At 44.8% G+C, this 66,290-nt stretch overlaps 6 protein-coding genes across 9 annotated transcripts; 4 read left to right on the top strand and 2 right to left on the bottom strand.

The window, feature by feature from the left end:
- Positions 1-9,397: 9,397 nt before the first annotated feature.
- LOC122149463 (ubiquitin domain-containing protein TINCR-like) lies at positions 9,398-12,380 on the bottom strand. Its single transcript, XM_042780042.1, has one exon. It carries the CDS (start codon positions 10,216-10,218, stop codon positions 9,736-9,738), a length of 483 nt encoding a protein of 160 aa, XP_042635976.1. The 5' UTR covers positions 10,219-12,380; the 3' UTR covers positions 9,398-9,735.
- An 8,286-nt stretch (positions 12,381-20,666) lies between these two features.
- TPM4 (tropomyosin 4) lies at positions 20,667-29,074 on the top strand. 3 transcript variants are annotated; one of them, XM_033082299.1, is made up of 9 exons: positions 20,667-20,795; positions 22,768-22,893; positions 25,680-25,813; positions 26,070-26,187; positions 26,601-26,671; positions 26,894-26,969; positions 27,263-27,325; positions 27,405-27,474; positions 28,701-29,074. In XM_033082299.1, the coding sequence occupies exons 1-9, from the start codon at positions 20,682-20,684 to the stop codon at positions 28,781-28,783; spliced, it is 855 nt and encodes a 284-aa protein (XP_032938190.1). In that variant the 5' UTR covers positions 20,667-20,681; the 3' UTR covers positions 28,784-29,074. The 3 variants fall into 3 exon arrangements, with proteins under 3 accessions (XP_032938190.1, XP_032938189.1, XP_032938188.1); XM_033082298.2 differs by lacking the exons at positions 20,667-20,795; positions 22,768-22,893 and adding an exon at positions 23,527-23,722; XM_033082297.1 differs by lacking the exons at positions 20,667-20,795; positions 22,768-22,893; positions 28,701-29,074 and adding exons at positions 23,528-23,722; positions 27,990-28,226.
- Positions 29,075-29,315: 241 nt separating this feature from the next.
- Positions 29,316-34,136, top strand: RAB8A (RAB8A, member RAS oncogene family). The gene is made up of 8 exons (XM_033082056.2): positions 29,316-29,456; positions 29,767-29,827; positions 30,060-30,120; positions 30,454-30,531; positions 30,849-30,938; positions 31,573-31,638; positions 31,971-32,021; positions 32,387-34,136. Exons 1-8 carry the CDS (start codon positions 29,333-29,335, stop codon positions 32,477-32,479), a joined length of 624 nt encoding a protein of 207 aa, XP_032937947.1. The 5' UTR covers positions 29,316-29,332; the 3' UTR covers positions 32,480-34,136.
- Positions 34,137-36,143: 2,007 nt separating this feature from the next.
- Positions 36,144-42,048, bottom strand: CIB3 (calcium and integrin binding family member 3). 2 transcript variants are annotated; one of them, XM_033082057.2, is made up of 6 exons: positions 40,068-42,048; positions 39,716-39,750; positions 38,775-38,886; positions 38,271-38,418; positions 37,395-37,590; positions 36,144-36,897 (listed from the first exon to the last, which is right to left on the bottom strand). In XM_033082057.2, the coding sequence occupies exons 1-6, from the start codon at positions 40,116-40,118 to the stop codon at positions 36,876-36,878; spliced, it is 564 nt and encodes a 187-aa protein (XP_032937948.1). In that variant the 5' UTR covers positions 40,119-42,048; the 3' UTR covers positions 36,144-36,875. The 2 variants fall into 2 exon arrangements, with proteins under 2 accessions (XP_032937948.1, XP_032937949.1); XM_033082058.2 differs by lacking the exon at positions 36,144-36,897 and adding an exon at positions 36,914-37,282.
- Positions 42,049-42,168: 120 nt separating this feature from the next.
- FAM32A (family with sequence similarity 32 member A) lies at positions 42,169-43,553 on the top strand. Its single transcript, XM_033082059.1, has 4 exons — positions 42,169-42,279; positions 42,399-42,537; positions 42,631-42,684; positions 42,842-43,553. The coding sequence occupies exons 1-4, from the start codon at positions 42,203-42,205 to the stop codon at positions 42,908-42,910; spliced, it is 339 nt and encodes a 112-aa protein (XP_032937950.1). The 5' UTR covers positions 42,169-42,202; the 3' UTR covers positions 42,911-43,553.
- A 560-nt stretch (positions 43,554-44,113) lies between these two features.
- Positions 44,114-52,666, top strand: AP1M1 (adaptor related protein complex 1 subunit mu 1). Its single transcript, XM_033082336.1, has 12 exons — positions 44,114-44,189; positions 44,701-44,857; positions 45,207-45,274; positions 45,815-45,945; positions 46,093-46,240; positions 46,616-46,742; positions 47,466-47,608; positions 48,317-48,388; positions 48,673-48,831; positions 49,489-49,614; positions 49,815-49,890; positions 50,591-52,666. The coding sequence occupies exons 1-12, from the start codon at positions 44,148-44,150 to the stop codon at positions 50,611-50,613; spliced, it is 1,272 nt and encodes a 423-aa protein (XP_032938227.1). The 5' UTR covers positions 44,114-44,147; the 3' UTR covers positions 50,614-52,666.
- Positions 52,667-66,290: the final 13,624 nt, after the last annotated feature.

The raw sequence follows: 66,290 nt of genomic DNA, 5'->3' as shown, positions 1-66,290 counted from the left end.
CTCCAAAGAGCCTGGCTGGTTTTGAAGGACCTAGAAAAGCAAGGAGAGATAGGAACATCTCTAATAAAATACTTATTTTTCCCCTAGGTGTGTCCAGAAGAGGATTCAAAGCATCCCTCTGCCCATTTGGTGATCCGACCTTCTTGGCCAGACTGAGGTAAATCCCCAGTGTCCAAATTACACCATAAAAAGTGGCTTCCACCTGTTCTGACAGCAGCTGAGTGGGGTGATCCCACCACTCAGCAAGCATTAAGGATACCTGCAACTAGGAGTAAGAGGCAGCATGGGGAGGACAAGTAGGAGAGGCAGTGTAGAACAACTGAGTAAAAGAGCTGATCCCTCTGTCTTCCCAGCCCTGGGACTGGAAATGTTCGGGAACAGCTGGAGCTGTGTCAGGGGGTTAGATTGGATGTTGGGAAAGTTCTTCCCCCAGAGGTGCTGGGCATGCCCAGGCTCCCCAGGGAATGATTCCAGCCCCGAGGCTCCCAGAGCTCCAGGAGCTGCCAGGGGTGCTCAGGGTGGGATTTTGGGGTGCAGGGACTGCACTGGACTGGAGGATCCTTGTGGGTCCCTTCCAGCTCAGGGTATTCCCTGAGTGTCTCATCACTGAAGAGCTGCACAGTTCTATTAGCAAAGCATTAAACAATTCTCTTGCAGGAAACAACACAATAAACAGGCAAACAAAGAAAAAAGCCCAGCCAGTTCTTTTTCCTCAGAGCACAGCCCCTCTTCTCAAGTGTCTTGCTTTGGATTGTGAATAAACAAAAAAAGCAGAAATACCTCAAATAGATAGAGTTATTTTTACCTCTTTTTATGCTGGTCCTGTGGCTCTTTCTAGATGGTTTGTGGGGTTTTTCCTACTTTTTCCCATGTGATAAGATGCATCATTTGAAGGACAGCAACCAAACCAGTTCTTCCTACTCTGAAGAAAGGCAGCAACTGCGCTTAGAATAAAAGATTGTTAGGCAGATTTGAAGTGTCAATCAAAGCCTATCTCTGAAAAAAACATTAGTCCAGGCAGCTCCCCACACCACCCCAGTTAATTCAGTCTTTCCAGATATCCCCCGAGCTGCAAAAAGCCGACCAGAGCTGACCAGAGCTGCCAGCTACAGGCAGGAGGTGTTAGAGTAGATACTGGACCTAATTCAGCTCAGGTCAGTTTGCCTTTTGCAGAGCAACAAGACTGTGATTATCAAGTCCAGAGAAGCAAATCCTGTCTCCCAGGCTTTGTGAAGCAAAGCTGTACCTTTTACAGAGCGAGGGGCAGAGATGTAGGACTCTGTTGCTCAGTGTGTCCCATCTCCAGTGGCACACATCCACTTCACTTATATTTTAATTTTAATTATTATTTATGACTACACCCAGAGCAGTGTGAGGTACTTTTCAAGCACTCAGGAAAGTACTGGCTCTCCTCCAAGAAATTTATTTCAGGACAGACAGACACACACAAGGCGCCGCATGGTCAAGTGGCAGAAGTGCTGACCCAACAGCACCAGCTCTCCACAAGTGCCTGCCTTGTTGGTTGACCTTGAAAAACTCACATTCCTTCTCCCCATGCTCAGTCCCATCCCACTCTTTGCCCATCCCAGTTGCTCGGACTGAAAGATGTTCAGCTCTGACTGTGTTCATGTTTTTGTCTTAGAATCTCTTTGTGAGCAAAGTCTAAGTATGTTCTTGCAGGGAATAGGTTTGTTCTTTGGCAAAATGAAAATGAAAAAATCTATTTTTCATAGCATTTTGTCAAATGTTTGTGTTGGGAACAAAAGAATCCAATGTTTTCTCATGGCCAAAAAAACCAGAAAATGAAGATTTGGGGCATTTGGTAACAGTCGCCAGTCACTGGAATTTTCGGGGAAGGTACTGTAGAGATTAGTGAAACATCCATTCTTTTTCCTGAAAATAAGTTTGAACCTAAAAATCAAGTTGTTCTGTGAGTAAGGAACTGGTGAAACCTGTTCTTCCTCTGATTTGTATTACAACTGCTTTTTATTTCTTCCTTTCTTGGTGCTCCCAACTTACTGCAATATCCTCAGGGCACCCGATGCCCTCCAAACCTTCCCAGCAAAATCCTTGGCTGTTCCAGCAGCTTCTTGCTTTGCAGGGAAGGGGTAGGAAGTGCAGGGGCTGGTTTGAAGCTGGGCAGACACTGACTGACCATTCATATCTAAAAGCCAGCTGGTCACCTGGCCGCTGCATCCCAAAATAGGCAGGGAGCAAGAGGTGTAATTACCTTCCCTTCAACAGAATATTAACTTAAATGTCTCTCTTCTATCCAGCTGCTGTTTGTTCATGAAAATTGCAGGACTCTTGGGTCTGTGAGACCTCTCTCTTTCCATCAAATCGGGTTGAATCAGGTCAGCTGGTTCAGAAGTTATTGGAGCGGGGCAGAGCGGGGGCCAGCCGCAGAGAGAACAACACAAGGAGGCTCATTGCCATACAAAGCCTGGCTCCAAAATGAGGCAGTTTTGGTGAAACTGTGGGTCCCTGAGGTCAGGTGAGGTGGTTGCTGTAACAGAGACCAACCAGCTCCTGTCCTTTGGACATACAGGGGCTTGCCAAGCTCCAGGACTGTCTCCAGTGCACTTATCACTTACCTGCTGTACAGAGCCTGTAACCTGGAAATGGGACTCCACTGTGTAAAAAGTGTTCTGAAGCCCAGGCAGTCCATAACCTGAGTCATTTACAGCTGGATGGACAGGGTGAAAGGGAAAAATAATTATCTCACACTTACATGTAGGAAAAGAAAAGCCAAGATCAGCAACTTACTGCAGAATGCTGAGAACGAGCCAGAAGGAGGCTCAGATGTCCCATGTCCCCATCTAGGGCCCTAAGCAAAGTCCACCTCAGCTCCTCCTCGCTCCCTTGCCCAGGCAGAACGCCCCTTTCCTGGGCGTTTCACTGATCCATTTCTCTCAGGGCTGAGTCTGTCCTGCTCCACTGGCAGCTGGGACCATGGCGTGCTGATGAGGAAACACTATTTGTTGTTTGGTTCGGGTCAATTATTCATGGGCACCGTGCTGGAAACACTTGGAGCTGCTTTCTGAACAGTCCTTGAGCTGGCATGCAGGGAGGGACTTACCAACACTGGTGGCCAGGCTGCCTTCCCATGGGCAAGCTCTCTTCCATCTGCTTCCCTTCAGCCCTTGTCACACTCCCCATCTCTCATGGCTCTGGCTGTGCTCTTTGGCATTATCTGAATAAGAAAGAGGCAAATACGTGGAGCACTATAGAGATGCAATCAAAAATGGCATTTGATCAAGCAAGCACTGACTCTGACATGTGGAGAATGTGAACCTCATCCTCTGACTGGCTTTTTCTTCTGTCACACTCAGAATAAGCCACTTGCAGGGTTTCAAACCTGTTTATCCTTCCACAGAAGATGCCTTCACCCTCCTTCCAATAATCCACAACAGTCTGGGAGCCTTTTTGTCACAAGTAAGGCACTTCCTCGTTAGTGCCTGCTCCTGGAAATCCATTTTTCATCTTAGAACAAGGGTGGTCTGTAGCTTTAGGAGTACTTTGAGAATGTTTGCAGTAAGACAGAGTTTGAATTACTCTCAACCCATTCATCCTTAGGCATTAACACTAAATGGAGGCTTTCTGGGCTTGTGGGTCCATCCACATTTTCTGACAGGGGTCCAGACCCTCCATAGAAGGCCTAAACTTAGCAAAAGTAGAATTATTTTCTAAGTTACTCTTCTGAAAACCCTTAGAAATCACCCAGTGCTATCCCCTGGGGTCTCCAGAACAGAGCCTAAAGCTCTTCCAAGTTTGTAGAGGTACCTCTTCAGGGCTGGGATCTGCTTGGAGAGCTCATTATCCCACCTTGGACTGCAACTAAGGTTCTCATGGCCCACAGCAACTCTACCAGGTGAGGCAGTGGCAAATATTTCATCAGGTCTTAGAGAATTTCAAAGTCTATGGGGTGGGAGTTGTTGCTGTGTTCTAGCAAAGGATCAATCTAGTGAGGCTGGTATCAGTCACTGGTTGGGTTTTCTGTAAAACTGTTGGGTTTTCTGTAAAACCCAGAACCCAATTCAGATTTCAGTGCTTTCTTCTTCACTTGAAATTTCAGGGGATTTTGATAGCCAAGGGTTTTCTGTAAGCCCCCCATAGCGTATCTGTCCTATAAAACACCATAACACAGGAGGGGGGATTTATCCCAACTGGGCAAAATCTTCACCTGATATAAATCAGCACAACTACAGAGAAGTCCAGGAAGCTGGGCCATATCACACCAGAAAGAAACCTACTTTGGAATGTACCTCCCATTCATTAATTCCTTGCCTAGAGCCGAGACAGACCCCTGGGGATGTATTAGCTCAGTTTCATCTACTGCAATCCCGTGCAACTGCACAGGGAGGAATTCAAATCCTGTGGACCACATTCTCTATCGATGCAACCCTGTGTTTTTGTTAAATGAGCTTCTTGGGCTGAACAATAAGTAAATGAGATAAATACAGGTGTGACTGTCTGACCTGTGTGCTTTGAGGTGTCAGCAGAGGTAACTGCACCAGTGCTTTCAGAACTTAAAAATCACTTAACTGAGTACCCCAGCAGAGAGCTTGGCCCATGAGTAAGTAATCCACATAAACACTACCTTCAGCCACTGAGATGCAGTCAGCCCCCCCACCTGGCTGTTGCCTCAGTAACACATCTCTAGGAGGATATTTTTAAGCCAGTATTATTTATCTGGTAGGTGGAAGCAGACCTGTTAAGGCCATACCAGGTCAGCATATGTCTAAGCATGTACTGAAGAACTTAATTAGTTCTCCCTGAGAAGAGAGACTCCCAGTGCTATTTAAAGGATCGTTATCCTACTGCGAGATGCCCAGAGCCTGCTGCCAGGCCTCAGCTTAGCAGGGCAAGGCTGTAAAAGTTGGATGGGGGTGAAAAGTCTCCCCCTCCATGCTGAGGAGTAATTGCTGAGCAACCACAGGAGCAGAATGGGTCAGTGCAAAGGGCAGGCAGCACAAAACCACACCGAAACTCAGAGTGAAGAACTTACTTCAGGTCTGAGCTTTCAGGGTCTGACTGTGTAGGTCCTACTACTTTTTTTTGTTTGTTTCTAGAGGTCCAACCTCACCTGCTGTGCTTGGTGACTGCATCCCAGGCAATTCCAGTGACAGTGAGCAGGGGTGACAGGATGGTGATGTAAGTGTGGAGTGAGCCACTGCTGAGTGCCTGTCAGCGGTCCTCATGTCATCACAGAATCAAACACAGGCAGGAGTTTAGCATCAGCTAAACTGGACCTTGTGCAAGTGGCTCAGCCATCGTTTTCATTTACAGTTCCAAAAATTCAGACATTGTAAACTGAATGTCAAGAAGGGAATGCAATGGGCTCCCTGAGGATAGATGGGTTTATTATTCTGGCAGGAGGTAAAATATCCACCCTTGAGTGGATGGACCTTTGGAAAACTAGACTGAGCAGCCTCTGAAGAATAAAACAGGTTCCCAAGCATGTCAAAGCTTCTATAAGGACTGGCACTCACTCACAAGGGACACTGAGGCTGGATTGCAGGAGAGGGAGGAACCTGGACATTCTTATTCTGACCTAAGAGTGCCTACAACACACAACGTGGGACCTTGGTTTGCTCTTGGAGCTGTCAGGAGTTGTTCCTAGATGAGTTGTTATGGTAACTGAGCTAATGCCTGAGATGGATGCTTTCAGGTGGCTCCAGGCCAGAAAATCAACACCAATAGATTCCAGATAATAGACTTCTGCTGAGCTCAGTGCTGGTGTCTGCTTTATTTAACCTATTCACCAATGACTTCCTGAACTCCATTCTCCAGGAAAGCCATGTGTGATGAGAGAAGCTGCCTGGCCTCAATGAACCACAGCTTCCAAAAGGCTGAGGGGGCCCATGTTCTGTGGCTGAGTCTGTGCCAGTAAATCAAACGTGCCTGGGACATCCTCCTGCATTTAGAGGACAGCTGGCACAGAATGGCCAAGGTTTTCCTATTAAATTCTTACTCTCCAAACCTGCATGGGCAGATCCAGGCATCCCATAAGGAGCAGCCCCTGGCCCATGCTGGCTCCTGAAATGCACCTGGACTGAGCCAAAAATTGCAGTGTAATACTCCATCAATGTAACAGAGAGAAGTCAAGGCACTGCTTAATTTGTCAGCACAGATCTTGCCTCGGTGACTGCTAGAGGAGACTGTGCAGGAGAGGAGCCTGGAACCAGAGCAAAGGCTCTGTCAATGTGCTTATACCACACACAGATCCAGCTGGAACTGCCCATCCCTGGCACACTGGGCATGTTTGGGGATCACTCTGGATCAGCCACTGACATCCTCCAGCTGAAACAGCTCACAGGCTAAGTCATGGGTTCACCAGTTCAAGGCAATATTCCTCCATCTCCCACTGAACATCCAAACACAGTCCACAGATGATCAGCAAGGAGCAGCCGACTCCACATGCCCAGCACTGCTGCTCGCTGCCCCGTGGGTGGCCTCGGGGGTCGGTGCTCCCCAGCATGCAGCCAGCAAAGAGCTTCCAGCAGACAAAATTCGGGAAGAGACGTGCCAGTTTCAGAACTCCCACGTCACCACCAGACCAGCTGAGCAGCTCCGTGCTCTGGGGCCGCCTCCGGAGCCAGACAAACGGGTTCTGTCGTGGTGTGGTCCACAGTGCCAGGACTGGTCCTGCCCTGGGCGTTTGGGACAGCTTATTGCATGCCCATGGATGCCTCTGCACCCATGCTGGGCGGCTGTTCTCATGCCAACACTCACTGCTGGTCTCCTGTTAGGCACTGATGGCTCGAACACCACATGCTGGCCCATGGCCACTGAGCTGGGGCATTTCTCTGCTTGTTCATTCCCATTTCAACTCTTGCTTTGCTTGTTTTACCCACTGACAAACCATGTTACTGTAATGTGTCACTCTCTAGGGCAGAAACTGTTTTTCAGCGAGTTCTTTGCTCAGCCTCTACTGCAACAGAATTGCAATTTCAGTCAGCACAGCAGTACTGTGATTAACAGGCTCTGCACGAAGGGGAATTGCATCCTAGGTGGATGTGGAATTTGCAGTTCTGGCCAGCCCATGTGTTTTCCCAGGGTGAGAGGTCATGTTGACTGATCTCCAAAATGGCTTGCTCGAACTTTTAAACATTAAGGTCTAAATAAATTTTCAGCATTAGCTGGTATGCTGATCCCTTTCCTGCCAAGCTGCCGCCTTAAGTGAATTTTTATGACTAAGTTACAAACCCCAGAAAATACGAGCAAGAAGTGGAAATGCTGACTTGGCCTTTGCTAAATGCCAATTATCTACGAAGGCATTAAGAGGGGAGGGGTAGATGAAAAATAGGGTCATTTTCATGTTTTCTCTGGTTCAAAGCAAACTGTCCCGTGAGCCCATTGTAGGAACACACAGCATGCAGAGTGACCATTAATATTTATAGGCACAACACTGAGCTGCAGACCTTGGCAATCCCAGCAACTTCACTCTTGGAATTAATAGCGCTCTGTTTGGCTGGTACCACAGCACAAAAGAGTGAGAAGGAGACATTCAGACTGTTAGGGAGAACTGAAGAAGTAGATGCTTGCCTCTGATGTGGAGGGTCCATTCTTCTCTGAGTTGGTGAAACTCTTAAATCCTCAGGACTGCAGGCCAAATGCAGCACTGTACTTTCTCTATCCTCTCTGCTCCTGTGGCTCCTAGACAGTCCCAACAGTGCATAGGCTACTCTTGTCATAATCCCCACGGTTATTCACTGTTGCCCAGCTGATACAGAGCAGTGTATTTCCAAAGACACTATTGGATTTATAATGCCTGGATGTATAATACCTAAAGATCTGCCTGAGTAATCTCAAGACTCAAATTGGTACTGTAATCTCAGTTACAATGCAGCCTTCTCCAACTCTGTATTTCCTAAGCCCCAGTGGCAGCGAGAGAAAGGCATCTGAAATCCTGTAAAACCTTTCTGTGCTGCAGACCTGGCCAGGTGCTGAGTCACAGCCTGCCCTCAGCCCAGGACTGTCCCATGCAGGGCGGTGACTGCCTAGCCACACATGAGCACATCTCAGAAATATCTAAGGGAGAAATATCCTACCATAGCTCACACCCCAGGAACCTTTAGAGAAATGTGTCCTCGGTATCTGGGCATTTACTTGCCACAGAAAACCCTTTGGGAGTGGGTGAAGGAGACATGACTTCAGGTGGAGACTGGACACACTCCACATTACACCCAGCCCTGGAAAAAGCAATAGGAGACGGGCCAAAGGTGTTTTGTTCAGAAACCAGGAAGGTTTGCAGGAAATCCAAGGAAAAAATATTAGAAATCTCACTCCCTTTTTAATGTACTCACAAAAATTGAGCTGAGACTTTGATCAACAGGCTCTAGATTTTAAAAAATGTCCAGTGACTTCATCTGGGCCCTCTGAACTCAGCACACCAGTGCAGGAACTCCTGGTGAGTTTTTACTCACCCCACTTCTGCACAGCAGAAGGGAAGGTGCACAGCACACTATGGAAACCAGGCATCTGCCAAACAAGCATCAGTATGTGCACTCAATCAACTCAGACCCTCCAAATCCTTTTTTACTCTCAAAAAATTCAGATTGTAAAAATTAGGAAAATAAATAATGGAAACAACAAAAAATAGAAGTGCTTCTGCCATTAAAAACCAGGTGAAAAGGAGGAGCTGAGCCAAGTTAATCAGAGAACTGAAATGAGATGTTGGAGAAAGAGGCCGTGGGTGACTTGGGGTTTGCAGTTAGCTGAGTGATGTGAAATCTCTTGTGTCTGGCAGAGCTCTGAAAGGAAACGCTTTATTAAATCTTCTTTGTGTGAGATTTCAAGCTGCCTCTGGACTGGAAAATAGGACCATTCCAGTATGTGGGATATAATCAGGAACTGAAGTCTTTAGTGCAGCTTTTTCTGCAGAGGAAACTCTGATCAGCATAGACACATAACTCAGAGGGCTCAGGATTGAGAAAGATGAATTAGACACTACATACCCACAACATACCTCTTCTACCCAGTATCCCCAAAATGCTTCACTGAATTAATCATGCTGGCAGCAACAACCAGGCATTAGGAAAGACAGTGCAGGTGGGCATAAATTCACCACACTGAATCAAAACTGTCCTGTGGGCCAGTGAGCCCGAGGTCCATTATCTCAGCTTTCATCCCCACCAGAACACAGTGCTTGCCGTGATTGATCTCGCAGGCACTGGCTCTCCTGGGAGTCTAGTCTCACACTCTGCTCTCACCGTACTTTCTGCTGTGATTCAGACACATTTTGGGAGCTGCAGCCTCTTGCCATCCCTGTCCAGCACTGCTCGTGCTTTGCTGGCAGCTCCCAGCTCTTCTCCTGTCACAGCAGGACTGTGCCATCCCCAAATACCTGCAGAAAGTATTTACTACAAAGAAGTGGGGAGACACAGGCACGACAGAGAAAGAAAAGTGAGAGGTTCCCAGGACACTCTCCCAGGTCACACAATCTCCCCTGCCCTTTTTCCTGTAATGTCTCTCCCTCTGTGCTTGGCCACATACCCAGGAAAATGAGACCTGACCAGAGACAGGACACAAAGCAGCAAGCAGAATTTCCTCCTCTGATCTGCCTATTTCACAGCACAGCATGTCTGGATATGAAGAGCCTGGAGTCCCAGTCCTGCTGGAAATTGGCAGGATTTGAGTTCCTGGTCTGCATTCTGCAAACCCCGACAAGAAAGTGTCCCAAGGGGCTGAGACACAGCGAGCACTGTCCCCCCGGGCAGACAAGCTCCTTGCCTACCTTTTATTGCTGACAAGGAGGAGGACAGAACCATTCTGGATATTGGCTTCTTTGAGAGTCTCGTGCTCCTCGAGCTGCCTGGAGTTGTAATAAAACGTCTTCTTCCAGGACGTGATGCCCTCCCGTACCAGGAGAGCCCGCAGGTCCATCACCGTGTCCCTGGGCCTGACCGTCAGGGGCATCATCAGGTCCTCATCAGCCAGGTGCACCTTGATGTGGTACCTCTTCCACCGGGAGAGGCTCCTGCGCAGCGTGTCCATCCTCTCCGGCTCAGCAGGGCCGCTGTGGCAGAGCACAGCATCCAGCTGCCAGATCGGCCGAGCAGGGATGTGGCTCTGAAGAGGCTGTCTGCTGCAAACAGCTTCGAACGTCCTGCCAAACCTGTTTCTCCCAGTTGCCACGCTGCATGCTTCACATTCCAGGGAAGAGCTCACCGGGCTCCATGAGCCTGCTGGCTGGGAAACAGCTCCATGAATCATTTCCACACACCCCTAAATCCCATAATAATTACAGTGTCTTCACCAAGTACTCTTCATTCCAGTGGCTTGAAGAGGACTTTTAAAGCTGGATCTCCACAGGCATTAGAAATGTGGGTGCATGTGAGAAATGAATGGGCTTAGCAACCTCCTGTCTCCTGCTCTAAAAAGCTGCCAGCTGGGGAGAAGATCAGTTAGCTAAGCAGGCATCTAACAACCTCACAGCTATTTAACATGGCCGATTTAATGAAGAAAAGTACAGCTGCACAGTGACAAATTCCTCTCAGAGGAGAGCCACAGCACCCTGATGAGCCAGAGCCTGGCTGTGTGAACACCTCTGATCATCGCAGTGCAGATTCCCTCAGGAGATCCACACAGCTCACAAACAATCTGGGATCCTCCGGAAGGGGTAGGACTCATTCACTCCTCATCGTACCCTCAGATATCTGATACTGACTCACGAGAGCTCCTCGATGGCTCATCCACCCAAATTCCTCTCCCTCTGCTTCGCTGTCTAATTGCAGGGCTGATTGCATCCTGTGCAACTCGTGAGTGGGATCAGCAGCGCAGGGCTGCAGGCACAGCAGGCAAACAGGTGGCACAGAGAGGAACCAGCCGTACTTTGGGAAATACAATGCCACCTCTGAAAGGAGGGAGTTGATGTCAGCCACAGGCTGTAATTGACTGATCCTGCAAGGCAGACTCAGGCAGTCACAAGATGATACTTCAGAGCAAACACCATGAAGATAAGGAAGCCTTTTTTTCTCTTTTTCTCAAAAAGATCAAGTCACCCTCTTATCTTGTAGGTAACTTTTCTGCAGCCCACATTACAGGCATTAATTCCCTTGTCCATTCTCCCCAACATAGACCAGTATTTTCAGACCAAAGCACTGCAAGACAGTTGAGTTCAGGGTCTGCTCTTCAATAAAAAGGAGCTGTTCTTGCCTAGCAGATAACAAAACAGTCTGATTTTCAGATAAGGCAGCAGTCAGCTCCCATTGAGAATAAGAGAAGTGTCCACTCTCCCATAGGGGAACAAGGAGGTTTCCACCTTTCTTCCACACCTGCCTTTTCCCTCCCCAGCACATTATGTCTGCCAAGAACAGCAGCAAATATCTTCATTTACACCACAGGCAGTGGGCAGTTGAGAACTAAAGCTTCCACTTGCAACATTTTCTTTTCAACTTGGGTGACTCCAATGATATGATTGTTTTGGTGGGGTTTGGGATTCTTGGGTCCTGGTTCTGCCACTGAGTTGCTGCAAAGGCTTGAGATGAGTCATCTCATGCCTTCATGTTTTTGTTAACTCACCCCATGACTGCAGGATGGTGCAACACGTGTTCATTAAGCACCTTGTGGGAAACAGGAACTTCGTTTAGCACAGTCATGATCTGGGAGCATTTAAGGATGCCTGGATCTACAAAAATGCCAATAACCTTGAAGACAGAACAACACTACCCCTATTAGAGATGGAGAAGCTGAGAGATAAAGCTGTTATAACCAAGAAAAGGCAAAAGTCAGGCTCTGGTCCCCATATTCAGGTACCTCAGCAAGGGTTCTCATTTTCAGAGATCTGCAAAAACACTCAAGCCCAGGGCCTGGTGATTCCTTCTGTATTGGGGTGACATTCTCGTAGGGAGCCAAACTTCATCCCTGGTGTAAAGCCAGAGTCTCAGGGGTACAGAAAGGGTCTGATCCAATTCCCAGAGCCATCCAAGGGCAGACTCTCATTGACGGCAGCCAGAGCTGGAACGGGCCCCAGACACACCGTGGTCTGAGAGCTCTGGCCAACAGGATTTGCCCAGTGAGTGCCAAGGAGAGCATAAGGCATTCTCATTTCAGCAGAGGCTGTCTGGTGTCAGCAAGTCCATCAGCTCCATCCTTCTAGCATACGTGACAGCCTGACAGTTGCCAAATACCTCCCCCAGACACCTTTCAGACAGATCCTGTTTATTTTTAGGACAGCTCTTTCCCATCAAGGCTCAGATGCAAATCATTATAGAGAAAGCGGGGATGGTGGCAGGAAGAAAGCAGCTATTATTTTTATTTCTTTGCCTATGATGCGGTTGCGAACTTTCCTCATGTACCCCCATCTGCCCACATTGGGACCTTCATTTTATGAAAAGGGATGATATCCCAGCCTATGAAAGCAGGATAAGGAGAAGCATAGCAGTGAAGTCGCTTATGAAATATTGAAGCAATGAAATCCTCACTGGAAGACGTGAATGTCTAATGCCAGTTTCAATTAATTCTGGATTTTTCATTAAACTACTATTAAAAGCAAGAGGGCAGGAGAAATAAGGGGAATTGACTTGAGCTGTATATTAAATACCTTAGTTTTGCTTGAGGATGTTTTATTATCTGTCCAAACCAATTATTTCACCAGCTCCTGATGGTTTGTGGGCTAAACAGAGGTATAGGGTAAAGTTCTAGATGGTCTTTCCTCAAAGTTATTTTAATTTCTGTCCCCTACCCTGCACCTGTCTCTGGTGATGTCTCTGGTATGTCATACCTGGAGGATAAGACATGGTGTCAGCGTTCTGGGAATCCGTAATAAAGTGTTACTATGGCATTATTTACAAATCAAATAAAAATTTGTTGACTTTAGCTTTTCCCCATATCGAGGGCAAACAAAAGACATGCAAACATTCAGAGACATTCATTAGGAAAGCCTGAAAAGCAATTTAAAACCCAAGTGGGCTGATTTTTTTACAGACTGAAGAAATAAAGCAACAGCATTTATAAAATGTCTCCTGTTCTCAGAGCTTCCTTACTTCATTGACTAGAGCAAAAGAGAGACACCTGCCTAAATTAAATTCTTTGTTAAGATGTCTTTGTTAAGACGTCTCAAGATGGTTGAGATGATCTTGGGTCTTATAATTTCTTCTCATAATGACAGAATAGAGATATTCATCTCATATCATCTGGGTGGGTTTTTGGTGGGGTTGTTTGTTTGATGCTGTTCTGCTGCTTGCTGTGCTGCTCTCCTCAAAAAGGGCAACAGAGAAGTGGGATGCTGCTCAATAAGAAAATAAAGGTTTCTATAAGGAAATAAAGGATTCAATATGGAAATAAAGGTTTCTTGCTACCAGGAAATAAAGAAACCTCTATTTCCTGGTAGCAATCATAGGGAAACTGAAACATCTGGGAGAAATCTGATCATGATTCCACTTGCAGAATCTGTAAGTCTTTGAGGAAATCACTCAGCAGTGCTGTTCTGCCAAGGCAGACCCTTTGCTGATCCCTGAAGCCCTCTGATCCCAGGACTTGTGGTCAGTAGTGCTGAACACTAAGGATTTTCCTCTGATGCTCTTTGGGGTGATTTTGCATTTGGAAGCAGAGAGAGAACAAGGCATGAAGTATGAGAGGTGACCACCCTGGTCAGGTTGACCAGACTTTACACCTGCAGTTCTACGACACTGGATACCAAAGAGGGGCTTTTTGTCAGACTCCCAAAAAGATTTAGTTCAGCTGGTGGGCACATTCTCAACCCAAACACTGCTCTCCTTCTCCATTAACCAAAGGTGCAGAGAGAAGATCGCAGCATTGTGAACTCTGACACCCACACTAGGTGCTGGGGAGCAGGAGGCTGGGAAAGGTTCATTCACAGAGTGAATGACTGTGCAGGCTTAACAGTGATACAACAACGTTATATATCCTCAGTCCAGTATGCAGCTGTCACCTAATTCATCAGTGCCTCAGACACCTCAGGTGATGGGGCAGCTTAAGGCACTGGTATTTATATTTCTGAAGTACCAGAGGCCCCAGCTGGAGCTGTACCACCACGTGCCAAGATGAGTAAGGCCTTTCCTATCACTCAGTGCTTTACTCCTCCTGAGATGTGCTTGGTTATGAAATGACTGGGCTCACTTTATATGTCAAGTTACATCTATAGCAAATGAACAAAGAGCTAATAAATGATTAATAAATGCTTTGAGAAATGAGTAATTAAATGCAACAGCTTTTTAGAGTCCAATGGATAAGCACAAAATACGTAAGCCCAAGTGATAACACTTTCTCCTGATATAACTTATCTGCAGCACACTGCTCACATCTGCAAGAGGGCTTAGGAACACTATTAACTTCTTGTGCACCAAGAAAAAAGAGCCTTTCTGTGATAGAGGAGCACTTCTCCTGGGGATTAAGACAAAATCCTCTTTGTTTAGACATTTTAAGTCCAGAAAAGCTGGAAGGTGCTTACTTTAATGTGTATGGGATGTACGAGCATCAAGCGGAGCCCCAACCTCCCATTCTTGCCTGGCATGGGGGGAAGTGCCAACATCTTCCTGCCCTGTTCTAAGCCACAGTCAGGAGCTCTTCATCTGCTCCACCAGTATCATAGAGTTTTTAAAAAGATGGTACTGTCATTCTTTCTGCTACAAATGAAGATTTCCGCCACTAACACAGCTGAAGTCACCAAGTAAAGGAGATCCTGCTGCAAGTATCCAAATCAGATTCCAAAAGGCCCTACAACTACTCTGGCCAGCTGCCCAGGAAAAATATTGCACTGCTGGGAGTTGGTGGACTGTTTGGCATGGAATTGAACTTCAAACAGGCTCCAGGAAAAAAAAAAAAGTATTTATATTTCATTTTGAAGGAGCAAACCTGCCTGGGTTTGGAACACAAATGAATCTGCAAGTTTTCTGAGCAAAAGTTGGATGTGAGTTGGTGACATTTTCTGGTGGAAAAGGCAATGTGAAGGGAAAAAAAAACCTGGTTATACACATGTTAAATGAACCAGTCAAGTGCAGACAATGGAAAACCTGAAAAAATTGATATGGAGGAAAGCATTTTGTGGTGGTAGCTATTTCTCACTGCAGTTCTTTATAACTTCCCAGATGGGAGATTCATGACCCTCAGAAGTCTGTATCCTTGGGGTTTGGCCTGAGGCAGCCCATGACTCACTCACCTGAGAGGGTTGGCTATAAGCTGAGAAATAAGCAAGACAACAAAATGGTGGTGGAAACAGCAAAACAAAAGACAAATGAGTCAACTGATGGAAGAGCAAAAAACCCCAAACCTCTGCACACAAAGGAGGGCCTGGATGGAGAGAGCCAATGCTTGTGCCACTGAGGACTCAGAGGGGCTGCCATCCCAGGCAGTCAGCTCCATTTCTTTCAGGCAAAACAAATTCAGGTGCCTCACTCTTCAAAAGTGAGATGGCCACAAATAGAAGATTTAGGCTCTATGAGCTATTCCAGCTGCAGCACCATCATTTTCCAGAGGCTCAAGGAAGAGAGAATCTGTGGATCTGCATTGCCATCTAATGGCAAGGGAGAGCTTGAAACACTGGCTGTGGCCCAGCAATGGGCTGGAACAGTGAAAAACAAGGAGGAGATGGCCCGCAGGGATAGTCCTTGGCTCTAAATGCAAATCCTGCCTCTGCAGATGAAAGGTCTCACCGATGAAGACCAGTACAGAGAAAAGAAGGGCAGCCAAAATCTTCTGGTAGAGGTTGCTGATTCCTTCTTTTCTAGGATCCTCTCCATTCTGTATTAGCCAGAAATATCAGCATGCACTCAGGGTGGCATTTACTTTCTTCTGCTGCACCCGATTCTGGCAGTGAGACAAGCTTCCCAAGTAGGTGTATACTTCAGGTATTGAGTGAACTCTGCCATCCTATTCAAAACAGTGTAAAACTCATTATCTCAGGTGTTCAAAGACCTGCTGGGAAATGCAGGTAACTGGGATCATTGAAGAAAAGAGGTAGATATCCCTTGGATCTAGGCACAGGAAAAGCAGATCAACTATTTTCATCACACTCAGCCCAGTACCTTGTGTTTGTATGTGGTCAGTAATAGATCTTTAATGAGAACATGTTTCAGGTTGGTACTGGCACACACACTGGGAAGGGTAGAAGGAGAGCACCCTGCAGGGAGAGCCCACAGAGCAAAAATTCACTGAGATGTGAGGGTTTACAGATCTTGTCATTTAAAAGGAAATGTCAGGAAGAGACAAGTTTGATGTTCAGTCTAGTGACACCTTTTTACTTATACATAATATTATATAGTTTCTACAACAGAAAGTTTACAAGCGAGGAGATTGTTAGGAGATAATTAAGGAATTTGGTAAAGGATTGTAAACAGCTTCTTTCTTCTGCTCTGAATTACGTACTTCTAGCCTTGATACATGCAGCTTTGTGTACGAGGAGTTGAAGCTCAATCAGTGTGAAAGAGGGGAAGATCTTTTACAAAGTTTGGAGCAGAGAAGGAGCTGCAGGAGAAACTGGGGGACATAAAGTATCTGTTTTCCCAGGTATGTTGTGGGTCTCAGCTAACTTCTGGGCCACAAAAAAGGAGTAGGGATTGATAGCAGAGAAAATGTTGAGACCTGCCAACTTCAGGCCACAGGTCTGGCCACCCCCAGCCTGTTCAGATGTCTGCTGTGACAAGCTTCCCATGCAGCCTGCCGCCAAAGGAATGAGCACACTCTCCAACAATCCAACTTCATTTCCTTCTGGTATCCTCTCATATTTATACACCAACCTTGACAAGCTTTGCTCACCCCAAATAATCCCTCAGAAAGAAAAGGAAAAACAAAGGAACTCTTACAGGCCCTAAAGCACCTTCCTGCCCACCTGAAACAAACAAAAACAAAAAAAAGAAATGGTTTAGGGTGTTCTTCTTTCTCTCTTGGTTGCTCACTGTTTCCCAAGCTAATGAAAAACAGAGGCTGTGGGACTGACGGGATTATCGTCACTGAATTCTTCAGGTGTTTCTCTCCAGTTCGTGAAGCAGGGAAGGGAAGAAGGGCATGTACCCAGCTGAAGGGCTACAGAGGGTGACATGTTTCTTGATGTTCCTTTCTAAATGTGGCTCTGAGTCATGCAACAGAGTTGATTAGAAAAATTATGTTCCTACAGTTGAAATAGAAAGGAAAAAGAATCCTGTTTGGTGTTTGCTTCCCCAGCCCTGACTCTAAGCTTGCCCAAGCCAGTGGCAGGAAGGGGCCTGGTGAGCTGACTGGAAAACCACACTTGTGCTTCTCTCAATCATAGAAATTATGAAGAGGCTGTGAGAGCAACCACAAGAACAGCTCAAAATGCACACATAATGGTACAAGCAGCTGTTGTCCCAAGGAGCAGCACACACAGCCTTGTATCAGCGTCCATTCTACCACAAGTTCCTACATGTGCTGGGTCAAACAGGGCTAACACAGTCCTTCCCACTCTATTCCCTCCCCTTGTGTCTTCAAACTACACCCCAAAACTTGCTCCTCTGAGTCAGAGAGCCCGTGGCACATCTACCCTGGTGGCATGCAGGTGAAACAGGTCTGAAGGCAGGATGGCAGCAGCAGCATGGCTGAGGGAAGGACGCCCTAAAGGAGCCATAAAACACAGACAGCTGGTTTGAACGGACAGGAGCAGTGTGAGCTGGACCACTGGGTTGCAGCCAGTTATCAAAGGTGTTATCTTGTCCCAAAGATATCTGGAGGGAAAGTTATCAAAGGTGTTATCTTGTCCCAAAGACATCCGGAGGGGATCACCAGGGCTGTGCTGGAAAGGCGGCTGCAGCACGGCGGTGGCTGCCGTGACCCTGTGTCCTGTGGTCACCCTGTGGTCACCCTGTGGTCACTGGCACTGACCGTCACTCTGCTCCTTTGGTTTTCACCCCCAAAACCCTGCAGGGCCCACTGCCCTCAACCAGCAAACTCCCAGGGAAGGACAGTGACGACAAGTGCAAATGATTGTGATTAACATGGTTTATTGGGCTGTAATGACATTTCTCAAGGTTTGGAAACACTGATAACACAATGCTTCACCCCTATGTTTAAACCTGCTCCAGGCTGAGGCCCTATTGTGATTTTATCTTCCACTGTTCAAATCACAGAGTAGCTTAAAAGTCATTGCAATCAGATTTTTAAAAATGCCTGGGGACCACCTTGCTGCAGAGCTACCCCGAAAAAGCACCTTTAATTATGTGAGTTGTTCAGAAGGATACAGGTGCACGCCACACCAGCACTAGTTTACAAGCAAAGACTGTACCTAGAGCTGTTAAAAATTCCTTTTTTTTTTTTTTTATTCAAACAAAACCAAGAAAAGAATGGGGGAAAACGGGTAAAACACACACAGAAAAGAAGCAGAACCCAGCGGCCCCTCCCGCCGGGATCCGCTGCCGTTCGCCGGGCGGGCCGGACCGGGCCCGGCTCCACAGCCCACAGCGGGCCCCACCCCGCCCGCCGCCATCTTGGCACCGCCTCAGCACCGCCCCTGGCGGCTCGCGGCAGCCATCTTGGGGCGGGGAGGCTGCGCGGCGGCGGTGCCGGCCGGCCTGGGCTTTCCTAAAGTTTAATTTCGATTTAAACAACAGCAGCAAATCGTTGTCGTGTTTTAACCCCAGTTGGCTGCCAAGCACCACGTAGCCACTCGCTGGCCCACAAGCCGGATCAGAGAGAATCAGAAGGGTGAAAGCTGGAGAACTCGTGGGTTGAAAGAAAGTTTTATAGGGAAAACAAAAGCTGTGCGCACAAGCAAAGGAAAATAGGGAATTAATTCACTGCTTCCTGTGGGCAGGAGTTGCGCACCTCAGGAGAAAAGGGCCCCATCCCATGGAATTGTGACATGTGAAGACAAATGCCATCATTTCAAAAGTTCCCCGTTTGCTCCTCCTTCTCCCCATTTTTATCTGAAGTGTGATGTCAGATGGTTGGAATATTTTGGCTGTGTCCCCTCCCAGTCTCTCAGGCACCCCCATCCCCTTCCTCAGCATTGTCCTGTAAGTCACAGGAAAGGCCTTGGCTTTGTGCAAGCAAAAACATCTCTATATTCTCAACTCTATGTTCAGAACAAATTCAGAACACAGCCCTGTGTCAGCCACTTATCCCAGCCACAGGCATTGTGCTGCTGTTGGCTTCATGTCCACTCTGCCATCATGTTCATCTCAATAAAGAGCAGATTTTTCCTTAAAAGTCTCTCCCAAAGGCCTTTCAGTGTCGTGTCAGCTCAGCCCCAGAGGCTGGGCAAGCTGTGGGTGCCGTGCCGAGTGTCGTGGTGCCCTCGTGGCTGGGGATGCTGTACGCGCTTGGGGCGGAGGGGCCGTGCAGGGAGTTCAGCTCTGGGGGATGTGGGAGGGAGCTCAGGGCTGCGGAGAGCAGAGCACGGCACAACTGAGCAGGGCACGGGCATCGTGTGGTCAGACGTGGCCTGGACTGGGCAAAGAAATGGGGCAAGCGAAGGCTGGATATCAGGAAAAGTTTCTTCCCCCAGAAGGTGACTGGGCACTGGACATATTCCCCAGGGAACAGTCACGGCCTCATGACTCTCAGGCACAGGATGGGATTGGTGGGGTATCTGCACAGAGCCAGCAGCTGGACTGGATGATCGCTGTGGGACCCATCTCAGTGTGGCTTATGCAGGTGTCCAGGGTGTCAAAGTCCAAAAATGCTGCCAGATTGCCCTGGAAAATGCTGTACATCAGTACATGAGAACATCAGAGCAGTCAGGATAAGGCTGTGTCAGGCTGTGAGGCTCAGCAAGAGCATGTGAAAGGATGGAATGGTTTTGGGGATGTGTTTAATAGAGCTGCTAAAGGAAGCAGAGCTCATTTTGGGGCTGTTGGATGCTCTGCTTGGTGTCTTCTGTCAGTGGAGCTACTCCTGTGCTCCCCAGAGCCTGCTCTTCCCTGACAGAGTGAAGGTGACTCCTTCCATACAGCAGAAGGAATAATTTACGGTGCTCATCAGACTGCAACTTCAGGTGTTGTTCATTTCCCCAAGTATTTAGTGAGGGAAATTTCAAGGACAGGCACTCAGACTCACTGAGTTTGCCTTGAGCCTGAACTTGACATCTATATTTGAGCTCTGTTATGCGTTATACCATCACACATTATAGCTAATTCCTTAACACCAGTGCTTATTTTTACAGCAAAAACCTCTGCTGTCTCATATCCTGTACCTTTTTACAACTTAAATTTAGCTACCTCTTAAGCATAGATTTATTTATTTATTTATTTTATGTATGTATTTATTTTGGAGTAACCTAAAGAGATCCTTCCCTTCATTAGCCTCATGCCGTTGTTCCAGGAAGGCAGGCCATCCCCAAGATCTGCTGGGTTGGCTAATTGCTCTGCACACACAAAGAGAAGCTAATCAGCTTTTCTTCAAGCATGTGTTCATATGTCAACACTTTTGCTGCTGTCAGAAGCTTAAAAATGGAAACAGTTTTCTCTTTAAGAAAACAGGACCCAAATAAGGAGATGGAGTGGTGAAGATTCCTCTAGTGAGTCTGTTCCAGTTCATTCCTTAGAAAGGCTGTGGATGGAACACCAGAGAAGAGGCCAATAGATCTGGGTTTTGTCCAGGGGGCTCTGGGTTTAAAGCTCTCTAAAACCACTTGTAGCTCATTTTCCCTGTGACTTGCCTGGGTACAACTTCATTCTCTGTCCTGCAGAGACAAGCTGTTAAAAATCTAAAATTTTACACATCAGATTCTTTTAGCTGTGACAGATCCAGCCTGTCCTTGAGCAAAAATGGAAGCTATCAAGAAAAAGATGCAGATGTTGAAGTTAGACAAGGAGAATGCCATTGACAGAGCAGAGCAGGCTGAGACAGATAAAAAAGCAGCTGAGGACAAATGCAAGCAGGTAAGTGGGAATAAAATCACTGTCTGTGTGTGTGCTGTGGAAATAAGTGTAACAAAATACTGTGTGGAATGTTCTGATTCAGAAAGCAAAATAATTTGAAGTCAGTTTTCTGTTAATATTCTTTTGAAGTTATTTTTCCTTTTTCTTATGCTTGTACAGCCAGGACTAGGCTGTAACTTCCCAGCAATCTCAGTCTTTCCAAAATGAACATCATCCACAGATTATTAACAGTACTTTGTCCAAGTTTTCTTGAATCTTACATAATAGTCCTAAATTTCTCATGCTTTGATTCCGTGCAAAAGGCTTTTACATATTTAAAATCAAAGCTGTAAACCCTGACACCTGTAGGACTAGTGCTAATAGAGTTGGCTGTGTCTAAACATTAATTAAGCCTCTCCTTGAAGTGAATTAATAAAGTTCACTTCAACTTCTTGGTGCAGAGAGTGCCCCTTAGAGGTGCCAGCTGAAACTCAACAGGAGATATGTTCTATTTTTTTTTTTTTTTTTTGGTCAAGAATAATGGGAAATATCTTAATCTTTTAACTGAATTCTAATGATAACATTTTCAAATTATTTTGCTTTTCAATGTCTTTATTCTGGGTGTCTGTCTCCAATCTGAGCTTTAGTATTTCCAGAATGATCTTCAAATGTTAGCTGACTATGTTTAAGTTTTTACAGCATTTCTTTTAAAAATACCACATCTTTCCCTTTTACGTTCTCTAAATTTGGCTGCTTCTACATCTTCCACACTGCTCTAATATGTTGTAAGCATTCATCTGGCCTTCTTCTTTAGAAAAATAAATCTTTCATCTTACTCCTCTTTTCTGAATTGTCTCAGATTTTTTCTCAAAAGCTTCTTTTTTTAATGTGGGCACAATACTCAAATAGTTACTTTAATATTCATGCACAAAGCCAGCATCTGCTTCATGCTGCTCACTGTCTCTCTGTTAGAACATCCAAGCAAGGTTTGCAGTTCTCTCACACTATCTGGTTACCCTCTGCAAGATAACAACATTCCAGAATAGCACACTTCCAAAAATGTCTTTAAAACTATCAGTGAAACTGAAATGAAGGAAGTACACCAAAACACACACTATTTTGATATAGTAAATTTCTGTCAAGGTGGAGCTACATGGATAAATCAGTGTCTCGACAGACTGAGCTGTTTTGTGTTGCAAATGAAAGGATGAAGCAGATGGGTTTGCAGGCACACCCTTATCAGCAGCAAGCCTTTGATAACGTGAATTCTTCAGGGAGCATGAGACAGTGTGCCACTAAACAGTCTCCCAGCAGGCTATAAATAGCACCATTCTAGTGAACAATATGGATTTATATGGTATGGAGGAGTCTGAGTCTCATCGTGTGATAAGCACATTGTGTTGGGCCTCAGTTGGAGAAGAATCCAGGTTGGAAGGGACCTCCTGAGGTCACGAGTCCCACCTACAGCAAGGCCAGCCCTGTTCCCTCCTACATCCAGCGTGTCTCATTTGGGTTGAAGTGTCCTGAAGCACAAAGATCATTAAGGAAGGATCTCTAATTTTTTTCAGCTGTACAGGAATTGAATAGTTTCCTGAAAAATCACCATGTAATAGAACAAACACTAAAAGGACATAATTTAAAAACATCTATAGTTATGGTGCAATACTTCTGCAGGGTGTCAAAAAAAAAAAAAAAGGTGAGGTAAAAAAGGGCTTATACCAAGTTCTGTATTAAACCAGATCCTCTGTGTGTGTGTATGTGTGTGTGGCAGCAGGCAATGTTATTCAAGGATGACATGTTTTTAATGATCCTTCCCTGGCAACTGCTACCAGTCATTCTCAGACTACTGTCACCAGCAGAACTTTGATCTGGTCTTTGTGGCCCTTTGTATGCTGTATTGAGTTAAAAAAAAAATAAAGAGTGGTTTTATCACATTAAACTGTAACTGATACTAAATCAGTGTGCTCACTTTGGGGTTCTCTTCTCTTGAAAGGTAGAGGATGAGCTGGTAGCTCTGCAGAAGAAGTTGAAAGGAACTGAAGATGAGCTGGATAAATACTCAGAGGCTCTCAAAGACGCCCAGGAAAAACTGGAGCAGGCTGAGAAGAAGGCCACTGATGTACGTATCCATGGCTAACATTTGCCAGTAACTCTGCTCTGTGTATTTTGTATGCACTTCACTGGCTGTATGCATTTTTGCTGGGGGATGGAAAGGTGGGGTTACAGTGCATGGTTTTAATCTCTTCTCCCCTGTTCTAAAGGGAGCGGGGCTATTCTGCACCGAGCCCACGGCACACCCAGGTGTCCCCGGGAGCTGCGACCACTTGGGGCTCCGTGGGTACCCGGGGGGGACCTGGTGGAACCTCTCCCCCCCGAAAAGGATGGGAATTCTTTAGGAAAGGAGAAATCTCCTTTAATAGAAGTAACCAAAATGGTGCCTTTTGAAGGAAAATGGGCCGGCAGCAGAACTATGCCGTAGCATAAGGATGCCCTTTGCCTTCTCCATCCCCGGGGCAGGGTAAAGGCCAGTCCTGGCTGCCCGCCACACCCCGCCCCGCTGTGGCAGCGGTGTGAAAACCTCCGCTTTGGGCCGGGGGGCGCGGGGGGCGCGGCTGGGGGGGTGCCGGGGCTGCATCCCCGAGCGGGGCCCGGTGCCGAGCGGGGCCCGGTGCCCCCGGTCCGGCCCAGTGCCCCCGGCCCGGCCCGGTCCCAGTGACGTCACCACTCCACCTCCAGCCGCGTGACGTCACCGGGCCATTGAAAGGCGCGGGCCCGCCACGTGCAGCGCCTCCGCGCCCAGCCCGCCGAACGCGCCCATGGCCGCGCCGAGCTCCCTGGAAGCCGTCAAGAGGAAGATCCAGTGCCTGCAGCAACAGGCGGATGAGGCGGAGGATCGCGCCCAGGTCCTCCAGCGGGAGCTGGACCTGGAACGGGACCTGCGGGAGAAAGTGAGACCGCCCGGGCTGCCTGCTCGCCTCTCTCGGTCGCTCTCTCCCGGGCTGCTCCTTCCTTCCTGTCTCTGGCTCTCTCTCGCTGGGGCGCGCCCGGCTCTTCCCCGCTGCGGGAAGGCGGCTTGGCCGCCGGCTGCTGCATCCCTGGGCTGTCCCCGCTCCGCTCCGCTCCGCTCCGCTCCGCACTCACCGCCCGCGGGAGCCCCGGCGCTGCCGCAGCGCCGCGCCCGCCCCATCCCGCGGGGCACCGGGCCGCCTGCCGCGCTTCGGGGCCCGTTCCTGCGGAAACGGCGTTCGAGCTCCGATCGGCACTGGGGAGCGGTTGAGTGTTTAGTAGGAAATGGCTGTTTAATTAGGGAAAAGCGCTGCATGACACGGAGCGGGGAGTTCCCGCCTCTCGGCGCCGCACCGCTGGCTTCAGCACAGCTGGGAAATGTCCGAACTGCTGAAAAATACTTTCCGTCCTAGTTTTCACAGAGAAATGCGAATTCTCCGCTAGCGTGCGGCTCTCCCGGGGCTGGACAGCTGGTTTCACTTAGATTTGTGTGCGATCAGCCTTCCCGGCATCTTCCTGCTATTTTATCACATGTCAGCGAGTTAGTTTTACCGTATAAGGACTTCGGGCTGCTGCTGGGAGAGGTGGAGCCAGGCTCACCCCAGATTCCCAGTGGCCCCGGCTCCATAGCTTTGGAATCTTGCTGAATTAAAATGGGACTTAAAAGTGCCCTGCGTAGTGGAAGGAGCTGCTGCCACAGAACAGATGCCAGTTTTGTACATGATCGATGCCTTGTGTGTAAATCGGGAAGTTAAACACTGCACTGGGTAAAAACAAATGAAATGCTGGATAATTTATGACTAGAGGAATCCTGGGTCAGCTTTCATTTGGATCAGCCACTGAACTCCTTTCCAAGATGGCTCAGAAGTGAATGGAAACCACTTCCTTCAGCTTAGGAGTGGTCAGTGACCAAACTTGTAAGCCGCAGCAAAACACTTTTTTTTCTGAAGTGTTTTAACATAAAGCATAAAACAGTCGCCCCTGCAGGGTCTATATCCCATAATAGTGTTTGGAAGACAAAAAAAGTTGATCCTGCATATGGCAATCCTTTTCAGATTTGGGGACAACAAAGTGCACAAGCCTGGCAGTTATTAAAGCAGGGCTTTATTTTTCTTCAAAAACAAGCAATTAAAGGAGCTGTATGTTAATAAACATTTATGGACACCAATTTGTCCATGTTGTCTGTATCGAGCATGTATCTCTTCCATTTATTAATTAGTCTTTTTTATACATTAATAGTGTTCCAATTACTGTGCAGTTTACTCAACAATATACAAACAGATCTTGCTAAGAAATGCATCCTGCCTAATTCCTTTAAGTACCGCAGGAAGCAAAGTGAACTTATTTTAATACTGTATCTAATTTTGTCCCAAAAAAAGCCTGACTCTGCCATGCTGAGGCCGCTATCTGTGCCCAGCTGACCGCGTAGATTCTACAGCATTTGCAGGCTTGGGAGCCAGGATGGATCAGGAACGGGCTCACACTTAACAGTGAGCCATGACAGGGTATCACTGAAACCAAGGGCAGAGAAATCAATGGTGAAGGTTTTGGAACTAAGCCATCATGGAAACAGTTCATTTTTTTTAAAGTTTGGATAGATGCAGCCCTGTGAAGTGCTCCAAAAATACCCCGATCCATTTGCAGTCCTGTAGAGTTCCTTTTTGTGTGGCAGGAATGATAAGTGCCATTAAAAAAAAAGAACAAGCACACACTCCATACCTTGACATTCCTGAGATGCCACAGTTTAAGCAAACAAAAAAGCAGAGGCAGGAGGGCCCCTGAGCTCCCCTGCACGTCCCAGGGAGATGCTGTTGCAGTTTTAAGGGAACTGGTTAGCTGGGAGCATTGCCAGCAGCAAGTGACCTGTGTAACCCCGTTCTGGGCGGGTGTTTCACGCAGGCTGAAGGTGAGGTGGCAGCTCTGAACAGACGCATCCAGCTCGTTGAAGAGGAGCTGGATCGTGCCCAGGAACGACTGGCCACAGCGCTGCAGAAACTGGAGGAGGCTGAGAAAGCAGCAGATGAGAGCGAGAGGTACATTGTTAAAAAAATGAATATATGTGAATAAAATATTCCTGTGTTATTTCGTATCTGCATGTGCTAATGTAGGCTGCAGGTCACAGACTTGAAACTCTTTTACAAGCTTGACTGGGTAATTTCATTGGCTTGATGAACACAATGGTCATAATGAACCACTTTGGAGTTACAAATGTCAAATTCAATTTTGTGAAGTTGAGATACAAGTGGCAAAGTGCTTCCACATTAAATATGCTTTCTTTAACTTCTGCAGAGGAATGAAGGTTATTGAGAACAGAGCAATGAAAGATGAAGAGAAAATGGAAATTCAGGAAATGCAGTTGAAGGAGGCCAAGCACATTGCTGAAGAAGCTGACCGCAAGTATGAGGAGGTAAAAGGGAGAAGGAAATGGTGAAACGTACAGGAGAGCCATGAACAATGTTGCTCTTCAGTTTAGTGCCTCTGTTCAGTTGGCACTGGGTGATGCTTCAACCTTGGAACATTTGCAGCAAGGAGGAATTTTAATAGTGATTTGCAGCATCTTAGGTACCTAATGCTAAAAATACTGCAAAATCTAACTAGCTGGGGAGGGCTGTTCCATCTGTGGGTGTATGATTTAACCTAATTCCCTTATTCCAGAGGAAGCAGGAGCAGAGTACTGCTGAGTGCTTTTTGAAATCTGAAAGGAACGTGTCCCAGGCTGTGTCAGGGGATGGAACTAGATGGTTTTTGAGGTCCAACCCAAGCCATGATGTGATTCTGTGAATTACAGCCTGGCCTGACACAGCTGTTGTCTTTTTACAGGTTGCCCGTAAACTGGTCATTTTGGAGGGTGAACTGGAAAGAGCTGAGGAGCGTGCAGAGGTGTCTGAAGTGTGAGTAACTTTTTAGAATACAGGAAAGATCAATACTACATTTCATTAAAAAAATCTCCTGGTAGGCAGGCATGTAGTTAGTACTTGTAGAAAAGTTTTTTTGTACACTATACACCAAATTTTCTTCTTTCAGACTTAATTACTTCCTCCCTTGTATTTTTTAGACTCTTCCAAATCATAACGGGAAGACTAGTAATTCATACTTCTATTTTCCCCTTATAGGAAATGTAGTGACCTTGAAGAGGAGTTAAAGAACGTCACAAACAACCTGAAATCTTTGGAAGCTCAGTCTGAAAAGGTTGGTTCTTTCAGTAAACTAAAGGATATGGGCAAAGCCAAAACTTGTAAATATAATTTATGGAAATAAACCAGAAATACAAAACAAATAAGAGGTTTTGCCTTCCTGCTTGTGGATACCAGTCGATCAGTTCTGCCCAAACAAGCCTGAAGGTCTGGGGGAGAGGAGAACAGCACAGAAATGGTGTTTGCAGCTGTTGTAAAAGGAAAAGTGCTTATAAATAGGTCACAGTTTCTTAAACATTTATTATTGTTGCTACATCTTCCCTTGAAGAGTGTTTATTGTTTTCACAGTACTCAGAAAAAGAAGATAAATATGAAGAAGAAATCAAGATTCTCTCTGACAAGCTGAAAGAAGTAAGTTTGGCCATCCCCAAACCGTCTTTGGGCATTATCTTTCTAGGAGTATCCAATGATTTTATTTCAATGTTTTTAGGCTGAAACTCGTGCGGAATTTGCCGAGAGAACTGTTGCCAAACTGGAAAAGTCTATTGATGACCTGGAAGGTATGGAATGAGTCAAGTTTCTTTAAAAGTGGTCAGTTTCAAATCAGAGAACAAGTTCTAGGAGTGGGTGGTGGATTTTATTGGGAAAGAACATCAGCTCTCCTCAGGCATGTTGGTACATGGGTGTGATGTCCACTGGGCACCTGCCCTGTGTGGTGGATGTTCTCCTGAAAAAGGTTTTCTTTCATAAAGTTGGTAACAATGACCTGATTTTAGCCAACTTACAGATAGAGGGACTCAAGGGCTCAAGATCCCCACCCTACTTAATCTGCTTACTGGAAAATAATTGTGAGATTACAAAAAGACAGAAATTTTACATAGGTGAAATGTCTGACCAGGCACCTTTGTGGGTGTTTTGCTTTCCTTCTGATACTCAACTACACCTCTGTTTTCTTTTTTTTGTTTTCCTCCCCAACTCCTTTGGCTGCTGTTGCCTTTTGCCTGTCTCCTCCTGTGGCCTCTTCTCTTCCCTGCATTTCTTGCTGGCCTGTTCCTGCTGCCCTCGGGACTGACAGACGAGCTCTACGCTCAGAAGCTGAAGTACAAAGCCATCAGTGAGGAGCTTGACCATGCTCTCAACGACATGACTTCTTTGTGACCTGCCCTTGTGTGGGGACATAGAGGGCTCCCACTCACTGTGTTTTCTCAAGCTTTTCTTGCCTGTAATCCCTGTCACTCCTGTCACTTTCACAAGCAGTCCTTCCACCTCTGTGGGAACTCAGTTCAATAAAACATGATACCTCTACCTTTCATCCTTCGGGGTTTACTTCTGTATGAATCACCTCAAATACGCTGGTGATCCCACTGAAAACACGTTCAGCTCCTCATGTGGGGTTGGGCAAAACACAGTCAGGATGTGGCAGGACCTGGCTCTGGCAAACACTCAAATTCTAGTGTTCCCAGGGATGCGGGTGTCAGCGAAAAGCTTTAAGTGGGCTCAGCATCTACTTGTGCTCCACCAGCCTGGTTAAAAACCTCTCAGTCCAAGGAAAACCCAGCAGGATACGTCCTATAAATGACACTTTAAAACACAGGTCTTTACGTTTCATGAGACGTGTCCAAAAACCTTCCTTAAGGACAGAAATTACAAAAAACTGGCCCCATTTTGATGATATAGCTATAAAGGCGGCATAAATATGAAGGTAAGTTACCCAAGGTTTTATTTAAAGAGAAAAGGCTATAGAAAAATGTGATTTAAATCTTGTGGTTTTCTTCTTTCTTACCAGAAAAACTTGCTCAAGCCAAGGAGGAGAACTTGGGCTTGCACCAGACACTGGACCAGACGCTAAATGAACTGAACTGTATATGAGAGGCGCAGAGCTGACAGCAGCCAACGGGAACCAGCCCTGTCCCTGTATCGCCCCTCTCTCCTTTCTCTCTCTGTATCCTGGAAAAGCCAATTAAGTTATGACCAGCACAGCCACACGATGGGCTCTGGGCAGCCCCCGGGAGCCGCTGCCCTGCACGGCCTGTGCCTGGCTGTTCCTCACGGTTCGTTAGTCCTTTCGTGTAAACCCCAGTAGAAGCTGCACCCGAGCGGTGGCGCCGTCTGCGCGGGCACCTGTCCCTGCCGTTTCATATTAAACAATTTCTCACAGTCCCGAGGCCTCTCCGCGGCTTTTTGTACCGCTGCTGCTCGCGGCCGTGACGTCACGGCGCGGGCAGTGACGTCACTGTAGCCGCCCCACCTCGCCTGTCTGTCCGGGAAGTGACGGAGTGCCGGCGGCGGAGCCGGCAGCCAATGGCAGAGCCGCTTGCGCCCGCGTCACGGCCGCTCGCCAATGGCGTGCCGGCTCCGTGCGCTCCCCGCCGGGCTCGGCCAATGGGCGTGTGGTGGGCGGGGCTGGTGTCCACCAACATGGCGAAGACCTACGACTACCTGTTCAAGCTGCTGCTGATCGGCGACTCGGGCGTGGGCAAGACCTGTGCCCTGTTCCGCTTCTCCGAGGACGCCTTCAACGCCACCTTCATCTCCACCATCGGTGAGCGCCGGCTGGGGCCACGCCTCGCTGCGCTACACACCGGCCCGCCGGGGGTCCCGCGGCGGCGCGTCCCGTTCGGAGGCCCCGGGCTCGGGCCGCGGGACTGGAGGGGCGGGGTCGCTGCCGTGGCGGGGGGTTCCGTGCATGTCCGGGAGGGGCTGCTCCATCCAGCCCGCACCCCCCGGCGGTGCTGGGAGCGGCGGGGAGGGAGCACTGAGGACGTGAAACTGAGCGGCGTAACTGAGGGGAAAGCCGTTGGATTTGGCCTTTCGGCAGGACGTGTAAGTAAAGTCATCGGTTCTTGTTTCAGGTATCGACTTTAAAATTAGAACGATAGAGCTCGATGGCAAGAGAATCAAGCTGCAGATCTGGTAAGGCTTTTCTGCTGCACTGAGCGTCTGATAGCTGGGGCTGTGTGGTGTGCGTGGGTATGTGATAGGCTTTTATCCAGTTGTGCTGTTCAGTAGTTTATGGCATCTTAGAACCCAAAAGGTAGTTCTAGTGCTCTGAAGACTGGTTCAAATTTATTTAAATATTTTGGTAGTGTTAACTTGAGCTAATGTGGAGGTGGTTTGCGTGAGCCCCAGGTTCTGTCTGTTCCAGGGACACGGCCGGGCAGGAGCGATTCCGGACCATCACAACCGCCTACTACAGGGGAGCCATGGTAGGAGCAAACTGCTGATTCTGGGACAGGGCTCGTGATAAACCCAGCTGGGTGGGTCAGGTCAGACGTGGAACACTCACAGCAGACCTTCTCCCAGTGTGGTGGTCTGGCGGGCTGGAGCTCCAAGTGGTGCTGGAGCTGTGCTGGGATGATACAGGACTTTGGAAAGGCGGCTTCCTCCGTGTTTCACTCTATAAATACATGTCCTGCACACCTTATCTCATTGCCATTAACTGGGAGCCAGTTGTTAAAAATAGCCACTGTTGACTTGCTCTTCTCTGCTATGGATAAACCTTTAACTCCTGCCAAAAGGATCTTTTTCTTTACCTTTAGGGCATTATGTTAGTGTATGACATCACCAATGAAAAGTCTTTTGAAAACATTCGGAACTGGGTGAGGAATATTGAAGAGGTAATTTCTCTCTTTACTTATTACTGACTGTTAAAGGTGTCATTTCTTCCTCTGAAAGTAGTTGAAGCCTTGAAGCTTAATTGCTTCAGATGCATTACTGAATGTACTGCAGGGTACTTGAAAGATACAATAATTGGTCCAAGAACTGCCATGATGCAGGTCACATGCTGGGATGAGGGGTTGGCGGGATCTTGGAAATCTGTGGAAGATTCTCAGGACTGGCATCTCTGTGTTGGGTACCCAATGGGTGCCTCATCTGTCTGACAATGTTTATCTACAAAAGCCAAACCCAAGTCTCTGCTCTATGTTTGTCTCAGCATGCCTCTCCAGATGTTGAAAAAATGATCCTAGGGAACAAGTGTGATGCAAATGACAAAAGACAAGTCTCTAGAGAGCAAGGGGAGAAGGTAAGTGCCGTGGCTGTGATGTATTTTGACTTAGGCTTTTCAGAGTCTAAAAACTGATGAATGTCTGCACACTCCTGTGGTACCACAGTGGTGCTCCTGAGTGGAATGACTGAACATTCCCCAAGCTGTCATGGCAATGTTTTTCCCCACTGGGATCAAAAGCAGAACCTGTGTTAAGGATTCTTGTCAATTATCTAACAGATGCAAGGCAATGAGTGGGACTTTTCTAAAGGGATGCTAGTGTTGGACACAGAGAGAAAATGTCTGTTATGGCTGAAAGCCACTGAGACAAGGTAGATGGGCTTGTCTTTTCTGATGTCAGATGTTAGTTCATTGAGGCAGAGGTTTTTTCTGCTCTGGTTATGAGTGGTTGTTATGAGACTGACAAGGTGTCTGTGCAAGAAACAAAACCAGCAAGTTAAAATGTGTGCAGAGTGTAACAGAGCAGAGCAAAGCCAGTGAGAACAGATGCTATTTGCAGTGAGATTTAGTTCCTAATTTTTGCAAATTGTTCTGCATGAGTAAATCCCCAGCTCCACTGACTGGTGGCAGCAGGGACAGACGCTGTGCGCAGGGGTGTGTTTGGAGCTGTTCCTGCAATTGTTCAGCTAATGTGCAATCTGCTTTTGTTCAGCTTGCAGCAAGTTTTGGGATTAAATTCATGGAGACCAGTGCAAAAGCAAATATAAACATAGAGAATGTAAGTACTAATGCCTTTCTCTTGTATTTATTGTCCTCTTTGTGCAAACAAGCAGTGTGGAACAGTTGCCCATCCTGGTGGGATGCAGAACTCCATTGTTGGGTGCCACAGAGGGGTTGTTAAGTGCTTTCCTGCAGCACAGGTGGGGGTGGCAGTGAGGCTTTGGGGCTCAGAAAGAAGGAGCTAGAGAAGGAGAATTAAAACCTGGAGCAGAGGGAAAATACTGTTCTTGTATAGTATGTTGAAACTTGGAAAGGCAGCTTATTGCTAAACAAAACTGTTAGAAAACATTTTATTTACCCTGTAACACTGAACTATTGGATTTGTCACAGGCATTTTTCACTCTTGCGAGAGATATCAAAGCAAAAATGGACAAAAAGTTGGTGAGTAACTGATTTCATCCATGCTGGATTTAAATAGGAAAAAAGAAGCAAAGCAAAAGCCATATTGCAAGAGCTGTTTCACAGTGTGTGAAAAATGTATCAGTCTCTTTCATGAAGGATAACTGAAACTTCTAGAAATGTATTTTTAGTTTGTCAAGCTGTGCTCTGATGTTGGCTGTCTCTGCATTTCAGATGCAGTTCTCCGTTTTTTGTCATGGCTGGTGTAAGACTTGGATAAATGAGTAAAGCTTCTTATTGATTGTGGGAAAGGTTTTTATGTATGTCAGGCTTGGTTCAATAGAATGACCAGATGAAGAATCTCTGTACGTATAAATAAGTAACTGCGTTATTCTTTCCATCTTCAGGAAGGCAATAGCCCTCAAGGCAGCAACCAGGGAGTCAAAATCACACAAGACCAGCAAAAGAAAAGCAGCTTTTTCCGATGTGTTCTTCTGTGAGGGACATGGCCTTAATCTGAGCTGGACTGTGCCTGTGCTAAGTGAGGTTTCCTCTTTCTGTGGACTTAGTGCTCCCAACATACCTTGTCACTTTGTGACCATCTCAATAAGAAATGGTTTATTTTGGTAACTGTCTGACTCTTCAGTTTTGGAGATGAAACAAGTTTATTTTTGTCAGATTGCCACTGGGCATGTGTATTGTCTAGCAGAGGAAGAACGGATCACGTGAGCTGGGATGCAGCACCATTGCTGACAGACTTCAATCTTCATTCGCATCTGTCACGTATCCAGTTTAGAAAGATGAAGTTATGATCAAAATAAGAAGCTTAGATGCCACTGTAATGAAGTACAGGTGTGCATACATGGTACACGTGCATATCCATTTGTAGCTGCACACAGAACAGTGGCATGAGACCATCCCAGAAATGCACCAAGATGAGCAGTGCAGGCTGATGCCGTCCCAGGAGGTACGAGGGAGCTTTCTGCAGCTCCGCCTCTTTACTACTGCAGAGAAACTCCTTGATCTGCCTGTCTCTTACTCAGTTGTGTTACTCTAGACAATCCACAAGTACAATTGAAGTTTTAAAAAAATTCTCCTCAAAGGAATCTCTATATTTTTTAAAAAAGAATATGTGCTGTAAATAGAATGGGTCCTTACCATTGGTAATTCATCCATGTTAGACTTGACTGTGCTTAATTAAGTACTCCAGACATTCAGATGTGTTTAACAGGAACTGACAGCTACACTGAGTCCTGTACAGATGATCTGTCATCTGTTCTTGGAGAACCACGGTCAGGCAGGGACACTTACACAAAATCTGTCACCTTACAATGGGTGACTCTACCACTCTCCTACTGGGAAAGACTCCAGACCTATCAAGATACAGTAGGTAGTATTAAATCATGACAAGGAAATGCACTGCACTGCTCCCAGTCGTGTGTTCTTAAGCACACTTGCTGACATATGCAAAGAAATGTTGCACACCAGAACACTTTGTGAAGGGGCTCTCAGACTGAGACTGGCCTTGCTGCTGGGTGACACCGCAGCCGTTGGGCAGCAACAACCTGTTCTCAGAGGAACCATCTGTGTTACTCGTTCCCACAAACCCAGTCCAGTACATTCCAATGTGTGAAATGCCACAGCAAGTACAGCTCCTCAGTGGGTGGTTGCTCACAGGTGAGGGGCTGTGAGCCTGGCTCTGGGTTAGACTGATAAAAGGAGCCAGTGAGAGCATCAGCTGCCAAGGCTGCTGTCAGGGGATTGCAGTGGTGCTGTACCTGACTCCAGTGAACGCGCCAGCTGTGTCCTGCAGCTTGCTGCAACTGAAACATGCTCTGATTACATTGATAGCTGCAATTAAGGGTAAAATTGAAGTGGATTTTGAAGTTGTGGAATTTACTCACCAGTTTTGTTTTCAGGTTTGTGGTATTGAACTCTGGGCCTCAGAGTAGCACTAAAAAGTGTTGCTATAGTTAAATATCTGTTGGATTCACAATTAAACTGTATAAATCTGCAGCATGCAGTTGGGCCCAACAGGAATACTGCCTGTTCTAAAATGGAAGAAAATTTCACTGTGTAACTTACTGGTTTATAAAAATGCATTTTAGATGCATTTAGATGATCTCTGACCTGATTAAAGCTTTCCTCTAACCAGAACCTTATGATGGTTTGGGTTTTTGTTTACTTTTGTGGCTTTTTAGCATGAAGATTTGAGGAACATGCCCTGTAGTGGATTTACACACAGATACCTTTTTAGGATAAAACCATATTAAGTTACTGAGGAGGTTTTTAGACAGTGTGTGCTTCAGGTTGTAGTTATCACAGACTGTAGACTGAACAAGCAGCACCTCTGTCTTGAGCTAAGGATGTTTTAAAGAGTTTGTGTGTGCTTCAATAAATGATTGAGGCACGGCTGGAGTGGTGATAAGACAGGCTGAATTTCCTACGTAACTGTAATGAATTGCTTCTGGCTTAGTAATAACTGTAATAGTTCTAACAAGAATCTGTGTTGTGGATTATACAGCCAGATGCTGAGCCAGATTTATTTTTCAGAGTGACTGGGAAAATTGGTGGTTTATCTGACTTGATACCATGGGTCTGCCATGATTCTGGTTCTTGCCTGTGGACTGTATCAATAACTCATCTCAAGATGGGAAAGCAAACTATATTCATTTACAAGTGGGTAAAACATGAAGGATGGTATTGTGATTTTTCACTCATTTTCTAAATCTGAAATTACTCTTTCATTCAGAATTCTTTATATGTGAATACCTTCTGTTTAAATTTACACTGGTTGTTGCATGTGTTTATATACCTAATTATGGCATTATTTCCTTTGAAATGGTTGGGTTTACAAACAACAACATTATTGCTTGACCTCAGGAAGTCTCATACTGTGACTGCAGTCGTTACTGTACTTCTGGGTATGAAGGCTCTACACAGACATTAAATCTGTGTAAGCAACATAAAATGCAAGTATAAGAGAGGAAAAGGTTAAAAACACTGCATTGCACATGGGCTTAGCTATGTGCCACTAAATACAGGCATCAAATCTAGGAGAAGTACAGTATGTTTCCATCACACCATTCAATTACTGTGTTTATTAAGTATGAATGTAATGGAAAATGCAATTGTCAGAGAGGTACTGTGTAAATACAGTAATCTACTTGTGTCTAAACTTTCTTCAGCTAAGGAGGAAAAAAATCAGAAATTGGGTACAAAATCTGTAAAAGAGGAACTGAAGTAAGTCTGCAAAACTAACTGTGCTTACTACACATTCTCAGTGTCCAAATACCACTAAAATGTTTGGTAATTGATCAACATTCGTTTTGAGCATGTCAGATTCCCTTACTTCAGTGAGTATCATGGAATTAAGAAAATAAGGTGGTGAACCTTATTTTTGAGGCTGGTTGCATAGTTGTCACTCCTTGGGGTGGACACCTGTCAGTCTGTCAATATACAGTGGAGCTGCTGTCCTAATACTTAACACTTGTGTTGTTTAGTGCTGACTGGCACAGTTCATGTTTCCTGACACCAGAACCTCATGCCAGCATCAGACTTTCAGCCTCAGATTTATAAATCCTATGGATTATTTTTAGTCTACTGCTGCTGAAAATGATTTGGTCTCTCCTTTCGTATGAGATGCTGATCATCTCCCTGATTATTGCTAAGGAGCTACTGTGGTGGTGTGTTTGGCTGATGATCGTGCTGAAAACTGCCATGATTCCTTGTTCTCTTGGACTTGCAAGGGGAATGCACAAACAGCTGTGTGAGGATGGGATCCTTTGTGCTTGTAGAAGTTGGAGGGCGTGGGGAAGGTGACTAACTTGCATCTTCATTCTAGCTTAACTGAAGATCTGTTCAAAGGAATGTGAATGGTAACTGCAGTCTGAGTGTTCCAGGCTGCCTTATTCCCTGACCCAACCTTCACTGATCCCTGGAGTTTCTGTGGTTAATAAAGGTAACTGGCTGGTTAACTGGTCTCTCCAGCCTTTCTGCAGGAATCATCTGCTCTGCCTTCAGTGTGAGTTGGGACTTACGACTTTGTGTTGAAGGGAATTTAATGCATCCCAAAATTTGTAAAAATAACTGTAAATTGTATTTTTCGAATGATCACTTTTGGCTGCCACCCTTTCCACATTACAACTGCTTTCTTAAACACTTCTCATTGATTTTCATGTTTATATTAAAAATGTATTACAGTGTGTCTGTTTTTACTCTCTTGTGCAGGACCCTGAGAACTGCATAAATAAACTTCTTATGAAAAGAGAATTTTACAAACGTCAGTTTTCAGTCCTATTACTAATTTGTGCATAGGGACCCTGGTGGGTGTGGAAAATAGGGGATTTCTGGAAATGGAGAAGAGGGACAGGACCTGGGGTAGGTAGACTCTTTTATGTCTAAACTGTGCTGACTTTTTCATTGTAAATCCTGCACTGTGGGAGAATATTCAGGAATTGATTCACTGGACAATTTATAAAGACCGTAAGTAATCAGAGGAGTTACTTATGTTTTGGAAACAAAAGGGATTTTTTTACTGGTTAAGACATTTTTGGGCGAATTTTTAGCGGTTATAGTTTGATATGAGTTCCTTTGCTATCTGGTGGTGTCTGAACTTAAAAAAAAAATACTTCCCTTCTGATTATCCAGGCCAGGTTTGCTCTAACTGAGAGTGAGGAGTAGACATTCTGCTAAATTGCAGGGAAATCCTGATGAAGAGCTTAGTGAATTGTTCCCTTTACAGAGATAAACAAAAGACAGTTCTCTGACTGGTCCCATTACCAGCAGCTGTCCTCTTTGCCCCTCTCATCTTGTGCTCTCGTGGCTGGTTATCTCAGGTGAAGTAAGAGTTGTTGAAAGTCCCAGAAGCGTTCCTGTCCCCGTGGTTGACTAGATTCAGATTCGAATATGAAAGGTGCTGTTAAAAAAAGGAAGTCATGATACTTATATGTCACTCTCTTTAAAGGATTTACTACATAATTGTAGGACTCTGTGATAAATTGGAAACTATTTTTCAAAGCATTTGCAAAGACTGGGTACATTAAATAAATGCAAGATTTGAGTGTTGTTTTGTGTAAGATGTGCATCAGAAACCACATTAACACTATGTTAAGCATTGAGTGAGCAAATACCATGCATTTATGAATGCAGCCTAAGCAGTAATACTAACTTTTTTAAGTAACAAGGACCTTCTACCATGTAAAAAGTACTTTGGAAGCTCAAAAGCAAGTCAAGCTTTTTCAAGTCAGGCTTTTTCAAGCATCTATTTTTGCAGTGTTTGCAGTGGACAGCTCTACTAGAACCTGCAAGGGAGAGGGTGATTGCAAATGCTGAGGAGATGTAAACACACACTTCAGAGACTTCTGACAAGGAAACTAAGATAATTTTATGTTAGAAATGAAAAGCAAATATTACCTGAGGAAATCTGGAGCTCGTATGATCATACGCTGAAAGTCTGCCAAGGACAGCTTGCCGTCGTTGTCCACATCAGCCTCGTAAATCACCTTTTCACACACAAGGCTGACTTCTTCTGGGGTCAGTTCATTTCGGGTTAGTTTGTTAACAGTTTTCTCTAGATCTGATTTGCATATGTAATCATCGTTGTTGAAGTCTGACAAAGGAGACAAAGTTAATTTAAAGCGACAGAAATCAGCATTGTATTTTTTTTTTTGCCAGGACCCAATAGAAGGGGTTTGGTTATCAGGTTGTGACAGATTTTTATCAGAAGAACGCTCAAATCAGAAATGAAGTTGCCTATCTATTTGTAAAAGAAATTAGTTACAAAATAAAAATCTCTTAATTTCTCCTTTTCTTACATAAGGTTATGTAAGAATACTTACATAAACTACTGTAAGTAGTAACTGTAAGTAGTAAGAAAGTAACTGTAAATGGTACTTAAAAAAAAATTTACATTTGTCCTTGGAGAAAAAAGCCTGCAGTGTGCCTCCCTGCCTCCCCCTCCCAAATCCACCCTACAGATTCACAGGCAGCCAAATCCCCTGTGCTGTACTTTTCCAAGCAGCCCCTCAGACAGAAATATTTCTTAATGTTTATTAGCTCTTGAAAACTGCAAGTAGTTTCAAGTTGTAAATTCTGTAGTAAATCTTAATACCAAATAAATTAGACACAAAAGGATAAAGAAAACCAGAAGTTTTTAGAAGAGGGAGCACATTCAAGTACAATTAAAAGAAATGGTAACTAGAAATCATTATGGTCACAAAGTGAGGGTTTTGCAGCCCTACATGAAGCTGCAGGATTTCCCCACTTACTTTTTAAACATGTCTCACTCACCATAAATTTTAAAAGCATAATAAGCTTTCAAGTCTCTGGGTGCCATTTCACTTAGCACAGAAAACATGTCCAAAAAATCATCTAAAGTCATATTGCCATCTCCGTGCTCTGAGAACACCTCTGCTATCCGCTGGCGGAAGGGGTTGTCCTGGGAAACAGAGCACAGGAGCAAGGGAAGGTCATCCTCACTAGCATTGATTTCAGTGCAGGTAAGGCAAGTGGAGCAAGACTATTTTTGTTGAAACACCTTTTTGGCAAATTCTCCCCTCTCTGCCTGTAAGTTCTTGTCTAATGCTGTGTCAGAAGCAGACACAGCTGCCCCCTGTTTCACCTTTGTGCTGTTTCAGTGTGTTTTCTGCGAATTACTAGAACCTTCCAGGAAGACTTTGACTTCAATAGCCCAAATTTATTTCTATGTAAGCCTCCCAGCAATTAGTCCTGGATGAATTATTCAAAAAGGGTAGATGAAGCTGAAATGTGTCACTCGAGTCGTGTGCTCGGTACCTTGAGCTCTGGCATGCTGCCGATGAGCTCGTAGGGCAGTGTCACGGCTGGATTGTCAGAGTAGTCAAGGGGGACGAGCTGCGGGGCCAGATCTCGGTACCTGTAAAACAGCCTGAGAAAGAGAGAAAGGCTGGTTGGCTGAATGGGCTCTTCAGACTTCTGAGAACAAGGTGTTTTGCTTTTCCACCTCATTTTTCACATTTTGCATCCATTACCAGATGAACATCAGTGACTGAGTAACAGTATGTTTTTTGTTGGAAAAACCATTATTAAAATAAGCAACATAATGTAACTGGTGAAAAATACAAAGCTTCATTATAGAACTGTAAGGTGAAAATGCTTACTCAGGACATGCAGCCAAACCCTTATGAGAACAAATTCATGTTTTCAGTGAGGACTCTCACTTCCGCTCCCACCTGAACAGAATCCTGATCCTGCCTTTATCAGATCCTTTGGCCAGAGATTAAATTGGGAGTTCAATGAAGCACATGAAGGCTTCGGGAGAAATGTATCTTGGAGCACCAGTGTAATCATTTACAAGAAAACATGAAGAAAACATGGAGAAAACTTGACACAATCATTAAAGTTTTCCTGAACCACCAAAATATTCCAGAGAATAAAAGCACAATTCGAAGCATCTGTCTGAAAACCATGTGAGAGAACCATGGACGTCGCTGCCGCAGAGATGTAATTCATTACATTTCTTTCTAATAGATAAAGAGGGACTAGTACATTAACACAGAATTTAGAATTCTGACTCAGTTTAGAATAGGGTTTGTAAATTAAAAAAGCCAACAGAACTGCTTAGATCGCCCTAAGGTATCACTTTAAATTTTAGTAAATCCATTTTTACATTATTTTTTAAATACCTTACCCCATATGTAAGCTGCCTTTACAGCAGTCTCTGCCCTTTACTCACAACATGCATACAGAAGACTCACCTCAGAATTTCTTTCCTTGTGAAAAATGTGCAGTCCTATGAAATAAGAAAAGGTATAACATGTAATGACAGTTTTTAGCATGCATTGGCCCAAACTTTTCCCATGCAGTGACTTAAATGAAGTTATACTGTAGTGTATGTGTAAGCATTAAAGATTTCTTTTTGGCATACAATCAGGAGTACTTTATTACCCTTCCATTTGATGTAAAAAGTCAAACTATGTTACTAAAATCATTGCTGCAATTCAGTACTTCTATTTATTAATTTTTAAAATATGTTGTTTTGAAAAACCCAACCACATCTTTGCCATGATTCAACGTCCTGTCCAAACAGCCATTTAGTTTGCTTTATACCTGATATGCATCCAGTTGCTCTTGAGTGAAAATGGTTTGCTTGTTGCCCATTTTGAGCTGGGAATACTGACTCCTGTCAGTTCTTTCCTCAAAGGCACCTTTATAGGTCGTCTGGATATTCAGTTATTAAAAGCTGCAACAATGAGTCTCAGGTACAGCAGAGGATCAGGTAACCAACTTCTACAGGCTGCAAAGTATCATAATAAGAGCATTTCATCAAATCTTTAGTCTGGCTGCTTGAGACTCTTATCCAGCAGCATTCACCCGTCTCCCGTATGCACCACGGAGACTCAGGTTACAGGATTTAGCCAAAGAAGTAATAGCTGCTCATTAGTGCTCTTCAGCTGCAGGTACACCCAACGGATCCTGCCTGCCTTCGGATATGGTGAATTAACTGAAAAATGTTAGTAGCGTTTTCCTTCTTTACAATTTAACACCAAATGATGGAAATTTGGTAGCCCCTCCTCCTTTCCTTCTTTATACAGAGTGAGAATTGTAAAGGTTGGAAAAGCCCTTTCAGATCATGGAGTGCAACCATTAATGCAGCACTGCCAAGGTCACCACTATACCATGTCCCCAAGTGCCACATCCGCATGTTTTTGGAACACTTCCAGGGATGGTGACTCCACCACTGTTCTGGGCAGCCTGTACCAGCATTTTCCCTTAATGCACATTGTTATAATACACTAATGCTGACAGTAGCTTGTACTGGAGGTAGTACCCATAAAGTCTGCTCACTCTCTTTCTTCTGCATCATCTGCTGATGTATGTTACTACTAATTAATGGTTATTAGCATGACATCCCTCCACACTGGTACATATATGGCCTTTACACTGAAAAGATGTGTGAACAGAACATGTGATGCTGCAGACTGCATGAAAGATTAAAAACAAGGGTAAAAAAAGAGGAACTGCTGCACAGCATGTGGCAGGCTGCTTTTTCATGGATCTGTGAAGTCTCTATTTCTGAGTCACTGGTTTCCTCTGGCTGATGGAAGATCCATTCCTGGGGCCAGCTTGCTCCTCAGGGCATCTTCACATAGCAAAAACTAGCTGGAATGGTTCTGTTCAGGGTGCAACAAGAAGTGTGGGGAGGGATGGAGCTGGTTTCTCCTGGTGTAGCCTGGATCTCTGGGTGTTCTCCTCGAGGAAATTCCATCCTGTTGTCCTCAAAATCAGATTTATTATGTGGTATGCAACAAGCCAATAATTACACACTTGAGAGAGACATCATTTGCACAAGCATGGATGCTTGGTGGGTTTCTACAAATCCAACACACCCCACTGGACTTTCCACGCCATTATTTACAGAAGTTCAGAGTTAGTGTTTTTCCAAGGTCAGTCCCTCTATTAAGATTATTTAGTAATTTCCATACAAGTTAGTCAATCCCCAGCTATCTCCACATGCAGTGGAGAAGGGTTTGCACCTGGCCAGGGTCTTTTTGACCCTTAGACATATCTTAAGGACTATAATGAAGATAGTTCAGCTGTAGGGTATACAGACCTCGAGTCCTTTGCCAAATTATCAGTGTATACATACACATACATCAACATTTTGATTTAATACATTCCTAAAGCTTGTTAGTTCCCATATGTTGTTGACTAACGGCCACTAGCTGCTAGGTCTCCTTTCTTACTGATTAGGTTTGAAAGTATACAAAGAGTTTGCATTTTAAAAAACATTCTAATTTAAAATAATCTTGACATATTCCACATTTTGCAAGTCCCACTTCGGTTCCGCTCCCGGAGATACCCTCGGACTGGGCTCGCTGCCGGTTCCCCTCACGGAGGCGCCGCACGGGGCCCGTTCCCGGTGCCCCTGACGGAGGTGCCCATCGCCGCCTCGGTTCCCCTCACGGAGGCGCCGGACGGGGCCCGTTCCCGGTGCCCCTGACGGAGGTGCCAGGGCCCATGGCCGCCTCGGTTCCCCTCAAGGAGGCGCCGGACGGGGCCCGTTCCCGGTGCCCCTGACGGAGGTGCCAGGGCCCATGGCCGCCTCGGTTCCCCTCAAGGAGGCGCCGGACGGGGCCCGTTCCCGGTTCCCCTCACGGAGGCGCCGGACGGGGCTCGAGCGCCGTTTCCGGCCGCGCCGTTGCGGCGGTGCCGGCAGGGGGCGCGGGCGCGGCCGTTCCGCCATGGCGGATTACGAGGCGGTGCAGCGCGGTCCCCTGCGGCTGAAGGGCAGCGGGGGGGCCCTGGGGGCCGGCAAGCGGTGAGGGGGCCGGGGGGAGCCGGGGGAGAACGGGGGGCGGTGAGGAGGGGCCGGGAGAACGGTGGGTGAGGGGGGGATACACAGCCCGGCGCTGAGCGCTGACCGGGCGCTCCCTGCAGGAAGAAGAAGAAGGCGAAAGACAAGGCCCAGATCTTGGAGCAGATCGTGAGCAGCAAGAAGCAGGAGGAGGAGAAGAAGCGCGGGCTGGACAAGCGGACCCCGGCTCAGGTGGCCTACGAAAAGATGCAGGAGAAGCGGGTAAGGCTTTAGAAACCGCCGTCACCCCTCGGGCGCGGCCGCTGAGGGGGCTGCGAGTGCCGGGAGTAACCGGCCCTTCTGTGTCTCCTGCAGCAAATGGAGCGGATCCTGAAGAAAGCGTCCAAAACCCACAAGCAGCGAGTGGAGGTGAGCAAAACCATCCCGAGTTCCTCAGGCCAGCTTGTGTTTATTGCTGGGCTGAAGGAACTGTTTCCCTTTGGGAAACACAAGCAGGAACGCAGGGGGTCTTGTGGCTCAGCTTGGTGATGTCAGCACCCGTTTTCTTTCTCTTTCCCTCCCCCAGGACTTCAACAGGCACTTGGATACTCTGACTGAGCATTACGACATTCCCAAAGTCAGCTGGACTAAATGACCGGGCTGCTTTTCACGGCTCTGGAGCTGGACTTGTGTTTTGTTTGTATCAAGCAGGGTTGCCATGTAAATCTGTCTTTTCTCCATATTGCCTATTACATCTTCTGAACTTTTATGACTTTATACTGTCTTATTTTATAGTCTTGTTTTCTGAAACAGCAATGTCTCGTCTGGGCTGAGGAGGTCTGGTTTACATCAATGCAGAGGGCTGGTTTTTTTAGTATTTATAGTGAGATTAAGGCCAAAATGAATTGCTGTGAGCCAGATGGAAAACATTCATTTGTTTCTTTGGTTTTAACAGTTCTCCCTTTTTGAAGTGAAGAGTCTCACATTTAAGTTTCTCTTGTAAGTTATGTGAATTGTATCATTATTGTATCATTACTTTCTATCAAGTTCTTTCAGAGGCCATGATGCAAAATGTGGAATATGTAAAACTGTCTAACGAAAGGATATTCTTTGATATTTGATCTTTGTATGCTTTCAAGCCTAATCAGCAAGAAGGGAGGTTTAATCCATGAAATAGAGAGCAGCCAACAAGCTCTAAGTGATGTCCAAGTTTTGATGTGGTGGATTTCTGGAATCCCACCGAGCACTCAGGCTTGTACAACTCTGAAATAAACTGTCAGTGTGTCTCGAGTGTCTAATTAGTGGCTCGCTGTGTACCGGGTACTGAATCCGATTATTGTGGAAAACAGTATCATTTCTACCTTCAGCTCTTTCAAAGGGGTCCGCTGCAACTTGCAACTTCGATGTAACTTATTTAAACGCTGCTTTCATCCCCTTTTTGGTGCTGATACACCTATAAAATCGGGGCGGTGCGCTGAGCAAAGTTTGTGTGTGGAGTTTTGGAAGCGCCGAACCTGCCTTTACGATTCTTCCCCCCTCTGAGGGATAACGGGTATCTTGAAGTTCGAAATCCTAAGCCGCTGCTAAAATCGGAATATTTTTCTTAACCCGACTTGAGTTCCGCCGCGGGCGCCGTTAAGCCCTGGGTACTCAGTATGTGCCCGGAGCCCCAGCTCAGCCTCTCGGCCCGCCCGGGGGCTGTACCAGCGCTCCGGGGACGGTCCCGGCGGAAAGCACGCCAGGACTATTTAATGTCTATTCCCTGCTGCTCTCTACTCGCCGTGTCCTTCCGCCGCGCCGCGCATGTCGCTGCCGGAAGCGGCCGCCGGGTCCGGCTCTGACGCCACTTCCCGCGGAAGCGGAAGCGGGCGGGACGCGGCCTGGCCGCGGCGATGTCGGCCAGCGCTGTCTATGTGCTGGACCTGAAGGGAAAGGTGAGGCCCGGCCGCGGGGTTCAGCGGAGCCAGCGTCAGGCTGGGGGTTCCGCCGCCTCTGTGAGGGCTGTGGGGGTCGCGTTCCCCTCCCCGGCACCGCCTCGCGGCCAGCCCCGCATTAGCCGAGCGGGGACAGGGGAGCTGTGGCCTGTAGCCCTTCGCCGGTAGAGATCTGGAGTGAGGTGACATGCCCAGAGTAGTAATCTCTGCCGTTATTGTAGCTGCTTTGCCTCAGAGAAGTTGCATGTTTTCCTATCCTAAAGTCATTGTGAGAGCGTGAGCAGTAATAGGGGAAGGGTAGGTCTGGAAAACACTAATACATGACTTTGCAATTAAATGTTGGTATTTGCGTTCTAATCGTCAGAGTACTTTGGCATTGTGATTTGCACTTAAAAATGCAGAGAGGCTCGAGGGAAGCTGGATGACTTTAAAGGGGCCTTTCAAGCATTTCGTGTCTTGCACGATAACCTCCTTATGAAAGAGGAAAAACAAGTGAAAGCTTTCTTGATAGGTTCTGATCTGTCGGAATTATCGTGGAGATGTGGACATGTCAGAGGTGGAACATTTTATGCCAATCCTCATGGAAAAGGAAGAAGAGGGGACGCTTTCTCCTATCCTAGCACATGGAGGAGTTCGTTTCATGTGGATTAAACATAACAACCTGTATCGTATCCTTTATGCTACAGATGTGTTGACATGCCAACGGTTGCTGGTTTGGTTTTTTTATTATGTCAAAGTGCAAGTCAGAGAATGAGTGAAGTGGCATAAAGAGGCTATATTCAGTAATGTTGGTTATATTAAATAAGGTTTTTGTATGCTTTACATAGTGTAATATACACCAGCAGTATAAAGTCCAGAAAAGTGTTTTTATTAACTTCATGTCTCCATAGGTCATAGGTGCTGTTAAGTAGTTAATGCATCAATCTTCTAGGCAACTCTAATTGTCTAAAGTTAGGCTTTTTAAAATGCTCTTAGTAAACTTTTTTTAAATGCACATTCCTGAACATCCTTTATCAGTTGTTGCAACTTCTAAGAAAAATGCTTGTGTATCACTGGTATTTTCATTTTTATATAAAGTAGTTCAGGTGAGTATATTTCAGAAGTAACCTTTGTGTTCTTTTCTGTCTACATAGAAGTGCATAGAGCTTTCACATTTTTTAAGAACTTTGATAATAGCATTTTTACTCTATATTTGATTATTTTGTAGAACTATCTTCTTAAGCACTAATAAGGGCACTGGTATTTTGTAGCTGTATAGGCAGAGGATGGGGCACAGTGCTGTAAGTAGTCACACAAGACCTGAGCACCTGGAGGAGATTGTGAATTGGTGCATGTGTCGTGGTGTTTTACATATATCTGTGTTTGGTTCATCTGTACCTGGTGTGAAAAATATTTTCTCCAGAATAAATGTTTTTCATAATAGCTTCTTCTGGGGTTCTCTGTATCTGTCTTGATTGTGGTGGGTTTCCTGGTGCTGATCTGAGCAGAATTCTGTTTGGGAAGTATGGGGTTTGGGTTGGAACTTCAGAGATTGTTATTTTAGATGCACGAATACCTTCTGCATGTGCTGTGCTTCCTCAGTTAATGTTCTTCTTCTCCCTTTCCCTCCTGTTGTTGCATTTCAGGTTTTTTCTGAATATTTCAAGGAGTTGGAAGAAGAGAGCATTAGGGATAATTTTGTTATTATTTATGAGTTGTTAGATGAGCTTATGGATTTTGGTTATCCACAAACCACTGATAGTAAAATTTTACAAGAGTAAGTATCACTCTGCATCACTTACAGTGACAAAGCCCTTGAAATGTTTTGAACCTTTTTCCATTGGCAAACAAATGTTTTGGTGTGTTCTAATTATCGAAAACATTAATTTTCTTTTTTTTCAATGCAAATTCTATGGTTGTGAAGGTACATCACTCAGGAAGGCCACAAACTTGAAACTGGAGCCCCACGCCCGCCTGCCACTGTTACAAATGCTGTTTCGTGGAGATCAGAAGGGATAAAGTACAGGAAAAACGAGGTGTTCCTGGATGTCATTGAGTCTGTTAACCTTTTGGTGGGTACCTTGTAGTTTAACTTTTGTGTGAGAATTGTAGTAGGAAGTGTTAAAAAGGGCTTTTTGCATGAAAACCTGCAATAATGACTGTGGAGGGTGTGCTGTGACACTCAAAGCAATGTAATCAATAAGTTCCCCCAAGGTAATCCAGTACAAATAATGCTTTAATTGTGTGTATTGCTGATTTTTGGATGTGTCCTTTCCTCCTCTGTGTGTGCCCCTTCACCTCCCTGATCTAATTCATGCTACTGGATTAATCCCTCATAAGAAACACATCCAAGAAAACCCAAGGCGTGGGGATAGGGTGGGAGTGTTTGTTGATGTCACAGCGTATCACATCGGAGATGTCTTACCTTGCTCTTCATCTCTGTTCAGGTCAGTGCCAATGGAAATGTGCTACGGAGTGAGATAGTTGGATCCATTAAAATGAGAGTCTTCCTGTCAGGAATGCCGGAGCTGCGCCTTGGGTTGAATGACAAAGTTCTCTTTGATAATACAGGCCGTGAGTGTTGCAGTATCATGATAATCATGACAGATGCTATCTGGAGTCATGAGTTTTGGGATGCTTGGGTAGCACTGTAATCATAGAATCACAATGGTTGGAAAAGCCCTGTAAAGTTATGAGGTCCAACTGCTGACCAACACCACCGTGTTGACTACTAACCCATGTCCCTAAGTGTCACATCCACTGGCCTTTTGAACTCTTCCAAGGGTGGTGACCCCACCAGTGCCCTGGACAGCCAGTGCCAATGCATGACCATCCTTTCAGTGAAGAAATTTTCCCACTATATAACCCAAACCTCCACTGGCACAACTTAAGGCCATTTCCTCTTGTCCTATTCTGTGTTCCCTGGGAGCAGAGCCTGACCCTGCCCCCAGCTGCCCCCTCCTGTCAGGGAGTTGTGCAGAGCCAGAAGGTCCCCCTGAGCCTCCTTTTCTCCAGGCTGAGCCCCTTTCCCAGCTCCCTCAGCCGCTCCTGGGGCTCCAGCCCCTTCCCCACCTCAGTTTCCTTTTCTGGACACACTGCAGTCCCTCAATGTTTTCCTTGTTGTGAGGGGCCCACAACTGATCCCTGGATTTGAGGTGCCTCAGCGGTGCCCAGCACAGGGGGACAGTTGCTGCCCCAGTCTTAGAAAATTGGCTGAAAGTGTGGAATGTCAGCAGGCAGCAGCTGTGCTGCAGTGAGTCTTGGGCCATAGTTTGTGTGACCTGTGTTTTCTGTTAGGTGGGAAAAGTAAATCAGTAGAACTGGAAGATGTGAAGTTTCACCAGTGTGTTCGTCTCTCTCGCTTTGAAAACGACAGGACAATCTCTTTCATTCCACCTGATGGAGAGTTTGAGCTCATGTCATATCGTCTCAATACCCATGTGAGTCTGGATGTTTGCCTTTTTAAAATGAGAATGGTTTAGATGGTAGCCACAATGGCTTTCCCTTCATTTTTTTTCTTAGAACGTGGGCAGCACATGGGTTTTCGAGTCAACTATTGATAACAAAACTTAGTGCTCTCACACAAAACTCCTTCTGGAGGAAGAAGGAAGTTAAGTCTAAACTTAGCAATAAGTCTCTGTATTTTCAACTGCTGTTGAAACTGTTTTTGAAATGCCATGGCTATGTTTTTAATCTAACTACATAATGCCAGTGTAGCAATTTGTTGTGCTTGTTAACAGCAGTATTTATGTCGCTTAGTTTTATTGGAGTATGCCAGCCATGGTGATAAAGATGGCCTTCGTTTCAGAAAAGCCAAAAAATTATATCTAGAGAAGGTCTATAGCAAAGAAATAGTTCAGTCCCTGGTATGTTAAACTATTGAATATTTCCTGATGCAAGTGTTTGTCAGTAGGGATTAATCTGAGATATACATTTTTAAACCTGTGGTTCTTGTACATTTGCTCATTGGTATATCAGTGCTTGCTCTTTTGTATAATTATTTCATACAAAACCACAGTTCTGTCATTTTGAACACCCTAGGCTGCATGTTCTGTGTGGTTTACATATTGAGTGTAGTCTTATGGGAAGGCAACATTTTAGTGATCCTGTCTAAAACTCAGAGCTGTGATGTGTTTTTTCCCCACCAGGTAAAACCCCTGATCTGGATTGAGTCTGTGATTGAGAAACATTCCCACAGCCGCATTGAGTATATGATCAAGGTCAGACATCCTTAAATAATTCTGGCAAATTTTAGTCTTTTTTTATTTGTTTTCAAAGCTTGATGAGCAGCATGTGCATTTTTGTACAAGAATTCAGTATTTGTGGGGGACTTTAGATACCTTTGAAGACTTCATTTATAAGTTATGATCTCAGTTTCAGTTCTGGTTCTCAGGATAACAGGTTGGAGTGGAGGGGAGCTTGTGTGTCTCACAGCTTTCTGAGCTCACCAGCATCATGAAAATACTTAGACCCTGCTTTTCTGCTTTATTTTTTTTTTCTTTAGGCAAAGAGTCAATTTAAGCGTAGATCAACTGCCAACAATGTGGAGATTCACATTCCAGTTCCAAATGATGCAGACTCACCAAAGTTTAAAACCACTGTTGGAAGTGTCAAATGGGTTCCAGAGAACAGTGAAATCGTCTGGTCCATTAAATCTTTTCCAGTAAGTGTTATTTTTTTACTCTTAACCACCCAAGAGTGTAATAATTACTTGACACTAATATTTCATTCACATTGTGACTCTGCCTAAAGCAAATTCTGTTGGTATCAGACAAGTAGCAGTGGACTCTTCCTCTTTTTCCATGGTTGAAAGATTGGAACTTGCTAATAGATGTTGCTTATATTTTTTTCACTTGGATATTTTTTCAGAACCCGGGTAGGGAGCAGATTTTTGAGTGATGTCTCTGGGTGGAGTAATCCTTGGCCTGGCTTTAGCAGCAGCTGTTTGAGTTTTGTCAGGCTCCACTTGGGTGGTTCCATGATCATGAGCTCTATCCACTGCTAATGGTATGATAGTACAGCTGTGTGTCACTGTTTAATCTGAATTTTTGAGTATGAGACTGGAAGAAAATGCATTATGCCTCAGGCTGGATCTGCATTGTTTTTTTAAAAAAGGATTTTTAAAATAAAAACACATGTCACTCTGAAACCCTGGAAAAGAGCTGGAATAAATAGTGGACTTCAGCAGTTTGACACTAAGAAAACTACTTGTATCATTGCAAGTTTTTGTGGGTTTTTTTTTTGTTTTTTGGTTTTTTGGTTGGTTTTTTTGGGCTTTTTTTGTTTCAAGACAAAAACCAAAACTGTCTCTTTTGGGTAGGGTGGAAAAGAATACCTGATGAGAGCTCACTTTGGACTCCCAAGTGTTGAAGCTGAAGACAAGGAAGGAAAACCTCCCATTAGTGTAAAGTTTGAGATTCCATATTTCACCACTTCAGGAATCCAGGTTAGTGATTGAAATCCGAAATACTGAAAAATTCTCATGCTGGGCTCTTAACATGTGAGGTGTTTCTCATCTTGATGTTCAGTTTTATCCGTAAGACTGATTTTTACCCATAAAAGGGTCAGGTTTTTTGCTTTTCTTTTTTGCTTGATGCTGCTTGGCCAACAGGGGAAACTTTATCTCTTAAAGATGTTTCTTTTCAGGTTCGTTACTTAAAGATAATTGAGAAGAGTGGTTACCAGGCTTTGCCCTGGGTCCGGTACATCACCCAGAATGGAGGTAAGAGGGCGGAAATATTTTATTTCTCCAGAATACACCAACAAATTGAAACTCATATTTTTGAGTATGGAACTGTCTGGTTTAGATACACGGTAGATTAAGCTACAGCTGTTTGTTTTCTAGTCCCCTTTTTGGTGTCTTAATGAAAGACCCAGTGGAGTGGAGTGGTAATGTTGTTCAAGCATTTTCTAATTGAGCTGGAGTTTGGTAAATTGAAAAACAAACACATCATTAGCAGTATGCTCACACATATCATTCTGCCTGCTTTAAAATGTATAAGACACTGTTTAGTACAAAAATACTAGATTTTTAGCAAGCAAAAATGGGTGGGAAGGGAGCTTATAGCTCATTTCATTCCACCCTCTGCCATGGGCAGGGACACCTTCCATTGTCCCAGGCTGCTCCCAGCCCCACGCAGACTGGCCTTGGACAAGGGGCCCTGGCCCCTTAGAGGGATGGGGCAGGCCTCACCTTCTCCACAGGAAAGAATTTATTCCTAATATCCCATCAACCCTTCCCTCCTTCAGTTGAAGGCTATTCCACCTCTCAGTGTTTATTGATATTTGCATATTCTTGTATTAATATATATTAATATAAGAATGCATTTTATCACTTTATCCCAACTTGCTGCTCTATTTACTTCTTTTAATGAGACAAATTGCTAAAATTGGGTTTTTGTGGGTTTTTTTCCCCTTCACAGACTACCAGCTCCGAACACAGTAAAACACCTCCCAGGCACCACAGACAAGAAGCCTTCAGGCCCAGAATTCGTTTGCAGAAGCTTCCGTGGTCCTGAGAGCTGAGTGTTGTTGCCAAGGGTCTCGTCTCTGCAATCTTGGATTGTCAGAAGAAAGATTGGAAATTTATTGATTTCAATAATGTGTTTGAGCTTTTGAACCATTAGTATTGATTGTGTGAATATTTATTTCATTCTTAGAACATGCTGATCTTGCTGCTAAATGCTAATTACATTAGGAGTAGCAGTTACATTGAGGAGCCAGGAGTCCAGAATGAACCTTGGGAATGTCTTGTCAATGCCTTGTCCGTTACAGTCGCAGAGTTTCTAGTATTTGTATTTTAGGATCCCTAAAGACATGGGCAGCATTGTGCTACAAATTAGGGAGATGATTGTGCAATTAAATGACTGCTGAACACTTTGTTGTATTTAGCCCAAGGTTTTTTTTTTTTTTCCCCTGGGCATTTGGGTGCCTTAATTCATTCATAGCTCTGTTAACTTAAAAAAATTGCAGAATATGTGTTGAAATTACCTGAAGTCAAAAAATACTGTTAGCTTTTTTTTTTTTTTGCATGGTTTCAAAGAATCTGAGAGAACTTCAAGTGAAAGTTTTGGAAACAAAAATAGGGGTTTGTTAAAGACTGAGAACAAGAGATGACAGGAGTAAATGCCTGTGGGAGAGTCTCTGGAAGCAGGAGTGCTGGCTCCAGTCAGTCGAAATGCAGGTGAAAGAGTTCCAACTTTGTGACTCCCCAGGGCCTGGAAACCCTCTGCCAACTGACCAGTATTTGCTTTTTAAAATTTCTGTTCATCAAACAAGTTCCCAATTGTAATATGTAGGCATAAAGCCTTAGATTAGGTACTAAAAGACCAAAACACTTCTAGAGGTGATGTAATTTGGTAGGAAGATTGGGAGTTTATTATTATTTTTCCAGACAATAGTACTATACTCCAAGTCCTTCCTGGAAGTTACTGTATAAGAAGAGGCCGACATAAATACAGTTGCCATCTTTTTTCCAGCTTGCCTTTTGTGTTAATTTAGGGCAAATACTTCTCTTTTTACTATAGTTTGCTAGAGTTGTTTAACTTCATTTGCCCTAAGGAGAGATGTTTTCTTTATCTTTTCTGATTGTAAACAGCTATTACTGTATCTTCCTGGCAGAATGAATAACAGGTCCCAATGTTATTCTTAAAGGTATTATTTTTCTTACATGCCATTTCATTTTTTTTCCAAAAAGCTACAATTGGCATGAGTGTACATAGTTATTTTGGGTTTTGGTGAGGTTTTTTTTCAGGAAAATTGTAACGGTTATCAGTATTTTCTTTAAACAACTTTTAGGATGTTTTGGGTCTGAGAGGTGCTAAACTTAAACCATCAAAGTCTAAATATCTATGTCTGCAGATGTGATGTGATAATACACTGTGTGCAAAATTCTCCACTGGTGGGTGAGTCCAGGAGTGTTAACAAAGAGTGAGAAGATATTTCAGTCACTGTCCTCACTGAATATTTGTAGACTGTATATAGAGACACCTGTGTGTACAATTAGCCAAAAATCAGCTAAACTTCCCCAAGTTGCAGCTGCTGGGACATTGCAGAAGATCTGCCTCAGGAAATCTAATGTCTGGTGGTGTTTGGCAACAATCACACCCCCAGTTTTTGGCAACCACGGGTGTGGACAGGTGTGTTCTGACTCTGTCACCCAACAAGCTTGATGTTGAAACGAAATCACCTTGTTCAAGATTTCAGTTCCACTACTCATTTTCATTTGAGCAATTAAGCTTATGACTGGACTAAAACTTTTTATATTAAAACTGTAACTGGTTGACAAATCGCTTTCTGCTGACTTTATTTTTCCAAGTGTTTGCTCTAATTATGTCTGTAAAATGTGACTCTCCGTATCTTTGTTCTCCTCTTGAAGTTTGGATCTTGCGGACCAGAACCATGTTTTCTCCTATTTTGTTGCAGTTTGGCTGTTTTGATGATGGGGCATCAGCCATGCTTGTTCAGAAGGTAATAAAGGGCAAAAAGTCCTCTTTGAATCAGTTGTACTTTGCCTGATTCTTTTTCAGTTTGATCTACACCAGCTAGTAGCCTCTAATCTCAAGAGTATGTTCAGCTCTTCTAATGTGAGGCCTGAATAAGTGGAACAGAACTTTATAGAAGCAGGAAGTACTGATATTCCTGATTTGTTTACCACATTCAGAAAAAAAAAAATCATTTTTCTGTTCTCTGCAGAATGCCCCCCACTCCCCCTTTTCATCCATTCATTGTTACAATGTGGGTGCCTGTGTAGCTTCACATGCAGAAAGACAGAAACAAGGGATCTTCTTCCAGCACTTGATCTCGTATAAGGAGGGCAGGTTTGGATAGGGCACTGAGAGGAAACTTCCCTGTGGGAGTGGGGAAGCCGTGGCACAGGCTGCCCCTGGATCCCTGGAAGTGTCCAAGGCCAGGTCAGACAGGGCTTGGAGCAACCTGGGATAGTGGAAGGTATCCCATTTAGAATGAGATAGGCTGTAATATGTCTTCCAGCACAAACTAGTCTGTGATCCTATGAGTAATTTTTTCCCCACAAGTTTTGTTCTTAGACCAACTGCTAAATCTTTATCTCACTGAACTTAATTTTCTGCTTAATGTGGTAAAATGTAAATGTCTTGGTTTGCCACCATGTTTATAGGTAAGTGCCTAATACAAAAGACTTTTAAAAGACAATTTGCATGTTTCAAATCACAGTGAAGTGTCTAATCTGTGTTTTGAGCTCACTGTGGTTTCATAGTTGTATTTGGCAGCTGGCTCAAGATCCTCGCAGCAGGAAATGTGCCCTGTCCCTCCCCAGGCACGCAGACCTGTCGCTTCGTTACGCACGATTTAATTGCCCCTTGATTAGATAACTGTCTCTCCAGGTGTGTCAGCGGCACTCCCTGTCCGAGTAGTTTTATTTCCTGTAGTAGTGCATGTGTGTAACTGCTCTCGGCTTTCTTTGAATGAGTGAGAGCTACAAACCACGGCTTTTGTGTGCCCCTGCCCTCCCTGGGCAGCTCTGCCAGCAGATGGCATTCCGAGCTCGCTGCTCCCAGTAGGGACCAGGGAGAGTCGCAATGCTACATACTCCACGTGCCTTGATTTGGAAGGCACAGCTATTCTAGTGGCTGAGTGCATTAAATTATTTTCTTAGCCCTATACAGTGTGATTTTTGGAGTTGAGAAACTTCTCAATTTAGTTGGATAGTTTTAACTTTCTTCTTTCTTTTTCTCTCTCGTGACTGATACTGGTACTGCAAAGTGCAGCAGAGGAATCGGTACCAAGGGAAGGGATGACCCAGTGCAGCACCACAGGAGCACCTACTTGGGGTTGTACATTGGTACTAGACATTGCTGGGTCACAAATTAAACCTCAGCTGGTGGTCTGAAAGCTTCTGTGTGACATAATGTAAAAGAAAGAGGACCTTTTCACCCCCACACACTTGATTAGCTCTAGGGAAAAGGGGGTTTGGCTCAATAAATTAAGCCAGACCCTACTTCCCAATCAAGTAAAATAGGTGCCTTAGAAGAGCTTCGTTCCACCTTGGTCTTCCAGCTGAAGAGAGTCTTTTGTTGTGTGTTTTTTAAGGTTTTCCCGCTCTTCTTTCTTTCTTGGCATCTTTTTCTGCTGGAATAGTGTTTGGACTGCTTATATTTGCTTCCCAATTCTAGTCTGAGCTGGTTTTGTCTATAAAACATCCTTACACATAAAGAGAGATCATGAGACTATCTGGAGTGGATTTGCCTCTGGCTAGGAGATTGCACCTGTTTATTTCTGACTTTATTCTGTGAAAATAAAAAGGCTAAACCTTGGCACCTCCGTCCTTATCTTGTGCCAAATGCAGTGTTGCAATATGTTCAGTGCTTTTTTTTCCCCTTTGTGGTTGACACCCACTGCTGTTTGTAATTTCAGCAGCCCTGGCACAGCGAGGGTTGACGGCCTTGCAGAAAACAGCATGAGAGAGCAAAGTCAAGGGACAATATGAATTATCTTAATTGCCATGGTAATTAACTATGCAACAATATTACTTATGCTGCAGGAGAAGTCAAAATGTAAACAAACAATTGTAAAACTTTTTTCCACAGAATTTTATGCAATTCAGTGTGTTCTCTAAGTCGTGCCCTCCCTACACACAGATAAAAGTTGTTTCTTCTGTAGTTACAGCACGTTGTCCTGACTCAGCGTTTGTGAAAGCAGTTACAGCTCACTGCAGGCAGATGCAGGAGGTTCCCTTTTGTAGCTATTGTACATTAGGAAATTAGTGAAAAACTTTGGGTCTTTGGGGGCTCCAGCACAGGAAGGACACAGACCTGTTGGAACATGCCCAGAGGAGGCCACCAAGATGATCAGAGAGATGGAGCAGCTCTCCTGTGAGGAAAGGCTGAAAGAATTGGGATTGTTCAACCTGGAGAAGAAAATATTTGGGGTGACCTGACTGTGACCTCCCAGTATCTGAAGGGAGCCCACAAGGAAGATGGAAAGAGACTATTTGCAAAAGCCTGGCATGACAGGACCAGGGGGAATGGCTTCACACTGACAGAAAGAAAGTTTAGATTGGATATTAGGAAAAATTTTTGGGTTTGAGGATGGTGAGGCCCTGGAACAGATTGCCTAGGGAATCTGTGACTGCCCTATACTTGGGAATATTCAAGACCAAGTTTAACAGAGCTTGGAGCAGCCACGGTGTCCCTCCTCATGGCAGGGTATGCTAGAACAGGGTGGGGTTTAAGGTCCTTGTACATGTGCTGTGTTGTGACTGACCTCCTGGGCTTTGGCAGTGCAGGGGCTGTGTGGGGATCATGGTGTGGGCTCTTCAGTGTCATCACTGCTCTGGGCAGCACTCTGCTCCTTCACACCAGCTCCTAAAGAGAAAGATGTAGGGATTTTTTTTAGAGATAGGAGTTAGAGCTAAACTGGGATCTGTATTTGTTCTCCTGAGAATGAAGGAGTATTGTCTTACCAGGATGCATCCCAGACTAAGCTCCTAAGAAGTTGGTGCAAACAGCCATCTGAAACTGAGACCTTCCATAGCCCTGGAAAATCCATGGCATTACACTGGAAGATTAAAGACACTTTTCCCACTTCAGCTGTTCTGCTGCTCTGTGATTGTTGACAAACTCATTGAACCATAGGATTTGGATAATTTTGAGTTTAACATCAGAAATTATGCTCATCTTATAACCTCTCTCTTCTCATCTCATTCCTCCTCTACACTGCATCTCTTAGTGTCCATCTGGTCTTATGTCCTCCCCTGACAGTTGAAGCATTGCATCAATGAAACTTCATTTTGCTGTGGGTTGAATTACTCTGAGTTACTCTCTACAAATTATGGACTAGATCATGGAGCCTCTGAGTTTGTTTTCAGGCTGATGGTCAAATAAATAAATAGAAACAGGCCTGAATCAAATGATTAGCAACGTGAAGAGCAAGACACTCCTAGAGGCAGCATGCTGGGCTACAGCCTGTTCTGGAGAAAGTTTTCTCCAGTTCAAATCTTGGCTGTGGATTTGTACCTTGGATCAAAGTTCTGTTGCAGGCCCTTCTCCAATATAAAGCAAAGAAACATAAAACAACAAATATCTCGTGAAATCCAAACACAATCTGCTCTATGTTATGCCACAAAAATGAATGAACTCTGCCTCCCACCCACTCCCACTTGCTGTGAATAAGCACCACTCAAAGGAAATCACTGCAAGAAGTTCTGCTTCTTTCCAGCAGGAATAACAATGGAGCAAGGAAGAACAATGACTAGGTTTACCTCTGCTATTCCAGTTGGGAAGATATAGGTGAAGAGCAGTGGGATATTTAAAAGACCATTGAAAGGACTCACTCTTCACACTGAACTGAAGCCCAAATATTCAATTACAAATCTTTTAAAATGTTTTTTTCTAGTAAGTTAGGAAAAGCGCTTTTGTCAAGGAATTTCCTATATCTCTTCTGAGAATTTCTCCTGAGAATTTCTCATCTGAGAATCTCAGATCATCTGAGGCAGCATGGTGGTTGCACCACAGATTTTGAGGCATAGAAAAATATCTAGGGAAATCAGACACGTAGGGTAAATTCATCCATCTGTTATTTATAGATCTTCAAGCCACTGGGTTACAGGTCACTGATGTACCTGTTGGATTTCAGGGAAAGCTTTGCAGAGCGATTCTTCATAGACAGACTGGATTGAACTGATGAGAATGGGTGTTGCTCCAAATCAGGGCAAATCTTGCTCTGGGCTTTTCCACTTTAAGTAATTAAAGAGGTCATAGAAGCTGCTGACTCCTCCCCAGCAGACAATGAAGGATTCAACTCACAAAGTCTAGGAGAAAGTAGGGGCACTGAGTTTCCTGTAGGATCAAGATTTAGGGGGCTTTTACATAAGGGCTTTGTGGGCTGGCAAATATCTATTGGCTGGTGGGTGTAGGAGATCTCAAAGGAGATCAAAGGTGTGTTAGAAACAGCCAGTTATTGAGAGGTAATATAACACCCAAATTCAGCTGCAGTTTTTTCAGGAAGCTCTTTCTTAAAACTCCTGGAATGCTGCTCCAAGCTGTACCTGTCACTGCTGCTGTCTGGCCAAGGAAATGGGACAAAACTGCACACACAGGAAGGGTTTGAAGGAATTTCAGTATAAAAGTTGAGGGGAAAGCTTGAGGGAAAGGATAAGGAAGGAGGACTGTTCAGAAAGTCTGACATTATTAAAAAATGAAATCTGCTTTTTTACATCTTCAAACACAAAAAGGCAATTTATAAAGTTGAAGATTAGTATGTTTTAAATGGACAAAAAAACATTACAGTGTAGAATTTGCTGAAATGAATTTGCTTAGAAAAGGACTTCTCAGTGGAGCACTGCTCTGCATCAGAGGTAAGAACCTGTTGCTCCTTGAGCTGAGCTCTCTATTTTTCAGCTACCTCTAATTACTCCCTGACCAATAATGAGCACATGGCTGCAGAACAAGTGTTTCTTTCTTGCACAAGAGAGGCTTCTACGTGTGTTGGACTCTACAATTGTTAAAGTTTCCAAGAGGTCACAAGGGTCCCAGATAACATTAGCAGCTAAGTGCTATGTTGTCCTGTTGTGTTATCAACAGGAAACATCTTTACCAGCACAGGAACTACAGCTTTGTAATTGGCCTGGTGCAAGAACATGACAGTATTTTCTCATCCTATCAGCACTCGGATATTTTGGGAACTGGTATATAAAGCTCGCAGCACACAGTGTCTCTTGGACATTAGGAACAGGTTCATGTTAGAAACTAGTGTGCTTTGCTATTTTAGTAGTTGCTATAGTTGCAGCATGAATTTTCTTGTCCTGCATGGTTCAGGATGGTATTTCATTACAGTCCATATGTGTATTTTTATTATTTGAGTGCAGATGGACGTGTTTAAAGGAATTAATACAATGGTATAACCCTTGAAAAGAAACCTTTAGCATATAAACAACAAATCCATAAATCGTATCAATGCAGGCCATGTTTAGCTTTCATTAAATACTCATAGACTTTTATGGTGCAAGACTGAGTTGTATCCAAACAAATTTCAGATTCGCTAGATGATAAAATGTTATATTTGGGCTCTGAAATGAACAGCATTCTGCATGATCCATGTGTTGAACAGAAACAGCCCTTCTGCCTCACACAGTTAATGGCAAAAAAAGTGCAGTAACATCTATAACTAGTGTTAGATCAGAGCAAATAGTATTTCAATGGAGCTGTAAAGAGCTCTGTTGGAAGGGGTCCAATATTGCAATTAATATTCTGCATGGAATTACACCACTCGCTGATTATGGCAAGCCTCACTTGGCCCATTTGATAAACTGGAGTGGGTTTTTCCACAGCTGTCGTCACTGTTTTCATCCAAAGTAATTGTAACTACCAAGAAGGAAAAACTACAAGACCAAACCCACAGCATGAGGATTGCCCAAATTTTTCCTAAAAAGTGCATCATGAGAAATTCTAATAACTTGAGGGTCATTTTGATCCTTCAGAATAATCACTGCTATACAACCCTTAATGCACTATTGTGATGTTGCTCTTAGAGAGCTCACACAGCCATATTTTCTAACTTCCACTCTTATTACAATTTTTCTTAAATATCTTGACATCAGAAATCAAAGATATCTTTTATATAGCAAAATTTTTGGTAAATATGGACAATAGGATCATTTTGTTACCAATAAAACTGGCTTCTACAATGAGAAAAGTAATTATTTTTTTTCCATTTTATTCTAAATAATACACACTAAAAAAATCAACCTGAACTAGAAGTTTGCAGGCCCATTTGAGCACTTAGCTTGTCACAGAAGCTTCATTTGGCCCTCACTGATGCCTGTCTCAAAACATCCTGACATCTCCAAGCAAAGCCAGAGCCACGAGCTGCAGCACTTGAAGGCTCACAATTGCAGTGCAAAATTATGTCCCCAAACTTATCTCCCATGTATTGTGTCAAATACCCAAAATATCGTGGGCTGATGATGACAGGCGTTATTTTGGAGGGATGACACAGTCATAGATGGGGCACTAAGAGTTTTATTTCCTCCCTCTTGCTCACTCTTGAAACATGCTGGGAAGGAGGGAACATTTTGGTTTTCTGACTGAAGTGTTGGAGTGCCCAAACCCTCTGAGGCAGCAGCACTGAAGCAGCTTTCTCTTTTCCAAGCAATATTTTGTGACAGTAGAGCCAGAAGGATTCAGACTAATGATACTAATTTTTTTTGTAGCAAATACAAGATTTTTTTTTTATTGGGGTGAAAACGTGAATTCAGAAGAGAAAAGAAACAGCAGCTGCAATGCCTGGAAGTTAAAGCTAAGTCAAACTAGAAGTGTTTGCTTCCAGGAAAGCATGTGTTTGTGTGCAAGCATTTACCGATAGAATTGATGCAGGGAACAGCTCAGAGTCCTGTGTGAAGATGGGGACAAAACTCCCCCAAAAAACAAACCTCTTCCAAAAATTGCAGCCCCAGAGCTGCTGCCACAGCTCCTGTCCTTAGGCGTGGACTCTGCAGGTGAAGCTCCCGAGAACTGTAGGAGCTCTTCAGCTCCAAAACATCAGTGTAATCCTTCCTAGAGGCTTTTCCCCCTGCTGATCTCATCAAAGCTCTTGCCCTCACAACACCACCACCTCCACACTCAGTTCAAGTTTCCTGCAGGTGCTGCGGGACGTCCCCAGCTGTGACTCCCCACACGCTGAGTCAAGGCACAGCACAGCACAGAGGGAGGCTGGGCTGGGTGCAGGATTATTTCTGCTCTCGGAGAACCTCTCACCCACGTTTCCTGCATGAATCCTGGGTGAGAGTGCTGGTTGTGCGAGGGCACGGGGAAAGCCAGTGGTGTGGGAAAGTACAGTGACACATGGTGTGTCCCATTCTGCCTTGTTGGGCTGCTGGTACCAAACACGTTCTGCTCTCTGCCCTCCATCCATACCCACAGATGTGAGTGCTGCCTCATTTTTTAGACTGAGCACCAGGAATTTTTCCCTTCTCCCTCCAGCCCATTGGTTCCCCTGTCCTTTGCCATATGGGTGAGCAGCTGCTGGCTTGGTGCTTGTGTGGAGGATGTTGGCCTCATCTCCTGGCTTCTGACCATCTCCTCTCCCCATAGCCACAGAGTGAGAGAGAAAATAAATGTTACAGCTGCTTTTCCCTGCATCCACAGAGCAGTTCTGAAGGGGGGCTGTCAGCCTGCTGTTTTGGGGCCCAACATTCAATGGTGCCCCATGTCAGATCCCATCTTCAACAGCCTTTAGTTCAGAGCCATTGGACAGCTCCATCAGCAGAGGAAAGGTTTAAATACCACATTGTGGGTTCCAGGACCATCTCCAGGCACAGGGGGAATTAGCAGGTCAGTCACGATCAATGACAATTGTCAGTCACAATGAATCTCCTCCAAGATCCTGTTCCTGGCATTGTCAAGGCATTCCAGAAGGTTATTTGGACAGCAGACCACTGTCCCAAGCCCATGTCCTATAAAACCCATTCCCTATAAAGCAGAGCTTGAAGGACTTGGGATACACCTGTTGGAGCTTGGGGAATGGGCCACGACTGAGCCGTGCCAAGCAAAGATTCATGCCTTGGTGGCAAAAGGGGCTGCTTGTCACCAGAGGTACCAGTGAGGTATCAGAGCTGGTGCTGAAGGAAGTGCAAGTTCAGGTGCACTTGGCTCGAGAGGAGGGCGAGGCATCCTCCCCAGAGTGAGCAAACCAAGCCTTGGGCAGGGCTCCGAGAGGCTGCAGAGCACAGTGCATGCAGCACCCTCAGGGTGCTGAGGCCTCTGGGGCTGTGACTCTTTGTTTCTCTGGGGTTTTTGGGTGGGTCCACCACGGCTTTTATCTTGGTCTGTAACAGGGGAAGGACAGTTGTAGCTAATTCCCACGGGCCAGAAAGAGCAGCAGTGAAATAAATTGGAAAACGTCCTCAGAGAAAGGCAGAGAACTAGAGCTACCAGAGTGGCTGAAAGTGAAAGGACTGAAGGAGCCTTTGGCCCACATAGGGAGGGAACCATCTTCTTGTTTTTCTGATACTCTTGAAAAGAAAGAAACAGCTGCTTTTCATTTTCTGTGTAAAGCAGCACCCATCAGTGCCACAGTGCTGCATGAAGCTGGGCTGAGCCCTTGTCTCAGGGGTATTGGGGGCTCCACTCTGCAAGAGCAGGCATATGGGCTAGTGCTGGGAAAATGGCCTGAATTTTAGAATTTAGATTTTATTAAAAATACCCCCACCATATATTCAGCTTGTTTTGAGGCTATTGCCTTTTAAGCCATTGTTGTGGGAAAATGGCTTGAATTTTAGATTTTTTTTTAAAAATCCCACCATATATTCAGCTTGTTTTGAGACCATTGCCTTTTTACCCATTGTTAGAATGAAAGCAATTGGGCACATAATAATTCCCATCCCACACTGTAGCATTGAACCTCTGCACTAACAAAGAGCAATCACTGAGCATGGTGCAAAGGATAAATTAACTTTTTCTATTATTCCGTTGAAAAATAAACTCTTGCAGTCTTCTGTAAAAATATCTTTGGGCAAAACAGATTATTTTGACTTTGGACAACATCATTCACGAAACGCTACACCACAAGTATGGTCTGAAGGAAACCACACATGATTTGACTCTTTTTATCTCAAATCGGTGGCGGGGAGCTCAGTGCGGTTACAGTTCTCATTTCTCAGAAGAGACGATCATATTTAATCATTGTGTCAGTTGGCACAAACACCATGTTTGTAGTGAAATGCTAAAAAACAGCACATTTATCTTTCCCTTGATCAAGATTTGTACGATAGAAGCTCTTAACTTTAAAACTCATCAGTAATGAAACATTCGAAGGGCTCAACTACCCAACTTGTTTACTGTAGCTTATTTTAAAGAATGGTCTGATCTCTCCTGCCTACTATAACAAATACAGCATCAGTAATCTCCACCCAAGGGCATTCATTCCTTGGCAGGCTTCACTTTGGCTCTGAGATATTATTTCTGGACTTTTTTGAGAGAATGACAACTACTAACTTGCTTCACTGAGCAGCACATTTCAGAATCCAGAGCGCCTATGGGGGTTGCCTCACAGCATGTCCTTACCAGCTGCATTGGTGCAGGAGCCAAGAGAAATTTGGAGGAGGAGAGAGAATTGGAAGATGAGTGTGATTCCCCATCTGACCCACACCAGAGGGGCCAGAGAATTTCTCTCGTGCTTCCTGCAGCGAATCCATCACATCTGCTGGGAGTGCTGCAGCTCTCAGTGACACACAGCTGCTTTTTGGCCATCTTAAATCACCTGGTACTGACCTGCCCTGAGTTGTGTTAATTTATTGGCACCCACTGGTGGTGTGGTATCGAGAAGTCCCAAGCACACAAAAACCGCCCCTGTACCACAGAGTGAGCAAACACCAAAGAGAAAATCAGTCCTTGCCTAAAGAGCTCACTTGTAATTCACATTTAAATCTAGTTGGGTTTGTCTCTCTCCTGCAGGGCCAGGGGTCCACTCCCCACCTTCCACACCACTATCAGTGAGAGCACAGGCTGAGAGCTCAAGGAGACAGGCAATGCCACTGGTGAGATGCAATGAGTTTTGTCTGTGCTCAGGCTGCAGTTTCAAGGATGACAGTAAGTTTGAAAAATTGTTTTTCTGTCAAAAAAGCTGTTTGAGCTAAGTCTCACTGCTTGGCATGCAGAGCTGTCCTGTCCTTCTCCAGAAGCATCTTCCCTGGCCACAGCAGCACCCTCCAAACCAGCTCCAAAGGAAAAAAGGAGCATTGCTAATAGTCACCATTGCTAATTTACCATTGCCAGTTCAAGCCCTACATCAGTTGCTGCTCAGCAGCTCAGTGTTGTAGAGCCATTGCTTTCGTAGAGGGTTGAGTTTCGGTGGTTTCCAACGACTTGTTCGGTTAATGTGAAATTGTGGAGGAGTTGAAAACTCAGCTGTGCTCTAGGCCAAACAGACAAATGAAAAGCCTGCACCTTGCTCTGGCCAAACAGACAAATGGAAAGGCAGTTCAAGGCCTGCACCTTGTCCCTGAAGCAACTCGCTACACACCCAAAGCCACCAGTTTCCCTCCTGCCACCAAAACCCCAGTGTCAGTGACTCCTGGAAGGTGTGCACTCATGTTCTGCAGGATCACCCGTTTGCAGAAGCTTCTGAATGAAAAAAAGAGCTGCTTCTCTGCTGCTGCAAGCCCATTTACTCAGGAAGTGCTGCCACACAGCCAGGGGCAGTGACAAGATGGAAAAAGCAGAGTATTGGCATCACATCCTATCACAACAACCCTTCCCACAGCACAGTTGAGCCAACACATCATTGAAGGGGTGATGTTTTAAGCAAAAACCCCACAAACACAACCACCCAGATGAGCTCATGATAGGAGAGTTTATGAAATTTGTATCCATGGGGTAGTTACATGAACCTTGTACTTTTTTCTTCCACCTTTTTAATGCTGGAGCTTTGGGCAGGTTGTTTGGGGAGGTTTAACTGGGGCATGCTTGTTTTCTGCCATTTGACACTGAGCTAGTGATGATTTCTGATGTATTTATATATATGTGACTTGGATTTATTATATAGCAAGGGCATTTGTTTATCCAAAAACCTGCATTATGGATAAATAGCTTCCTTTTGCACAGATGACACTGGCCCTTCTCTTGTAGCCTTTCTTCACTGCCCCTTTCAGACAAAATCTTTGGATTTATATATATGTGTGTGTACAGGTAAATATAGCTTATACAGAGATGACTTACATCTTATATATATATATATAAATTTTAATCACAATGCAATGACTTTGCTTGCTCTAAAGTGCAGCAAAAAATGAGTTATGATGCTATAAATTTCTATCAGACAGGAAACTAGATCTTTGCTAATATTAATGAATTCAGCACCTCATACTTACTATCCATGACACTATAGAAAAACAGGGACATGCACATTTCACCATGGCCCTGACATTTTATTGTAATCAGGAAGATTTTCTCTCTCTGGAGGCTTTCCCCTCTCCTCTCAATGTGTCTCAGAAGGGAATTGAATGTCCCATCAGCATAAAGAGAGAGCTAATGCTCATATGGCTGATTTACTACTCTGTTACTGCATTGATTGAACCCAGCTACAAATCCTAAAGACAAAGGCTTACATCCTGAAGCATTAAAAATCCTTTAGTTTTTGTTGTCATCCTATCCTGAACTATTCTGAGTGCCTCAGGAAGGGCAAAGTTCTTTGGACATGCCCATTTAGGCTGGACTGGGAAAGAAGCATCTACAAAGATAAATCTGCACAACCAAAAGACTATTGCTGTGCTATAGCCCCCAGTCTTGGAATACAGGGAAAGGGCAGCTCAAGCAAATATTGGTTAGAAAAAAAAAGAAAATAAGGAAAAGAGAAATTAAAAGGAAGACAAAAATGAGAAAGAAAAGTAAACTCTGAGAGGGAGTAGGTCATACACATATCTCTGCAGGTGAAAAACTTTTCTTTCAGCTTCAAAGCTATTCGTGTCCTTTACTACAGAGCATGTGGCTGTCCACAGCCCCTTGAGGTTTTCTGATCAACTCTTAAGCTGCTGGAGGTGAGAGCAGGGATTTCTATCGAGGAGCCATGGAGAGAACTAGCAGTGCAGAGACCTGCAAACCAGCCTGGGTGAATTCAATTACAGCCTTGAGACGCAAGTAAAGCAACAGCAAAGGCAAGTCACTAGAGCCTTGGAAACACCACTTTACAGTGTGATCAGGGAAAAATAGCACTTTGTTAACTTCTTGTTTAGGAAAAAAAGAAGCAGAACACTTCCTTTAATGACACATTAGCTGACAGCGGTGCTTTTATGACTCTTTCCCAGTCACCGATGAATCACTGGATGGACGTGCAGGGACAGACTGTACTTAGCAAAGGGCTGTAATCCAGTGGTTCAGTGTCACCCAAAACAAGGTGCTTCTCTTGCTCCTTCTCTCTCTCATGTCATTGTCATCAGCAGCTCTTCCTGCACAAGCTCTTTATCAGCCCAAGATCTCATCTGATAACCCTGGAGGTCTGTGTGTCACGAGCAGCTCCACCCCCAGACCAGACTCTCGCTTCCCACCGCCACAAGCCAAGGAGCCTCCACACTTTACCAGGCATTTTTTCCCTTGTATTCTCTTCTAGTGCAGTTCACATGCTCGGACATTTCCCTTCACAGACATTCATTCTTTCCAAGTTCCTTACATTTTAGATTATGCATCCTTGGTTTCAATCCTTTGCATCAGAAAATAGGGTTTTTTGAAGCATAATAGTGAGGGTTCAGTGCATCTGCCAGAGTTCCTGGCACAGCCATCATCCTGCAGGAGTAATTACTTTCCAGTGAGTCTCTAAAATTGCTTATTTACTTCCACTTGTAGGCCAAAAATACTTTAAAATCAGGACAGTTTTTTCCAGTTATACAATCACCCAAAATATCTTGAATACATAGACTTCCACTGTGGTGCAATAGTCAATCTGAAAATAGCCAAAACAGTTTGTAAAGCACGTTAAAAGTGTTCCCTCCCAGAATTCAGGCTTTAGAAGTGCAGCTCTATAGTCCGAGTCAATCGACGTCATGAAGCAAAATCAATTCCCCTGATTTTATAACAACGCAGGGAAAAAGAGACAACAAAGGAGAGGGCAGCCCGTCTGTGGTGCTCTTCAGCAGCTTCCTGGGCAGAATTATTGCAACCACTTCTAGAATGTCCTTTCATGTCTATTCATGTCAGGTTTATTTATTGCTCTCGGTAAAACAAAACCAGAGTTGATGTCTGACCAGCCATGAGATTTAGGATATTTTTCCATTAGAGCTTTTTAGTTAATTATAGTGAGTTTAGAACCTTAGTGTGGGGCATCTGCTACTCCTACCATTTTCATTTATCAAAAGCATTGATAAAACCTGTTTTGGACCACAGTAGTTTAAGAATCAGAACCTCTCCCTGTCTTGAAGGTACAGGTAACAAAGTAAAGATCTCCAGAAAATCTTCTAAAGATCTCAAGGCACTCTGCAAATTGAGGCTCCATTTGTTTTCTTTACTCATGCATATTTTAAACTCCCTTTTAAGTTTCAACGGTTTGCATGACTGTAATTCAGAACAGACTGGGGCCTTACATATTTTGCATACCAACAAGTTATGTGAGTCCAATTTCTGAAAAAAATATTGTATGAGCATTCTGATGCAGTTGTGG

This window comes from Catharus ustulatus, chromosome 29 (genome assembly GCF_009819885.2).
Source record: "Catharus ustulatus isolate bCatUst1 chromosome 29, bCatUst1.pri.v2, whole genome shotgun sequence".
Classification (NCBI taxonomy): Eukaryota; Metazoa; Chordata; class Aves; order Passeriformes; family Turdidae; genus Catharus; species Catharus ustulatus.
This window is presented reverse-complemented; position numbering and strand designations above follow the sequence as displayed.

Coding starts and splice junctions, on each gene's coding strand:
- LOC122149463 (XM_042780042.1), bottom strand. CDS start 10,218: ATGATTCATGGAGCTGTTTCCCAGCCAGCAGGCTCATGGAGCCCGGTG.
- TPM4 (XM_033082299.1), top strand. CDS start 20,682: ATGGAAGCTATCAAGAAAAAGATGCAGATGTTGAAGTTAGACAAGGAG. Junction 25,814..26,069: donor GCAGCAGATGAGAGCGAGAG/GTACATTGTTAA, acceptor TAACTTCTGCAG/AGGAATGAAGGTTATTGAGA. Junction 27,326..27,404: donor TCTCTGACAAGCTGAAAGAA/GTAAGTTTGGCC, acceptor CAATGTTTTTAG/GCTGAAACTCGTGCGGAATT.
- RAB8A (XM_033082056.2), top strand. CDS start 29,333: ATGGCGAAGACCTACGACTACCTGTTCAAGCTGCTGCTGATCGGCGAC. Junction 30,121..30,453: donor CCTACTACAGGGGAGCCATG/GTAGGAGCAAAC, acceptor CTTTACCTTTAG/GGCATTATGTTAGTGTATGA. Junction 30,939..31,572: donor CTAGAGAGCAAGGGGAGAAG/GTAAGTGCCGTG, acceptor GCTTTTGTTCAG/CTTGCAGCAAGTTTTGGGAT.
- CIB3 (XM_033082057.2), bottom strand. CDS start 40,118: ATGGGCAACAAGCAAACCATTTTCACTCAAGAGCAACTGGATGCATAT. Junction 39,751..40,067: donor AGCAACTGGATGCATATCAG/GTATAAAGCAAA, acceptor CTTATTTCATAG/GACTGCACATTTTTCACAAG. Junction 36,898..37,394: donor CGAGCTCCAGATTTCCTCAG/GTAATATTTGCT, acceptor TTTTTTTAACAG/CACCTTTCATATTCGAATCT.
- FAM32A (XM_033082059.1), top strand. CDS start 42,203: ATGGCGGATTACGAGGCGGTGCAGCGCGGTCCCCTGCGGCTGAAGGGC. Junction 42,280..42,398: donor GCCCTGGGGGCCGGCAAGCG/GTGAGGGGGCCG, acceptor CGCTCCCTGCAG/GAAGAAGAAGAAGGCGAAAG. Junction 42,538..42,630: donor AAAAGATGCAGGAGAAGCGG/GTAAGGCTTTAG, acceptor TGTCTCCTGCAG/CAAATGGAGCGGATCCTGAA.
- AP1M1 (XM_033082336.1), top strand. CDS start 44,148: ATGTCGGCCAGCGCTGTCTATGTGCTGGACCTGAAGGGAAAG. Junction 45,275..45,814: donor TTTTATATAAAGTAGTTCAG/GTGAGTATATTT, acceptor GTTGCATTTCAG/GTTTTTTCTGAATATTTCAA. Junction 46,743..47,465: donor TCTCTTTGATAATACAGGCC/GTGAGTGTTGCA, acceptor GTTTTCTGTTAG/GTGGGAAAAGTAAATCAGTA.